This window comes from Gordionus sp. m RMFG-2023, chromosome 5 (genome assembly GCF_954871325.1).
Source record: "Gordionus sp. m RMFG-2023 chromosome 5, tfGorSpeb1-WG-v2, whole genome shotgun sequence".
In the NCBI taxonomy this organism is placed as follows: domain Eukaryota; kingdom Metazoa; phylum Nematomorpha; class Gordioida; order Chordodea; family Parachordodidae; genus Gordionus; species Gordionus sp. m RMFG-2023.
The window spans coordinates 23013102-23069975 of record NC_088779.1 but is presented as its reverse complement, the minus strand read 5'-3'; the positions used below and the strand labels follow the sequence as shown (position 1 = coordinate 23069975).

At 25.3% G+C, this 56874-nt stretch overlaps 2 protein-coding genes and 2 long non-coding RNA genes across 9 annotated transcripts in view; 1 reads left to right on the top strand and 3 right to left on the bottom strand.

Moving 5' to 3' along the window:
* Positions 1 to 25108: 25108 nt before the first annotated feature.
* On the bottom strand, positions 25109 to 39407 carry LOC135929293 (BPTI/Kunitz domain-containing protein 4-like). Of its 4 annotated transcripts, XM_065465806.1 has the most exons (7): positions 39286 to 39407; positions 39185 to 39238; positions 38073 to 38174; positions 35967 to 36077; positions 34710 to 34757; positions 34317 to 34340; positions 34204 to 34259 (listed from the first exon to the last, which is right to left on the bottom strand). In XM_065465806.1, exons 1-7 carry the CDS (start codon positions 39332 to 39334, stop codon positions 34219 to 34221), a joined length of 429 nt encoding a protein of 142 aa, XP_065321878.1. In that variant the 5' UTR covers positions 39335 to 39407; the 3' UTR covers positions 34204 to 34218. The 4 variants fall into 4 exon arrangements, with proteins under 4 accessions (XP_065321875.1, XP_065321876.1, XP_065321877.1 ...); XM_065465805.1 differs by lacking the exons at positions 34204 to 34259; positions 34317 to 34340 and adding an exon at positions 32265 to 32573 and having other exon boundaries at positions 39286 to 39394; XM_065465803.1 differs by lacking the exons at positions 34204 to 34259; positions 34317 to 34340; positions 38073 to 38174; positions 39185 to 39238; positions 39286 to 39407 and adding exons at positions 25109 to 25530; positions 26084 to 26242; positions 27964 to 28126 and having other exon boundaries at positions 35967 to 36060.
* A 304-nt stretch (positions 39408 to 39711) lies between these two features.
* LOC135929942 (uncharacterized) lies at positions 39712 to 40879 on the top strand. Its single transcript, XR_010572673.1, has 5 exons — positions 39712 to 39800; positions 39849 to 39935; positions 40219 to 40463; positions 40516 to 40713; positions 40759 to 40879. It is a non-coding gene; the product is annotated as an uncharacterized LOC135929942 (long non-coding RNA).
* A 2751-nt stretch (positions 40880 to 43630) lies between these two features.
* LOC135929830 (uncharacterized) lies at positions 43631 to 50389 on the bottom strand. 3 transcript variants are annotated; one of them, XR_010572643.1, is made up of 5 exons: positions 49962 to 50389; positions 49846 to 49905; positions 48173 to 48276; positions 45654 to 45707; positions 43631 to 43769 (listed from the first exon to the last, which is right to left on the bottom strand). XR_010572643.1 is itself a non-coding variant. In XM_065466556.1 (5 exons), exons 1-5 carry the CDS (start codon positions 50002 to 50004, stop codon positions 43666 to 43668), a joined length of 360 nt encoding a protein of 119 aa, XP_065322628.1. In that variant the 5' UTR covers positions 50005 to 50389; the 3' UTR covers positions 43631 to 43665. The 3 variants fall into 3 exon arrangements, 2 of the variants coding, with proteins under 2 accessions (XP_065322628.1, XP_065322629.1); XM_065466556.1 differs by having other exon boundaries at positions 48173 to 48271; XM_065466557.1 differs by lacking the exon at positions 48173 to 48276.
* A 3070-nt stretch (positions 50390 to 53459) lies between these two features.
* The window catches only part of LOC135930484 (uncharacterized), a 5694-nt gene continuing 2279 nt past the window's right edge, over positions 53460 to 56874 (bottom strand). The window contains exon 3 of the long non-coding RNA XR_010572785.1: positions 53460 to 54160. This is a non-coding gene — a long non-coding RNA (uncharacterized LOC135930484). The remainder of the gene's footprint in view (positions 54161 to 56874) is intronic.

Sequence of the window (56874 nt, the reverse complement as noted above, 5' to 3'; positions counted from 1 at the left end):
AAAAATACATATTTTAGAAATAATAATTATAATAAGGTTATAAATTCAATAATAATTATTATTATAATGCTAACAAATTCAATCATAATAATTATAAATCAAGTTTACCTAATTTCAGCCAAAAAAGGTAATATGCTTTAGGTGCGGAACTACATAGCGAAGAGTGTAGAACGCATGCTATACTAAAGATTTTACCAAAGGACACCTCGCTTGTCTTTTGCTAATAAGGCTACAATCGATGCGAAGATAAATGGGCTGCAGCTTACTATGGAATTTGATACCGGTGCGGCATGTAGTGTGATAGATGAGGTTACCTGGAGTCGCATAGGCAATCTATCATTATCACCTGCTTATAAATTAGTGGGATATAACCATATCAAGATCGAAGTAATGAGTAAATGTTTAGTAGAAGTTGAAGTAAAGAATATTTCAAAATTTTACCTATTTGGGTAGTTAAAGGTGAGAATTCCCTTATTATTGGAATGACCTTTCTTAGAGAATTTGATATAAAACTTCCTGAAGAAGTTCGAATTAATAATATAAATATGAACTTTTCCAGTTTAAATACTATTATTTCAAAATTTCCGCAAGTTTTTTAAAAAAAATTAGGACAAATAAAATTACAGGAAGCCATCATCAAGATACAACCAAACACAGTACCAATTGCGCTACCGTCTAGAAGAATTCCATTTCCGTTGCGTCAAACCGTTGAAGCTGAGTTGTACAGACATTTAGATGAAGGCATTATCGAGAAGGTGGATCCAACAATAACTCCAATTACTTGGGCTACGCCAAAGGTTAATATTTTAAAGAAATCCGGAGCCGTGCGGATATGCGGAGATTTTCGTTTAACAATCAACAAATATTTCACGATAGATAACGATTTACTACAAACTTTTGTCGACCTGACAAATAGGATAGCGGGTGGTAAATTATTTTCAACGATAGATTTAGAGATGCTTACAATTCGGAGTTAGTCCAGAATGTAGGGACCTTTAATTTCGATTCATGTCGGTTACTACTAACACCAAAGAATCCCTTTTGGGTTGACTAGCGCCCCGATAATATTTCAACACTTTATGCAAAACCTATCAAAGGGAATTCCTATTGTTAGTGTATTTTTAGAGGACCTAATTATTGCAGGCGAGAATAATTTTGATCATATAGTTAATCTAGAAGAAGTATTAAGAAGATTTGATAATGGATTGACAATGACGACCGATAAAATTAGAATTGGAGAAAAGTCAGTTACTTATTTAGGTCATTATTGACGAATTCGGAATTCATCTACAGAAGATAAGATTAATGCCATAAAAAATTATAACACTATCTAATGTGAAAGAATTACGTTCGTTTCTTGGAATGGTGAATTACCATGAGTCGTTTATAAAAAATTTACATTAAATTTGTGCGCCTTTACATCGACTAACGAGTAAAAATATGAGTTGGTTTTGGTCAGATAAAGAAAATGAAATATTTAATAGAGTCAAAAAATATTATCAAAAGAATATACAATAATTTCCTATTCAGCCGATATTCCTGTAGTGTGGTCTAGGCTGTTATTGCAAACCGATTTCTTACTGTCCAGGAGAAATCGATTGCTTACGCATCGAGGAGAAATCGATTGCTTACGCATCGAGGAGAAATCGATTGCTTACTCATCGAGGGCACTTTTGGCGGCTGAAAAGAATTACGCCACCATTGATAGGGAGGCTCCGGCGATCATGTTCGCTATTGATAAGTTTCATCAACATATTTATGTAAGACAATTTATTTTGGTTACAGATTATAAACCTTTAAAATATATCTTAGGTGATAAAAGAGACCTAAATAAGATAACAAATAACAGTTTAATACGGTGGGCGACTAGGCTTTTAAATTAAGACTATGAGATAATTCATAGGCCGGATAATCAAAAAAGATGCGCCGACGCTCTGTCTCGTTTGGAGTAGAGAGAGAAAAATTGGAGTTAAAATAAATTCGAATATGAAATTAGAGAAGTAAAAATCAATTTAATAGAAGATTTATCGTTCGCTCGAAGTAAAGTCGTAAGTGAAACGATCAATGATAGCAATCTGAAAGAGATTGTTAAATTAATTAAAAATCATTGGCATATTGATAATATAAATAATTATTCGGAGATTTAAAAAAAATTAATTTTAATTAAAGATAATATTTCGTTTAAAGAAGGATTATTATTTTACAATGATAGAATTTTTATTTCCCAATAATCTAAAGAAGGAGGTTTTGAATGTTATTCATCGAGGACATCATGAGATAGTGGGGATGAAATCTTTAGTAGATAGTTTTCTGGACAAATCTTGATCATGATGTTAAAGAGTTCGTTAAATGCTGCAAGAGTTGTCAGGAAGGAAGACCGAGAGCCAGAAAAGTGCCATTATACAATTGGAACATTTCTACCCGACCTTGGGATCGAACACACATTGATTTGACAGGCCTCGTATCTGGAAAGTATTGGTTAATTTGTGTAGACGCTTTCACCAAATAGGTTGAAGTTGCCATTTTAAATTATTAATTCGACGAGTGTAATAAATAATCTGCGTAATTATTTCTCTAGATTTGGTTTACCTCGTTACATTGTCTCGGATAACGGTACTCAGTTTACTGGATCTGAATTCAAAACGTTTCTTTTTAAGAACAATATAAAAATCACAAATATAATTAATAAATTCAAGCGTATTTTTTTTAAAATTCATTTCACTGAGTTATAAATCTATTATAATATCAATAGATTTTTCTTTAAATCATATATAAAATTAATAAAATATATATTACTTTAATTATTAAGCAGCATATTCTTATTTATATTTAAAGATTTTTAAGGCGCCTATCTTTGCTAAATATACTGAGATATTGTTATTTGAGATAATGGAATATTTAAAAATTAAATATACCGTTCCATCATATTTATATGGTGCTGATTAATAAAAATATAAGAATATTATACTGATTATAATAGGATTATTGGAATAAAAACGTAAGTGTAAATCATGTACTGCAATTCTAATGTTTATTTATTAATATATAAATTTTATTGACATAATACACCAACGAATTTTGAAAATAATATAATATTACATCTGAAATTAAAACAAAAAGTTATTTGTAGTTAATATAGTAAGTGTATGAATACACAGTTATATGGTATAAATGGTATAGCTATAGATTATTAAGGGATTTAGGATAATGTATATATGTTAGCTTCAATGTGTGTTTTTTCTGCAATGTGTATATTGCCTGATTTTTTTCGATAATGTGTTATAGTTGTATACAGGTTGAATTTGTTATTTCGGCAATGTGTTATTTTTTTTAATATTATATTATTAATAATTTTTCCTTATTATTAATAATTTTTTGACATTAGTATTTTACTTAATTAATTTAAAATATTTTTTTTAGATATAAAATACTGTTTTTTAAATATAATATATGTAAATCTAACTGCTTTGAAAAAATTCAAAAAAGTTCAAAAAGAACAATTTTGACAATTGTCACTTTTCTATAGTACATCTTCACTGAAATTTTAATTTAACATGTTTACATTATATATTTTTACCTAAAAAATTAGCTATCAAAAGATATCAGGAAAAAGTACGTATAAAATAAACATAAAAAAATTTAAAAATATTAACGAACAAAAGATGTATTAGAAAAATAGTACGTAAAAAATTAGTATATAAAAAATCATTTAAAAAATATATATTTAAAAAAATTATCAATCAAAAAATAAAATATATTAAAAAAAATAATAAAACACAAAATAAATCTCAAAAATATATATTTAAAAAATAATATAAGGTCAATAAACTTTAACCGTCCAAATATTTAAAAAATACTATATAAGATAAAAAAAACCTTAACAATCTTAAATATTTAAAAAATATATCTAACAAAAATCAATGTTATAAAAATAAATTTATAAATGATAAATTCCTTTCAAATAAATAATAAAATTATATTAAATAAATAATAAATTAATCTCAAATAAATAATTTGTAAAATAGCATATATTGCCGATTTAACCCAGGCAATGTGCACATTGCCGAAATAACAAATCACCCCCTGTCTAGTACTACTTTAACACACTGCCGAAAATAACAAATTGACGTTAACATATACATATATTATATAAAATAAATCTGAATGTGTAGAATAGATGGATATATTGGATTTATTTGGTTAATTAACCTGTAATGCATTCGTTTCTAATTTCTATTTTCAAAATATGTTTTTGAAAATTTATCGCCATCGTCGTAGTTCATGTTTTAACCTATCGACACTATCACCAATTTCTTTATCTACGTGTCATTTAGCTTGCATATTTTCGTTATTGTATCCCTATTCCCATGATAAATTATTCTAGAAAGTTAATTTTGATATATATAAAAAATGTAACAACTCATCCAATAATTTCACCATAAGTTAATTTTAAATTCTTAAAAAAAACAAATACCCGACTATAACAATCTAATCTTTGTCAGGTTTACTTATTAATCATTTGGTAGAGTGGGAGTATCCGAAACAATATTTATGCTATATAGTTTATTTCGTTATAAAATTTCGAAAATTAGAAAAAAGAAAAGGTGGTGGAATTTTATATATATTTTAATTTTATTTTATTAATCAAAAAAAAATAAAAATAAATACTTCATCAATAAAATTTATACATTAATTTTTAGTGTTAATATCTCGGCTAAAAAAATAAATTGATGCTTCTGTATGTTTGTCGGCTTTCCACGAAAAGATAGAAACTATCAGAACTGTATATTCATACCAGTTATGATATTATATTTTTTTTATCCGATATATGTAAATAAAATTTGGACATTAATAAATAAACATACACTATAGTTAATTTTTGTAAAAACATTTTTGTATATGGCATAAGCGTAGCCAGGGGGGGGGGGGAGTCAAGGAAAATCCCCCCACCTTCAGAAATTGATCACTTTTTGTGAATATCATTTTAAGCTAGTGCTGTAAACATTTCTAAAAAAATCGAACGCGTTCAACGTTCATTGACAAAAATCGAACGCGTTCACGTTCAAGTTCATGTTCAAAAAAAGGAACGCGTTCACGTTCACGAACGTGTTTACGTTCATAAAGCCGTTCAAAATTTTATGATAAATTTTTTTTAAATTTAATTTAATATAAATAAACTTATAATAATATAATATAATATAATATAATATAATATAATATAATATAATATAATATAATATAATATAATATAATATAATATAATATAATATAATATAATATAATATAATATAATATAATATAATATAATATAATATAATATAATATAATATAATATAATATAATATAATATAATATAATATAATATAATATAATATAATATAATATAATATAATATAATATAATATAATATAATATAATATAATATAATATAATATAATATAATATAATATAATATAATATAATATAATATAATATAATATAATATAATATAATATAATATAATATAATATAATATAATATAATATAATATAATATAATATAATATAATATAATATAATATAATATAATATAATATAATATAATATAATATAATATAATATAATATAATATAATATAATATAATATAATATAATATAATATAATATAATATAATATAATATAATATAATATAATATAGCGAACAAAAAGATATTTTTATTTATAAAAATTTTTCTTATTAAATTTTAATAACAATTGTTTTCAAAATATTTATCTGATAGACAGGAACACTTGGCAGTTAATACGGCATTAACTATACTAAAAACGCGCTCTACAGGGGCAGATGAGGGGATTGCGGTATTATACTTAATAAACAGCTCTTTTAACGTGGAGAATTAATTAAAAACATATTGTTTTGTTATTTGCAAAAAATTGAGATAAGTTATCCTCCTCCAATCCATTCTCTACTCTAGACAAAAAAAGGATATCTAGAAATAATCAGTTCTCTAGGGTTTTCATAGAATTTTTTTTCAATGATGCTATAAGTTTATTTTTAATAGCTTCGTTCTGTGGAAGTTTTATCCATGGCCATTGAAGTTTGAATGCTGAATGTATAATTGCAGAATGAACATATTGATCCTTATATATATGTTCAAATCTTTAAAAAAATAAAATATATGTAATTAATTAAGAGTAATAGATTTAATCCCATTTATTACGGCGTCTATCAATGGTTGACCATATTTGAGGCCACTAATTTTTTTAATTTTAAAATAACTATTGTTATTGTTGAGGAATATCCCAAATGCATTACAAATTTAATGATTTAACTTAGTTATATCATATAAAATCAAATAATTAATATTAAAATCAAAGTCGTTTTAAATTGGAACCTGAAGATTTTGACAATATAATACTTTTTGGCCACATTTTACACTTAGCAAGCATTGAATTAGTTACTACAATATAGGATGTTGATGTAAAACATTTATCAAATTTGGCCATGATAATGATAATTCATCTGATTTTGGATTTTCAGAATCAGATGATGAGGATTAAATAATATCCATGCTTATGCTAATAAATTAAATTATAAACAATAATATTCAAATTAATAAACTATGTGTTAAAAAAATTGAAATGTGAAAAGGAAATCACAGCCGATTAAAAAATATAAATAATACTTTTTTTAAAAAAATTCGGAAATATTAAATTTTTTAAATAAATAAAAATAAAAATTCTTTAAAAGAACGAACGTTAAATTCGAACGCGTTCGTCATAAAAAAGGAACGCGTTCACGTTCAAAGTTCGTAAAAATAAAAGGAACGCCGTTCATCATTTTTTTCAAAAAAAACGAACTTCATTCATTCGTTTACTACATTATTTTAAGCTAATAAAAAATATCCCCCTTAGTCCTCCTCCCACTCTTTGACCCCCAAAAATATATGCATATATCTTAAACAATAATTTGTAAGAAAAAATGTAAAAGTTGATATTTTTTTAAACTAAAACTATTCATCATAATTTATAAATTTTTGGAAAAGAGCATTTATATATAAAAAAAGGGAACCAAAAATGTTTTTTAAGAAATGGAATATAAGCCAAAGATAAGTCTTAAGACAAAAGTGAAATGTAATATAATTATTAATAATAGATCCATAAAATTACTAAATTATATATAATTTTTTATAAAGTGAATAATTTTAATTTATTTATCTTAAAAAGTAAAGTATAATTATAAAACTATTGATAAAATTAAATCATAAAATAAAAAAATTAAAGCACAATACAAACGGTGGAATATTATATGTCGTAGATTTACAGTATATCTAATTTTATCAATTATCATATGCCAATCAAATAATTTTTACCAATATAGCGAATTATATATTTAACAGAAAACTATAAAATATTAATAAGGACATCAGAAAATATCTTTTAAAGACATTGTGGGATGAATAATATGATGATTAATATTTAATATCATTTTATATTTAAATAGATGGCGTTAAATAAATGAATGCAAATTGTTGTTATATTTATTATCAAGGGCATTGATTAGTAAAGTTTGTTAAAATATTAATTGTAATATATTCCCTAACTGTCAAATATGTCGTAAAAGTGGAATTTTATAGTATTTTGTAACCAATTCTATATAATAGAGGAATATCAACTATATGTCTACTTATTAAATTCCTTATACTTGTTTGGAATAAATTATTACCATGCTTTTATATTAATGTATATACAAGTAATTTATTATATTATATATAAACTAATAAAAATATATTTCATATTTGTTCCAGGCTTATTTTTTATTAAATATAACCCCCTATCTTGTAAAAATATTTTATGACTATATATAGACTAAGGTAACCCGGCGGAAGGCCGGGCAAACGCGGGCCGATGACCCACTCAAAATGGGGTCTGGGGGCGAAGCCCTCACAATTTTTTAATTTCCCCTCACCTTAATCCTGGCTACGCCTATGGTATATGGAATAGAAATAATAAATTTTAATAAAAAAAACTATTAAAATGCCAATTTTTAATATCACCATTTCAAGATAAGCAAACAAAATGAATATTTCACAAATTACCAAACTTAATCTATAAAAAATAATTATAGAATTTATTATTGGCTTGATAATATTTGAATTTCTATAGTAATTACTAGATATAAAAAAATTGATTCTCACAAGTAGTTGGAATTTGAAATAGGAATTCCAGGGTTTAAGAATTACCATATTAAATTTTAATTTATATATAAAAACTGAGGGTTTTGTTAATAATTTAAAATTGTAAAAACTCAACATTTGATTATAAAACTAAAAAAATTCAATGCAGAAATGTGCCTGGCAAAGGTCCCGACAAAAGTACTTTTAAATGAAAATAAATATCTTAGACAAAAATGACACCTGACAAAAATATCGGAATTTTAGAAAAATTTATCCCGTCTCTTTTTGTCTCTTAAGTATTTTTTTCCCCAAGTGTTTTTTTCCCTGGATATTTTTGCCCGATGATTTTAATAGGATACAAAACGAGCAATGATTAATTAAAAACTGCATCTATTTTAAAATAAAAGGCGTAATTTTTAACTAAAAATTGTGCGTTCATTAAATTAAAACTGTTAAAGTAATTTAAAACTCAGAATTTTGATTTAAAAGACTGCGCATTTAAATATAATCTTTGAAAAAAACAATCATTTTCAAGTGATTTTTGATAGAAAAATATAAGGGTTAAATATTTAATAAGTCTAAATACTTGTTTAGGATTAAGTGTTGTTTGATGTTTGCCCTATCACTAGAGAGGAGACGATTAAAATTGAAAATAATTAATGTTTATTGAATTGAACAAATTATATCTCTAGAATATTTATGCCACTATTATTATTTTATTTATAGTCAGAAAATATATTATATATTTTAATTTATATAATTATCTTATTTTATGTAACCAGCTTTAAAATTAACAAATGTTGACGTGATTAGCCCATGAACATGAATTGAATGCAAGTGGTGAAATCAAGAGTGTCCATGTTGGTAAAAACACCCTCGCATACATAATTACAATTCCGGGGGTTACAGATGACGGAGGTAGCACCGTCTAGGCATTGTACAACATTTGAACAAGGGTCGCAGCCTGCTACCATAGTTTCTGGATTATTACAAGGTATTGTTGGCATTTCGAAGGTCTGAATTGTCACTATTGAATTTATCGCCGAGGTTGGGCTCAAAGTCACTGCTGTTGCTGTACTCAAAGTTGTCGATATGTTCGAAGTCACAAACCCGGCTTTTTAAATATATATTTTTTATTTGAATGAATCACTTTTATTTGATTTAATTAAATATTATATAAATTAAAAAAAAAAGGTTTTATTAACATTTATTTACTAATTGATAAAACGAAATCTACATTTCGATATCCTGTAAAAAAATATGCGAGGGTGGTTAATAACCTGAAAGGGCAATTTACGACAATAATTGACAATTTTTAGAATACTTCTTTGGGAAAAGCTAAATCTTTATAATTACTTCAATAATAAATTTTTCATATGGTTTATAAGATTTGTTTCTATATTTCTATATTATCTGGAATAGCATTTAGCATTACTGGGGGGGGGGGGTCCTCCCACATAAATTTTCCTGCCAAAAAACTCTCCCCAGCCCCTCTTTTATTAAAATGTGGAAAAATTAGCTAAAAGTTTTTCCCTCTCCACCTAACTAAAAATACCATTTTATAGAGTATTTTTATTGATTCCTTGAACAGGTTAAAAACATTTTATCGAATGTCGATGGTAATAAAGTTTCTCTTCTTTATGATATCTTAAAAAAATAACCTTTTTATTCTGTTATATAATAAAACATGACTTACGAGGTGCAGTAGGATAAGGGCAGCAACAACCATATCGATCCTCTAATACGTTTTTAGATGTCGGTCTAAGATCGCAAAAAAAACTGCTTGGACAAATGATACCACCTCCAACACCGCATATCACATTAGGTAGCGCTGCGCTATTTGGGCATAATCTACAATCTATATCAATATTGGGTTAAGTTCGTTTATTCAATTTAAAAATGTTTTCAAAATCTTCAATCATTTTAAAATGCACAAATATTATCGCTGGTATAATTATATTATAACACCTAATATTTAATAATCTATCTTTGTACCCATTTAAGGCCAAGGGACATTTAGCTTATCTCGGGTCTTCCATTTGTATATTTTTGTAAATATAATAACGTATTTTAAAAAAAATTATATTATAATTATTAAGAAAATTTGTCTGAGTTAGTTTTAGATCTGACTCTCTCATTTTTATTTAAAATTTATTAAATTACACTTAAATATTGTTACTAAGAAAAAGTGATATTGTTATATTTCAAACCAACCCACGAGGCAAAAGTGAAAAAATTTATCAAATTCAAAATTTTAAAATGCATATATTTCTGAAAGTTGTTATCTAGAATATTGATTCAAAAAATCCAAGAAGCTTAACCAATAATGCTTAAAAGATAAATAAAAATTAATTAACCAAATATATTAAGGGAACGGACTGGAGAAGCTAGAACCCGAAAATAACTATTCTTTCAGCCACCTAAAAGCGAAATCTCCAGACTTACGTGATATTTTCTGGCTAAAATATTAGGTTGGCCGTTTTTGAAATCAAGCTGTTAACAACACAAGCATCGCACATAAAGAATATTTTAAATACATTAAATTATTAATTTTTTATATAAGTCAAATTTATTTTTTCAAGGCAAGATTATAATATTTGTGATATTCATGTAATTTAACTTTTATAGCAAAGTTTGAATCATCTTTTATAATTTGAGAAAATTTTACGAATATTTATAAAATATCTGGATTTAATCATGAATAACCAAGCTAGTAAAGTGGGGCTTGCGTTCATGAATGAATTGCCATGAAAAACATATCTTAACCATTATATTGTAGGAGGGAGACAGATGTGCAATAGCTAGATTTCGTGAAAATATTATGATAAAATTCGTTTAAAAGGGATATTTTAATGATATAAATAGTCCTTCATATATTCCTCTGGTCAAATGTGCTTCATGTCCAAAGTTTAAATCGGAAAAGATACTCTATGGATTTAAAATTCTTATTGGAGATAGTGAAGAATTCTTTTATTTTATATGTTATTTATTTCCACTGTGTAGTAAAATTCCAAGCGAAATTTTCTCCCAACATAAATTTTTTTATTTATTTTGATGATAATATTATTTTTTTTCGAATGGTATTTTTAATAAAAAAGATGATGAATTTGAGTCACGTGTGACCCTTGACAACGAGTGCTCTGGTCTCCCTCTAATATAAAATTTAAAATCTAATAAATGAAATAACTAAAATTTAATAAAGTAACCTGGCGTAAAAAATAAATCTTGAATAATTTGGTTTTTCATTAGATACGGAGGAAAATTCTTTTGTGATGCCTCTTGTTGATCGTTTCCATATAGAAATGAATCTTCGAAATCAATAGCGCCGAAATCCTCTTGACCTAACGTTTTGACTTGAATGGACGGTAACTGTGTAAAGAACCGGTTAGTTAAAAAGTTTTTAAGAAATTTTATATGTTAGTGTTACATTATTCATCGTTAAATTTAACTAGTTTTTGTTAGTGTTGTTAAGAAAAACCTCAAGATTTTCATTATCTACACTTTCCCCGAAGGCAGCAGAAAATGGCCAAATCGCAAGACTAAAATAATATTGCTGTAGATAAAATTTTGATTAATTTATTTTTTTAAAAAAATTGTCTAAATTGAGATTTTTTAATAAAATTTTTGTATAACTGTTACAGTTAGTAATTTGTTTAAAATTTGGGAAAAAAGGACAATTTCAAATATTAAATTTTTATTTACAAATCTACGAATCATTTACATAATGTAATCATACCGAGTTTAAGACACATATTTGCGTCAGGAATATAATTATTTGGGGTTTTAACATTTTTGGTTTTATATTAATAAATAAAAAATAAATAAAAAGTAAAAAATATAAATATTTCAAATTATAAACGTGATAGAAAAAATTAAACGATTTCTTTTCGAAAGAAATTTTTCATCAAACCAAAAACTGGATTATGTGTGATATTATTATTTTCTTTTCAATTATCTCCTCATAAGTTAAAATAGTCTTAATTTTTCCCTTTTCTAGCACATTTAATAAAAAGTTTTATCAATTGAAAAAGAAGATTCAACATAAAAATTAAGGAATGATAGGTAATATGTATTCAATTTACAATCATTATTATCTCTTTTTGCTTTCATTATAAAGTGGGTTAATTTGAGGCATAGTTTGTAAAGAAATAGAAGTTTTGACAATGAATAATTTGTCTTCCCTAATATAGTTATATAACTAATTAATGCATATCATTTGGTGATTCATTATAATTATTTTTCATAATTATGGTTTGTCCCTATATCTTGTAATTGAATATTTTTTTCTATTAAGTTTTTTTTACTAGATCAAATGTCAGATCTGTAAGGGACCAAAGCCGGGCTTCGATATGGACGAAATGTAAATTTTCAAAAACAAATTAATAAACCCGGGATATTCATTTACTGATCATATTTTCAATTTCTTGTTTAAAATCCTTTTTAACTATCAATGCGAAATTTAAAATAATTTTATTTAGTTTTTGAATGGACATTGTAGTGATCAACTCTGGTTTCTCATTTGTTCTTTCTTGTTGTATCTTTTCAAGAAAAAAATATCTTCAAGTTTTATACTTTTAATTTTATTTAAAAAATTTTTTTTTTATATTAGATTTTTTTTAGCTAGTTCTTACGTTTCTTTAATTTTCGCCATTAACAAAAATTATTTACAAACTGCAGAATAAATTATTCAAATTGATAAAATTTAAAAAATTTCAGGGGCCGAACTAAATTTTATTCAAAAAAAAAATCTGGACCAGTGAATGAAGTAATGTAAAATCAATCCCGTTTTGATAATTTATGACTAATGAATAGATATTTAAAAAATTTAATGGCCGCAATATTTTTGAAGCAACAAAAAATTATGTAATGAATAAATATTTTAGAAATTTAATGGCCGCCAATATTTTTGAAGCTGTTAGAAAATATATAATGAATAAATACACAATTTTAATGGTCGCCAATATATTTAAAGTTATGAAAACATCTCTTAATAACCAATGCGATATTGATTCTACAATAGCAAAATGCTAAGATATTGAATCTACAATTATAATATTACTACGGTATTGAAGCTATAATGGATATTGATTTCCCCATCCTACTAGAGCCAGATAATTAACAAACCACTCCCTCCCCCTCCACCCCCCCCCCGGCTTTATAATAATATAATCATATCTCTATTAAATATGATGTCTTTATCTCCTGGAGACTACTCTGTCCATTTTATAAATTTGAAAAGTAAGTATAAATAAATCTGATTAAGGAATCTATGACATAGATAGGCTAGAGATTAATGATTAATTCTAAGTAGGAATTGAGATTTTAAGGAAGATGAATCATAGAAAAGTGATAATATCTTCATTTTTTGACTTTTTAGGATTTTTGAAGCTAATGTGTAAAAATATAAATAGCAATCATGTTCAATTAGTATTTAAATGAGGATGTACCATAAAAAGTACAATTTTCATAATCGTTATTTTTAAATTTTTTTGAAGCAAATGGTTAAAATATAAATTTGTGCATGTTAAATTAAAATTGAATAAGGATGTATAATAGAAAAGTGACAATTGTCATAATCGTTATTTTTAAACAATTTTGAATTTTTTTGAAGTAAATGGATAAAAATATATATTGCAAACATATTAAATTAAAATTTAAATGAGGATGACAATTATCATATCATTAATTAATTTGAATATTTTTGAATAAATGGGTAATTATAAACTGTAAACATGTTAAATTTAAATTAGAATGTACCATGGAAAAGTGATAAATGTCCTAATCGTTATTTTTTTACTTTTTGAGAGTTTAATTTAAACAAATGGGTAAAATAATAAATTGTAAACATGTTTAATAGAGATTTTAGGGAAGATAAACCATAGAAAAACGACAATTGTTATCTTCATTATTTTTCAATATTTTGAAGATTTTAAAGCAAATGAATAAAAATATAAATTGTAAGCATGTTAAATTAAAATTTCAGTGAATATAAATAATAAAAAAGTGACAATTTTCATATTCACTATTTTTTAATATTCTATACCACCAGATGTTATATAATATTATTTAAAACTACCATTCTAGATTACAATATATCATTAATACTATTTTAGATAATATATAAAAAAAATTCGCAATTTTTAGCTATTTATCACCTATCTCATTTTGTTTTGTATTATAAATTTAAAACACCATTAAAAATTATTAAAGTCGAATATTTGTAATTGCAACAAAAAAAAACAGAATTATACGTTATAACTAATTATCTTTATTTTATGATATTAATACCCTGTATATATATAAAATATATAGGAGAAACCGGCGTTTATAACTCTAAGCTCAACAAATTTCAACTATTTTAAAAAATATCAAATCTATAATCTTGAAATTTGGAAGATATATTTCTTGTAACAAAATCTTAAACTACTATAAAAACTAGGTGAAATTACTTTCAGGTTTTTTATTATCAAGCATGCCTTCCAAACAAATATTTCCATTATACGTATTCGATTGGATCGAATATGTGTATTATTAATATCGCATCATTCGAATAATTTCTTATTCGTATTCATCGAATAATTAAAACATTCGATTAAAAGGATTTTCAAAAATGAAAAAATAGTTTATTAAAATTTATAAAGTGATTTATAGATGTGGAATAAAAGTAAAAAAAATAAAAAGTTTAGCATGGAACATGTTAAATACCTAACCCTGGAGGAAAACTCAAAATTCGTAACAATTACGATTTAGGTAGCGCATTTGACAAATATACAAATTATATTTAAGTGCACCTGCAAATAATAATTATTTTTCATGTTATTTAATTTTATTAAAAGATTTTTTTTATCGTGAATAGAACAAGAACACTTTGCTCGTAGAAATTGAGAATGAAAAGTCAAAATGACCCTATATATGGACATATTAGAGATAACCCATTGGTGGAAAGGGAAAATCTACCCCAATCAATTAGTACTATTTGCAAGTCCCCAGGTGTATGGCACAACAATCAATTAAAGAGAGGTGTGCTGTCATGAATGCTATATTTATAAAAATTTAATTTTACAGGAACATATTTGTATTCAATTTTTTGATAATTTTACAATAAAAAAATCTTGTCTAAAGCTGAACTTAATCTGAAATTATTTATATTTTCTTCTCGCGCTAAATTTTTTCAAAACTTTTTAAAATTGGGGAGCGGGAGTTGGACTAACTCCTTTTAGGGCCGGAGTGGAGGAGCGCCGCTCCATTGCTCCTTTAAATTTAATGTATAAATTAAATATTTATTAATTAAATTAAATAAAAATGAAATTTTATTTAATTTAAATTTATCTATCATTAAATGTTTAGCCGAGTTTTATATTGGTTTTTCATCTAATCATTTTAAATATTAAACATCAAGTTTTCCTTTTTATATTGAAAATTTTTTGGAAAATCTTGTAAGTCATATTGATATTTGTTTTATAGATATATAATAAAAAATAGTTTTAGATATAATGGATATAGATATCATAGATCAAATTACGGGCAAAATGTCTTTTGTGTTTAAATAAAACTATTTAATTTTCAAAAGTGAGCAGCTTCAATCTAAAAAATCATCTAAAAGTAAAAAATCTTTCTTTTAAATACAAATTAATTTAAAAGATTTTTTTGGATTCCATGAAATTGATCATCTGGAAGATAATATATTGGACAAATATTTTTTAAATAATGATACCAAAATTACTATTTTTAATAAATTCCCTGAATTAAAAAATATCTTTATAAAATACAATACCCTGCTTCCCTCTAGTGCTCTTGTGGAGTTTGCAAAACAGGTCTTAGGGGAGAGGCGTGGATGTTGGATAGATTCTAATTTAAAATTTATTACTTTTAAAAGCCAATAGAAAGTTATAAATATTTTGATAGATAATTTAATATAATTTTCATTATAAAATTAAGCTCTTTTTAGAGCCTTCGAATAAAGCTTTTTGATAAAAAAAAAAGGATTTTATTTCGTATACCTTCTAAAAAAATGAAAATCAAAGGAGCGGTTATGGAGTGGCACTCCATTACTTAGAGCGGGAGCTAGCTCCTTTTAAAAATGAAGTAGCGGGAGCGGGAGGTAACTCCTTTTGAGAAGGTAGGAGCGGGAGCTGGAGCTAGCTACTTTTAAAAAGGAGCGTTAACAACTCTGTCGCTTTGTATATCTCAGTCTATTTTATTAATAGTTAGTTTTATATGTAAAAAAAATTTTTAATCATATTTTATTAAAGAGTATAATTTGTAATGTTGTTAAAAGTTACTTTGAAATATAACTAGTTACATAGTTACATTGGTAAAAATATAACTAGTTACAGTTACTAGACTTTTATATTTCAAAAGTAACTAGTTACATAGTAAATTACTTTATACATCATTCATAAACGCATTATTTATTTACTGATCGCATTTATTTAATATAAAAAAATTAGGATACAATAATTATATTCAATTATTTGAAATAATATACAATTTATTTATATAAAAAAAAATTAAACCGAAAAAAAATAACGGAAAATAGATTGTATTTATTAGAGACCTGCAGGCCCGGCCCTAAGCCCGGCCCCGGTACACATGCCGGGACGTATTTTAATTTTTTTTAAATATACTCAGGCCAGGCCTGAATTTTTTTTAAAAAAATTTCCGGGTCAGGCCGTATATTTTAAAACCAAATATTTGAAATGAAATCGCCATTATTGCTATAAAAATCAAATAAATATAATATATTTTTAAAAAATCCGGGCGGGGCCTGAATTTTTTTTTTAGTAATAAGTAATGATTATTAATTTAGTAGTTTATTCAAAAATTATTTAATTCTAAAATAATCTAAGTTTTTGTCGTTCCTTATAATAAGTTCTATGATCTAATTTAGTATTTAAAAAAAAAATACATTTATATGAAATTCCATAAATAATACCAGCATCTTGAGGGCAAAAAATATGGAATATATTGTGCTCAATAGGTAAAGAAATATAATATTAAACTCTGGGTTTATTAAATGAATTTGGTTACAAAATTAGCAATGTAAAAATTTAAGAAAAGAAAATCTATTTGGAGGGGAAATTATATTATTGTTGCATATTCTTTGTGAACACAATCAGACATTTAAACAAAATTTTAAATTAAATTAATTTATCACATCCTTGAATCGGACTGCCCACCTGAAAATTTTATAGTAGTGGAAACTAGCTTTATCCACTTAGGTTCACTCATTGGAGATGAAAGTGCTATATTTCATTTCAGAGATGTATTTCTTGTCAAATTCTATAGAATGAAATTTTTTTAAACATTTACCTGCTCATCAGGCTTTTTATTCAATTAAATATTTTTTTTATTCATAAAAGTTTACATGCCTATCATTCATCAACAATTTTCATGTCCCTTGAAATATTATTAGACCTTGAGGTTCATTATAAAAATACTCAAGAGTTTATTTTAAATACCAAATTCTCTTCACTCTTCAGTATGCAAGCTGCCCTTCCACCAAAGCTAGGTGGTATAGGTATCCATTCCTCCATATCCTTAAGTATTTCAGCCTTTTTATCCTAAGTTGCTAAATTTCCATACACACTTGGAGATTTGGATACTATCGAATCCACATCATATGGCAGCATTAAACCTCTGGAGCAAAGATTCTCAAAGCCTCTCATATCCAAATTTAAGACAAAGAGAATGGAATTTACCATTGATACAGCATTGCGTTGAATACTTACACTTCAAAGCTGTTCATCTGCATCGCTCTTTCTCCCCTTAAACCCAACCCGAACAGAATGACAACAATACGACTCTTTTGCTGGTTCAAATAATTCCAGCATCAGTCATATGCCACCTTAGCTAAGAATGGTTAGAAACTATACCTAGTTCTCATTTAGGCTTGTTTATTAACCAACGAAGAACTTAGAATTATAGGTCTTCGTTTTCTGAAATCGTACATCATGTGTCCCTTGTGAAACTCATATCGATAGCCTTAAACATCCCCCTCCCCCAATACTATCGTTTTTCAAAAGGCAAATTATCCAGGCACTATGCCATCAATTCGATCATTAATAGAATCTTGAAATCCGCAAATATTCCTTCTACACTGGAACCCTCTGGCTTCAGCCCTAATGATGTCGGTTGTCTCTTGGAACCAAGGTATACCCCCGCTTGAAATTATACATGTGGAGATAGTTTTGCCAGATTTTTTTATTTCAACTCTATCACGAAAGTTGAAAATACAAAAACAAATAAATATAGCCACCTTAATAATCTTTTGTTTGTTCCGGTAGTCTCAGATACCTGTGGATCATTTGGACCCCAAGCCCTAAAATTATTCAAAACAATAGGGCAAAGGTTACGTTTAATCACATTTATCTAATTTTACCATAACAATCATATAACAAAATTTTCAATAAATGAGCGGAACATTTTTTATGAGTATAATTTATTGTGCGAATCCGATTATTTAAAAATATGAAAGAATAGAAATCAAAACATAAATTTAATCTCGGTAGTTTTTCAGGAATGTTATAATATGAGTGAATTATTAATTTTAACTAAAAAAATTTTCCTAATGAGCCCTTCTATAAAAGATTGTTTAAAATGGTTCCAGAGAATTACACCATGACATATAAAACTATGTAAAATTTCGTAATGCCGTTATAAATTACCAAATAGATATTATCGGTATATAACCCCGAGGCTCATGATATATTTCGGCTAATAATTTGATTTTTGTATTTTTGGAATCGGCAAGAAGCTAAAAATAGAGCTATTGCTATTATGACACTGTAAAATAAATATCTGCTAAATAAAATTTGTAATAGAAATTATAAATTTTTGAGCATTTGGTAGAGCCAATTTTTTTAAAAAGTTTTCATCAGTATTGGGTATTGTTGTTCTAAACCTCGATAGTTTATTTTTAAAATTGTTAAACCAGTATTATAACTAAATAAATATTACCTTAAGTAGCCCTCAAAATTAACATGACAGAAAGGTTTGGTTCCTTTTGACGGAATCTCTAGTTGACTGAAATCTTGATTAGGCTTTATTTAATTGCTAAATCAATATCGATAGTTTTTAAGTTTGATCCCTCTTAATTAAGTAAATGCTTTTTCATTTGTACAAGCGTTAATAGAAATAGTGCTCAAAATGCATAATATTTTAATATATTAGTTACAATATTCTTAGATTTATAAGAATTTTTCAATGAATCGAGAACCCTTCAATTATTTGACTTAGATAATTATCTAAAAGGGTAGTATTGTTAAAATCTCAATTCGATTCAGCCAATTTTTTTTAAAAAACTGATAAATTGAAATAATATTTTAGCTAGCTAACAATATTACCTATAAGCCATCAGATTTTGGCAAGAGTTAGCAGAAGGGTTTCTCTCTTTTAGTGAAATCTCGAGGATTATGTAATATTTTGGGCTAAAATTTTGATTTTAACAATTTTTTGAAATCGTTTAAATCAAGATTTTTATTTTTTACAAAACAAAATAAATGAGAATGGTGTAAAGGGAATTATATTAAAAAATTCTTCACTACTAATACAATATTTTAGGTGCAATTCAAGATATACGAATGTCTAATTCATAAAGATCTGCTTTTACTTTTAACCACCAGTTTTTATCAACAATATTATTTTTTTTTCATTATTTCCTGATTTTGACGATGTATTTTCTTTATTTAATTTTTTTTCATGATGTTAGTCGTTCAATACCTATTCTAGATTATGGGGCAACACGATCATCCCCTTATAAGAAGGAATCACTCAGTTATCTTTAGACAAAATGATTCTTTTCATGCTAGAAACGAACATAGAGATCGGATTGAAATTCAAGCACCCAGAATAGACCATAGACGCTTTTCAAAGTGTCCATTTTTTTTGGTATAAATATTATAAATAAACATTGATTCCATCTATAGTTTAAAATTTTGGTTGGTTCAATATTGAATATGTTATATTTAACACTTATTGATAGGGTTTATTGCTTACGATTTGAGCAGAGGCGTTTTATATATTATAAAAAACGTTTGGTTTTTTAAAAAATATAATATATATGAAAAATGAATGTAAACAAAGAATAAATCTATTTTGCATTTTTTTCATTAACATGACAATTCGCACGTTATCATTTAAAAATACTTTATTTGAAATAAATGGCAAAATGAAAACACTTCAATTTGTAAATACTGACTGACAAATATATTTTAAACCAATTTATAAAATAGCATGAAATTTAAGAGCAAATAAATATTATATAAAAAAAATAACCTGGCGTAAAAAATGAATCTTCTTGAAAAAGATTGCAAATCCTATATTTCTGAATAGATTCAGCAGATAGCTCACTTTTAAATAAGAATATTTTTATTCAATAAAATTAAATGAGTTATTAAAACTAGACAAAATAATTTTTCAAGTCGGTAAAATAAGGAAAAAAATTAAAAAAATGAAGATAAATTTATTAAATTTAAGAAAAAACTGGATTATAATAAAATAAAAATCATGAGGTTCCTCAAATTATTTAGGGGGCTCAAGCTCGCCCCCTCTCCTAGTGACTCTACTAATATTTATATGCTTAATTAATATATTTGGTTATTTTTCATAATCAAATTGGTATACACTATGAGTTTTTTGCCAGATTATTAAAATTTTGTTTTATCACCTACATTTATATGGAAAATATTATCCAATCATCTCATTTTTTTAGTAGATAAATATATCAGATTGCTGGCATGGACCAAACCACATCTTAATTGTAGATTTTCCAACTTCAGAGCGTTAGCGTTTTGCTAATTTTCAAAAATAGTCAAAAATTAAGGTAATTGTATCTTATAATGAGGCAAAAACTAATTGGTTTAACAAAAAGGAAATAATTCAAACCAAAATTTGCAAAAATATTTCAACAGTCTCTCTATAGCTATTAAGGGGCTTGAACACCTCAGTTATGCTGTAAATTTATCTGTATAAAAAGACAATCTAAAATAGATAAATTTATACGTAACTATTATGTAAATCTAGTAAAATATATCTATAATATATATAAGCCGTGTCACAGTCACAGTGTCACAACGTAATAGCCAATAGTATTATTTCAAAAAATATTCGTCCAATAAAAATCACCATTATATCAAACACTCATTTAGCAATGTTAACATTAACATCAAATCTTCCATTAACATCTTATACATCATAAACATATATACTAGAACTCATTCATCAACGATACCATTAATATATTATATATCATAAACATATATACTAGAATTAGCTGATATTATAGATTCTTACACAATCTTATATCAATATTATACTACACAATCTTAAATAATTAAAACATATATATAAAATAAGTTTTTTTAAGGATATCTCTCATAGGCAATGGATAAATTTTTTAACTTAGTTACAATTTTATTATTTTTTTTAGATTCCTGCACAAGATACCATTCAACAAATACTGGAAATAAACAATCAAATTGTAGTAGCACTGAAAAGAGCAAAGTATTATTGTTTCATCCTAACAGTAAATTTTATATTTTTTTTATTTTTTAATATACTAGTTACAAGTCAGGTTCTGATAAAAAAAACAAGACCTATATAAATTTCTTATTTAGATTATATTTAAATACTTAATAATTTTTTTCTGAAAAACTATCCCATGGAAAATTTAAAAATTGCTGCCATGAAGATCCTGTTTTATTGCCTTCTCTACAATATCTAGATTTTTTAAAAGATTTACTTTCAAATTTAGACAATCATTTATAACATACAACAGTTCCTTGGTTTTTGCTTCTATGAGGGCTAAAGATGATTACAAAAATAAGTTGCATAACTTTTTAGTGTATATAATGCATCCATTTTATAAAATTCTATATATGTATATTTAGGGATCTTTTGAGAACCCTTTAATCAGAATTTTCTCCTTTATTAGATTAATAAAGATAACCGGTCAATGACGGGGATTATTACTTTTCTCCTTGATTCGAATCTATGATGGTAGATCTTTTTTTAAAAGAGTATTTAGGAAGGTTTTAAAGCATTTAAATGATTCTTTGAGATGAATGTAGATTTTATAAGAAGTGAGAGGGCAAACATTACGTCTGGGTGTGGAAAAAGAATTGATAAATATCACAATTCACAAATCATTTTTTTTTATTCCATATTTTCTATAATATGATTTTTTCTCTAAAAATTTAAAGAAATCTTGGAAGAATGAATACGGATAATCTATTACTCTCATTTGACTATTCTGATTCATCCATCGTCAAATAAAGGTAAAATATTTAACCATAAATAGAAAATTCTGATTCCCCCGTCATTCTTGACGGGCTATCAGCTAGTAATATTTTAATAACTATGTCCTAATAATGAAATTTAGTACATTGACATTATAAAATATATTTTCTAACTAATAGTTCTTTATTTTTGATCATACTATATAATTTATAGTTAATATTTGTTTAAACATTTTTGTATATTCACCTATCAACGTTACTATCTTTCAACAACTTCTTGAAAAACATCCACTAGCTTCCCCTTTTAACATTCACCCACATGCCTCTTCCCCTATGCCTTTTACCTGTGATGAAGTACTTAAGTACTTAAAGTCCTTTAAAAAAAGGGACGACAGGTGGGTTGGACGGCTTCAGACCTGGTTTTTTTATGGATTTAATTCAATGCTCTGATAGTGGTTTTATTACCCTTTGCTGAAATCATTAACTGAACTTTGCAATAATATCCTCGTATGCGAAGTTCCTCTTTGTATTCGTCCTATTCTTTTTGGCGCACGTCTTGTTTCTTTAACCAAACCGGATGGTGGCATTAGACCCATATCCATAGGGTCATTCTTTCGTCGTGTCGCCAAGGCTATTGTAAATAGGATTCGGCCTAAGGCCAGTTCCTTCTTATTTCCTTCACAGTTAGGATTTGGAGTGAGAGGTGGGTGTGAAGTGGCCTCACATGTTGCGCGCATTTTTATAAATACTGAGGCCGATAAGGTTTTCTGCAAATTAGACTTCAGAAATGCCTTCAACACCATCCATAGGAGGGCATTCTTACCATCTTTTTTACACCATTTCCCAAAATACTAGAATTTCCTTAATTCCAATTATGGATTCCCTTCGTTACTCAAATTCGGGGAATTTTCCATATCCTTCGGAGAGGGGATTGAGCAAGGTGATCCACTAGGTCCCTTGCTCTTTACTATAGGGATTCAGGATGTGATCAAAAATTTAAAGCCTGATTTCAAATTAGACATTAATTTATGGTATCTCGACGATAGCTCTTTTGGCGGTTCTTTATCCAATGTTATGTCGGCCATAGAGTACGTTGAAATGGAAGCTTCTAAAATTGGTCTTTAAAAAGTGTGAAATTTCCTCCCTAAACAATAAGGATTTTATCTCTCCCTTAGATTTTACAATCATTCCGCACGAGGAACTCTGTCTTTTAGGTTCCCCTATCGGTTTTTCAACTTCCTTTTGTCAAAAAACTTTTGACAATTTGATCCAGTCCCTTTCCAATTCACTCAAGAATCTTTCTCATCTCCCCAAGCATCAGTTCTTCTTTCTCATTAAAATATGTCTTTTTCTACCGAAATTCTTACATTTATTTAAATCTTCCCCCGTTTTCCAGTACAATACTCTCCTTAATGTCTTCGAATTAAAATTTAAACATTTTATCGAATCCCTTTTAGGCTTAAATTTTTCCGATTTCAATTGGTCCCTCGTCTCTATGCCCGCTTACTCGGCGGCAAAAGACTTGTCTGGGACGTCTCTTGTGTTACCTCCTTTCCGGCTAACGGAAATACCGACCCCTTGGAACTACAAGAAACCTATAGGTTTAATAAATATAGATTCCTCCCTAATTCTTTTATATTTATTCCCCCATTTTTTAGCGTCCTTGGAAACTCCGGTCCCCAATTTCTAAAGTTCCTAAATTAATTGGGTAGAAGAATTTCGTTAAGGACAGGGGTCAAAAACGAGTCCCTATCTCTTAAACAAAAAATCTAATTTGAAATCCTAAAGGGGAACTACAAATGTTTTTTCGAAACACTCCCATTTTCCCTCCTAGTTCATCAAATATAGTTATTTATTATATATTAAAAACTGTTTTGTTAATTTTATTTATATTTTGCATTGCAACTATATTTAGAATTTAACCACAAAAAAATATTTTTCGTTATAATTAAACAATTATGTTTTAAAATATATATATTAGATAATGTATATACCTTGTAATAGATATAAAAAAATTTTAATAAAAAAAACAATTAAAATGCCAAGATTTTTAAATATTACCTTTTCAAGATAAAGTAAACAAAATGAATTTAATTTAATTTATAAAAAATAATTTGAAAATAGAATTTATTATTGACTTGATAATATTTGAATTTCTATAGTAATTAATAGATATAAAACAATTATTTCACACAAATATTTGGAATTCGAAATAGGAAACATATGGGTTAAGAATTACCATAATATAATTAGATTTTAATTTATATATAAAACTGAGGGTTTTGTTAATAATTTAAAACTGTAAAAACTCAACATTTGAATATGAAATTAACTAATTCAAGTCAGAAATGTCCTGGACAATAAGGCAGCAAAAGTACGTTGAAAAAAACACACTGAAGATAAATACCTCGGACAAAAATGACACTGGACATAAATATAGAAATTTTAGAAAAATTATAAGGCTTAAATAGGTAACCAGTATTTTTTAATTAAATGCGTTCCATTAAATTAAAACTGTTAAACTAATAATTTATAACTGAGAATTTTGATTTAAAAGACAGCGCATTTAAGTACTTCTTTAAAAAAACTCAATGATTTTCAGGAGATTATTGATAGAAAAATATAAGGGTTAAATATTTAATAAGTATAAATACTTGTGGATTAATTGATGTTTAAAAATAACTAATGTTTATTGAATTGAACAAATTATATCGCTAGAGTATTTATGCCACTATTATTATTTTATTTATAGTCAGAAAATATATTATATATTTTAATTTATATAATTATCTTATTTTATGTAACCAGCTTTAAAATTAACAAATGTTGACGTGATTAGCCCATGAACATGAATTGAATGCAAGTGGTGAATATATTATTGATGGCGTCAATAAAAACAGCCTCGCATACATAATTACAATTCCGGGGAACGCAGACGACGGAGGTAGCACCGTTTAGACATTGTACAATATTTGAACAAGGATCGCAGCCAGCTACCATGGTCCCTGGATCCCCACAAGCGAATGGGTTCTGTGTTACAACCTGAATTGTCACTATTGGAGTTATTTGAGTCGAGGTTGTTGGGCTCAAAGTCACTGCTGTACTCAAAGCTGTCGATATGTTCGAAGTCACAAATCCGGCTTATTTTAAGTATATATTTTTTATTTGATTTAATTATACACTATGTATATTAAAAAAAATTTTTTTAATAAACATTTATTTACTAATTTATAAAACTAAACCTACATTTCGATATCCTGTAAAAAAATGGGTGGGTGGTTAATAACCTGAAGGGGCAATTTACGAGAATAATTGACAATTCTTAGAAATACTTCTTTGGGATCATATTTGGTTTATAAGATTTGTCTCTATATTTCTATATTATCTAGAATAGCATTTGGCGTTAAATGAGGGAGTGGGGTGCTCCCTCATAAATTTTCTTACTGGGTCTTTGTAAATATTGAGCGAATTAAAAAATTCTCCCATTCTCCCCAGCCCCTCTTTCAAATGTGGAAAAATTAGCAAAACGTATTTCCCTCACCACCTAATTAAAAATACCCCTCTCTAGAGTATTTTTATTGATTCCTTGAATGTTAAAAACAATTTATCAAATGTCGATGGTAATTAAGTTTCCTTTATAATATCTTAAAAAAACAACATTTTTATTCTATTATATAATAAAATACGACTTACGAGGTGCAGTAGGGAAAGGGCAGCAACAACCATATTGATCTTGTACTTTTTTAGATGTCGGTCTAAGATCGCAAAAAAAATTGCTTGGACAAATAATACCACCTCTAACACCGCAAATCACATTAGGTAACGCTGCGCTATTTGGGCATAATCTACAATCTACATCAATATTGGGACAAGTTCGTTTATTCAATTTTAAAAAAAATGTTTTCAAAATTTGTAATCATTTTAAAATGCACAAATATTATCGCTGTTATAATTATATTATAATACCTACTATTTAATCATATATTATTCTTCATTTGTATATTTGTGTAAATATAATTTCATATTTTTAAAAAAAATTATATTAATTTAATTATTATGAAAAGTTATTTTTATATCAGTTTTAATAAAATTATCTATCAAATAATTTTAAATTATATAGCATATATATTCATTCATTCCTTAAAAATAAAGTTTCCGATCTGACACTCTCATTTTTATTTAAAATTGATTAAATTACACTTAAATATTTCAAACCCAGGCAAAAATATGGAATGAGCAGGGGGGGGGGAGTGACAAATTTATCAAATTCAAATTACAATCCAAAAATATTAAGGGGAAGAACTGGAAGAGAGAACTCGGTAATGGCTAATAAAATAAATAGGTATTTTATTTTTCTTTAAATTTTAAAAAATTTTATCTTAAAAGTATGGGAGATCGGAATCCAGTTAAACTTTCAGGCGTAATTAATCCCATTTTTTAAATTTAAGAGACTGATATTTAAATTTTGTCTCAATTTAGATTTTAGTAACGGGCATTAGTTTAATATTTTATCCAAAATAATATTACGCAAGCCTCAGAATTTTGTTAATAGATGTCTCAACCTTTCTGCCACCTATAATCAATCTCCAATCTTTCGTGACATTTTTTGACTAAAATAAGGTTGGCGGTTTTTGAAAAAAAAATCGAGCCATTTAACAACACCAATGTGCATCACTCACAAAAAAAATATTTTTAATTAATTAACTTATTAAATTTTTCATGTGTCAAATATGTAAATTTTTTCAAGACATGATTATAATTGATGATATTAAATAATATTAATATGTAATTTAACTTTTATTGCAAAGTTTGAATCACCTTTTATAATTAGAGAAAATTTTACGAACATTTATAGTATAACTGGAATAATATTGAAATTTTTTTTGATTTTATTTTTGATAACAAATTTTAAGAAATATCATTTTTTTAAAAATGGAATCATCAGTATTTATAGGCCCTAAATGTTGATAATTTTTTCAAAAAAAAACACTGGGTTTCGAAATTAATAAAAAAAAATTCTAATGTAGGTAAGTAGCATATAAATTATTTTTAAAAATAATCTATTGGGGTCAAATTAGTCGTGGATTTTCACCATATATAAAAATCAGAACAACGGATGAATATTTTGCAAACAAAGCATATCTTAACCATTATATAATAGGAGAGAAACCCGTGAAATCCTAATTTTTAAAAAATTACGATAAAATTCTTATAAAAAGTGAATGTAAATAATCCTTCAAATATGCTGGGTCGGATGTGCCCCAAGTCTCAAGCCTAAATCGAAAAAGATGATCTACTGTTTTAAAATTTCCACGGGTAATAGAGAAGAGTTTTTTTTAAATTTTATATGTTATTTATTTTAAACTCTTCAGTAAAATTCCAAGCAAAATTTTCTCCCAAAATTTAATATTTATTTTGACGATAATATTTTTTCGAAAGGTATATTTAATAAAAAAAAATTAAATAAGATGAATTTGAGTCAGGTGTGCCCCTTGACACCAAGTGCTCTGATCTCCCTCCAATATAAAATTTAAAATCAAATAAATAAAATACTTAAAAATTAACAAAGTAACCTGGTGTAAAAAATGAATCTTGATTGATTTGGTTTTTAATTTGAGACGGTGGACTTTTCTTTTGTTGTGCCCCTTGTTGATCGTTTCCATATTGAAATGAATCTTCGAAATCAATAGCGCCGATATCCTCTTGACCTAACATTTTGACTTGTTTTGGCGGTAACTGTGTAAAGGTTCGGGGTTATATAGTTTTTAATAAATTTTATGTTAGTGTATGATTATTGAAATTACTCCTTCAATTTAACTACTTTATGTTAGTGTTATTTAGAAAAGCCTCAAGATTTTAACATTATCTGCACTTTCCCCGAAAATAGCAGAATGCTTTAACTCATTTTGGCCGAATCGCAAGGCTATAATAATATTGTTTTAGATAAAATTTTGATTTAACTACTTTAAAAAAAAATTGACTAAATTGAGATATTTTTTTATAAATGTATAACTTTTACGATTAGTTTTTTTGTTTTAAATTTGGGAAGGACCATTTCAGATAATAAATTTTTTCTTACAAATCTATGAATCATTTACAAAATATAATCATACCGAGTTTAAGACACATATTTGCGTTAGGAATATAATTATTTGGGGTTTTAACATTTTTGGTTTTAAATTAATAAAAATGTAAAATGAAAAAAAGAGTAAAAATTTTAAAGTAAAATAAATGAATATTTCAAATTAAACGTTATACATAAAAAAAATTAAATAATCATAATTCGAATTAGATTTTTCATCAAACCAAAAACTGGATTATGTGCGATATATTTTCTTCTTTAATATCATGATTCTTCAATTATCTCCTCATAAATTAAAACAGACTTAATTTTTCCCTTTTCTAGCACATTATTAAAATGTTATATCAATTGAAAAAGAAGATTCAACATAAAAATTAAGGAATGATAGGTGGTATGTATTCAATTTACATTCATTTAATTCGCTAAAAGGTATTTTTTCTTTTTCTTTTAATTATAAAGTGGGTTAATTTGAGGCATACTTTGTGAGGAAGTAGACGCTTTGGTAATGTATAATTTGTTTTCCCTAATAAATTAAATTTATATAACTAATTATTGCATATCATTTGGTAAAGATTCATTATAATGATTTATCATTATCATTTAAATAATTCAAATTTTTTTTCTAACTATTAAGTTTTTTTTTACTATGTCAAATATCAGATCATCAAAGCCGGGCTTGGGTAGAAATAAGCTGTAAATTTTCAAAAAAAATAAACCCGGGATATTCATTCACTGATCATATTTTCAATTCCTGGCTTGGGTAGGAATAAGCTGTAAATTTTCAAAAAAATAAATAAACCCGGGATATTCATTCACTGATCATATTTTCAATTTCTCTTTTGAAATTGTGATGTATCCCAAATATTATTTTTTTTAATTATCAGTGCGAAATTTAAAATAATTTTATTTAGTTCTTGAATGAACTTTGTAGTAATCAACTCTGGTTTCTCTTTTTTTTCCTGTTGTATCTTTTCATGTAGAAAAGTTTTATGCCTTTAATGTTATGAAAGAATCTTCCAGATTTTGGCATTCATTTTTTTTTCCAACTAATTTATTAATTTTTTTTTATTTATATTCAATTCTTTTTTTTAGCTAGTTCTTACGTTTCTTCCATAGTCGCCATTTATAAAAATTATTTCAAAATGCATAGAAAATTATTTAAATTAATAAAATTTTAAAAAATTCCAGGGGCCGGCTAAATTTTATTCAGAAAAAAATCCGGGCCAGTATAGTTTTGTAAAATCAATACCATATAAAAAAATACTACCCCCCCCCCCTCCAACCATGACCTTGTAATAAAATAATCAGATCTCAATTAAATATTCCATAACTCCTGGGGAATATGTACAATTTATAGAAGATAGTTGAAATGTATAAAAAAGCTGACTAAAGGATTTATGACAAAAGATAGGCTAGTGAGTAATAATCGATTTTACATAGATGGTTGTCTAAAAACTAGGGATGATCATAATTATTATAAAATGCAATTTAATTCTTAATGACAATTTATTTAATTAATCAATTCCTTTCCTAAAATTGGTAATTAATTACTAATTAGAATTACATATAATCGCTCTTTTATAGAGTTAATTATAATTATGATTCCTTTTCATCTTAATTGTAAAAATAAAAATTAGAGTAGGATTTTATAAAATATCATTAAAAATTAAGGAGAAACTTTATTAATGGACGTATAATATCATATAATACTTCTATTTATATTATAAATAATATTATGATTTGTATTTTTATGTTTGAAAAAAATCGATGTCCTGCAGAAGTTACAATTTCACGGGTTGGCCTGGATTTGTAAAACAAATCTACCTGGCTAATTATAAAAAAATTTTTTTTAGTCCAGACTCGTTATTTTTTTTAAAAAATTACGGCCTGGGTATAAGAATATTTTTTTTGCGACCCTTGTTTATACAATATTTTTTAACGACAAATTTATATAAAAGAAAATTTTGGTTTGAATTTTAAAAAAATATATAAATTCACGGTTCGTTTATAAATCCAAGAAAAGTAGTAAATAATTGAGTGTATAAAATTTATAATTTCACTAAAATTAATTATGATTAGTTGAATAATTTGTTATATATTTTACCTTTATTTTATAAATTTGTTAAGTATTTTCTAAGGATCGATAAAATGGTTTCGAAATGGCAATATGAGAAGTGAAAGAATGTGATATATTTTTCTAAGTAGTGTTGTTGAACGGTCAGGTCCGATTTCGGTTGTTTAAAAAAAAACAGTTATGATTAAAATTTTAGCAAAAATAATATTATGGGAAATTTTGCTTAAAGGTGGCAATAAGGTTTGGACCTCTTTTACCAAGTCAAGGCTTAGATAATATTTTGGCTACTTAATCGGGCTGTGTTTAAAAAATCAAATACAATAATTTTTAAAAATATTTTATTTGATTAATTTATTATTTTATATATTATATAATATATAATAGTCCCGATTTAAAATATTCGACCCGGCCCGGGTATTTTTGAGAATTTTTTTTATGTCCCGCCCAGTATTTAAAATATTCTTAGACTAGGCCCGGATTTATTTTAAACTGCAGGTATTTGAAGAAATATACAGGCCTTACTCGTTAAGTTAAATATATAATAGGTTTAACTCATGTGTTTTTTTAGAAATTATAAAAAACAATATATGAATCGATACCTATAACTATTCTCTACAAAGGTGCCTTATAAATATTTTTAGCAATATAATCGTATTTTTGAAGTTTTATTTTTTGTAAATGTTGAAACTTTGCCCAAAAAGCCCCAATAGCGGTGTTAAACCTCTACACGGGGCTTCCTAAACCATTAGTTCATCAGGCTATAATGAAGTGAAATGTATTTATATTTATTAATAATGATAGGTATAAAATAATTTTATTATTTTATTGTTCAAAATATCATAATAATTCTTTTAAATTGAAGCTAATTATATATAAAAATCGAAACTTAATTTGGGTTAATCTATTAAAATCTGGATATATAAAAATAAAGATCTTAAGAAGAGATTATGATTTCTTAGAATAAATCCTTAAATTTAAAAAAATAATTTATCATAAAATTTTGAAGCTTTCATGAACGTGAACGCGTTCCTTTTTTTTGAAAGTGAACGTGAACGCGTTTGATTTTTGTCGATGAACGCGAACGCGTTCGATTTTTTTAGAAATGTTTACAGCACTAAAAAAACAAATAAATAAAAAAAAATTTAAAAAAAACGAGAATTTTTTTTCGTAAAAATTACTTTAATTTTTTTAAATATACCCGAGCCGGGCCCGAAATTTTTTTAAAAAAACACCCAAGCCGGGCCTATATTTTTTGAATAAATTTTTATTCAAATTTATTAATTTCTTCATTTTTTTAAAAAAAAATCTTCAAATCTTCAAAATTTATTTATTTATATTTTTCTCTTCTAAGAAGAGAAGAGAAGAGAAGAGAAGAGAAGAGAGAGAGAAGAGAAGAGAAGAGAAGAGAAGAGAAGAGAAGAGAAGAGAAGAGAAGAGAAGAGAAGAGAAGAGAAGAGAAGAGAAGAGAAGAGAAGAGAAGAGAAGAGAAGAGAAGATCCTGATTCCGATGGGTTATGGGATATCTTACTATTAACTTCAAAGAAACATTGCAACCGTTTTAAAAATATCGTTAATAACAAACTAAAACTGGGCGTGATATGCTAAATGCCTGAAACACCTTGCCAATAAGTTGTGGGTTTTATTTAATTTATAAATATATATTTATTCTAAAAAAAATTAAATTCATACAATTAATCTTGAAACATCATAGATTATGATAATTCTATTAATATTTATTAAAAATTAATTTAATCTTCCCTTTAACAATTAATAATAAAAATATTTTCAAAATAGATAAGCAAAAAGGAACAATATATATTATAACTCTAATTATAAATTTGACTTTATACTATTTTTATAAATTTAAATATTTATATAAAATCAAAAATCACACAATATTTTAATATTATCTTGAATTTCAACGCCATATCACTTTTCTGTACCACTAGGTTTACACTCACAAGATCTACAATTAAGAAACCCATTTGGACATTTTATGGGGCACATAATTGGAAAGCATCCTAATTCTATTTTAAATATAAAAATTGAAGAAAAAATATAAAAATTAACACTAACTTAAAATATTAACCACATTATATATATAATTTTTTAAGATATCCAGCCGTGTATAAAATTTAAAAAACAAGGAAACATCTTAAATCATTTTTTACAATGATATGGTGGGTTTAAAAATTAAATCATTTATAATCTAGATTAGGGTTAGCAAAATTAGCAATATTATTAGACTAATGAATTAGAAAAAAATTATTTAAAATTTTTTGAATTTCAATACTACATACATAACATAATTTATATAAATTAGGGGCCACAACTCTCAACTATAAAACCGTAAATCAGTGGCGTAGCCAGGATTTTATCATGAGGGGGGTTTTAAAAACGCCCCCCCCCCAAACCTTCTATTTTTTTGAACACTTAATTGCTTATATTTTTGGATTTGTTAAAATTGTTTTATATTTTCATATAACAAAATTTTAGGCTATTTTATTATATATTTTACATTCCTTTATTTAATCATATATATATTTTTATAATTAAAATATTTTCAAAATGTTGATGATTTATATAATACAGATTTTATATTAAAAATTATAATGTATAAAGACTCTATTTTTAAAAAAGTAATTTTTTACAATTATATAAAATATGTGTAATTCTTATGCAAATAATGGTATTTAAAAAAATATGATGATATTATCTTATAAATAATACTTTTTTTACAAAAAAAAGTTGATTATATATTAAAACTAATAAAATCTTATTGCTATTTTTTGATTTGAATTTAAAAAGAGAGATCTACTTTTCTCAGAGATTTTGCTAATTCATCTAGAATCAAATTTTTATCTAAAATAATCCCCTCGTTAATATTCAATAGGGCTAATCCATTTAAACGTTTTTCACCGGTTGTGTTTCTTAAATAGGTTTTTAACCTTTTTAAAGTTGAAAAAGATTTTTCATTAATGCAGGTACTAATTGGCAAGGTGCAGGGAATCTAAAATGCAAATACACATGGAAAGGGCCTACAGAGCATTTTTTCGTCTCAAAGAATACCCTATTCTGTCAAGATTTTTATACCAAAATTCGACATCACAAAGTAACTTATCATATGAACCTACTAAATCATCAGCATAAAACTCTGAGATTTTCTTAATATTCTCTCGTGTTTCAAGTGTAATCAACAGTTTAGACTCAACCGGCAAAAGAAAATAAAAGCTTTGAAAATCAATAAGGGGAATAAAAATGTTTATTTTATAAAAATCCTCAATCGTAGATGCATCAATATTTGAACGATTTGATTGTCTAGAGACTACTCTAGGTTTAAAAATTTCAATTCCAAACATATTAGCAATCTCCTTTACTTTTTCATATATTTCATGAAATTTTTCATCCACATTCTCTCTGATATTTGTTGATATTTCAACAATATCTTTGCTCTATTCATAATCTCCCTTAAATCCAAATCAATTTTTTGTAGCATTTTGCTAAAATCATATGTATAATTAAATAAAAAATAAACATATTGAATTGAAATTAAAAACTGTGGCTTAATAATAGCCTGCAAAAGATTATCGGCATATGCTGAATCTTTTTCCTTGCTTGATATATAAAATTCTAGCGCTGCAAAGAAAACATCATATATTTCAATAAAGAGTTTCACCAACTCTTGTCTTTCGATGAATCTGGTCGGACAAAATCTTTAGTTTTTTTTTTGATTTTTTAAGTCAATATCATGATACGTTTGAATAAATAACTTCCTTTTTTTGGGTGGTGTGAAGCTGCAAATCAATAAATATAAAAATAATCAAATGTGTATATCTATTATTATTTATAATAAATTTAAAACATAAAAATCAAGCGTTTATTAAGAATTTATTAAATTAAAATTAAAAAATTTTTAATTTTTTATATTTTTTCATGGAGTGGGGGGGGGGGGTTGCCACTGCCGTAAATAAATGAGTCTAAAAGGAGGGTCAAATACCAAGCTTTATAAGAAATACCGTGAAAGGTAGAACGCCAATTTAAATAGAAATAAAATGAAAAGAGTGAAGGGATATTATATTAAACATGATATTATAATGTTGGAAGATCTCTCTTTTATAAATATAAATATAAATATAAAATTAAATAAATAATATTTTTTGTACCTCTAGATCCTCCATCCGTATTTGTTGAAATCAAGCTTTTTGGTGTATCTGAAAAATTTAGTCATTTATAATAATCGCATATATGAGTACTGTGTCAGCTTTGGATGGTATCAATTATCCAAAAAAATAATCTCATCAATTATATTATCAAATCATAAGGTATAGCCAATACTTTTTAAAGAAAGTTAGGAAATCTAATTTTATTTATTCATAAGTGGCCCAACTTCAAAATAGATTGAAATATGAAACCCAGTTTTTGAAGCATTCAATTTTTATACATATTAAAAGTTAAGGCTAAGGCCAAACCAGAACTGTTTTAAAATCTGAGCATCTAATAACTCTTTTCGGCGTATGCTGCCAACGAATTAATAAATAATTATAGAAACTCCTTTTCTTCAATTACTATATCTTCCTTATCGTCAAAATAATTTTTATTTTCGTTTTCGCTTTTGGTAATATTCATTTTAAATGTAAAATAGGATTTAAAGAGGAAATATATCTTACTTTATAAATTGTAATTTGTTTTTAAATAAAACTATATTATTTAAAAAATAAATATTTTAATAAAAAATGAAAATAGTATTTATTTGTATTCGTCTGAAAATTGTGAAATCGCAATACAAAATACCTTTAATCTTTAGTAATTTTGTTCAACGTGACTGAAATTTGTTTTTTTAAAAAAAATGATAAACGAAGTTCCTTTTATTTTAGGCGAACTTTGTACGTGAACGCGTTTCTTTTATTTTAACTTGTTCAATTTTAGAAAATCCTCTTATTTTTATTCTTTTAGAAATATAAAATATTAATTTAATATTAAACGAAAATTTTTTAAGAAAAAGGGTTATTTTTAATCAGCTGTTTCCTTTATCATATGTGAATTTTTAGCCAGACATTATTTCTGTCCTTTACTATGATTTATTAATCTGAATATTATTATTTATAGAGCGTAAGCATGGTTAGTATTATTTCATCATCATTAACTGATTCTGAATTTTCAGAATCAGATGAATTAATACTACCATGATTTAATTATAATTAATACTTTACAATTTACAGTAACATCATATATTCAATAAATTAATTCTATCCCTACCATATGTAAAATGTGTCCAAAAAGAATAATGTCAGTTTCAAAATCTTCAAGTTCCAATTTAAAGAGATACTTGATTGTAATATTTATTATTTTATATAGAGGGTGGTCATGCATAGTCAGTTTAAAATATAAAATTAATAACGTTTAATTAAAATATTTTATACCTCCGTCTAATGACAAAATAGGGTCAGATTTGCAGTCACAGGTTGGGCAGCCCTTCTCATCCAGTACATTTCCAAAGAGACAATAAACATCACAAACAGGTGGGCACCTATCTTTAAAGGATATTTTACTTATAAGAATGTGAATATCGAGCAATAGAATTGATCAGTGGAAAACAAATTATCAGGGGTTATGGTAGCATTTAAAAATGCTTCTAAATATCAATAGTTTTCAAATTCGCAAATTATCCCTTAGATTCACATAAAATTTAAAAATGGGTAAAGTTCACACAATCTATTTTTAAAATTGTTATAATTATTTAAAAAGATATTCAAAAATGGGAAATGATCTTGTGTTTTAGCATGTTTGCTAGTTTCGGTATTAAAAACTATATAGATCTTCTGCCATATTGCCAAATTAAATTATTTAAGAAGTTGATATGCTTTTAAGATATAAATAATTACGTATAATTTGACAAAATACGGTACATTAGATATATACCAAAGTGAATGAGAGGAATATATGGAAATCATGTGACCTTTTTAAACTAAATTTTTCTTCCAAAAATATGTAAACCAATAATACTAAACTAAATTAACTCAACGACCAATTTAGACAGAAGAGTTAGGCCCATAGTAAGCTCGATTTTCTCAAGTTAATCACTTAGCAACGTATGTTTCAATTTCATTATAGTAATTCATTGTATCTCCCAGTTGTTAAAAATTATACCTATTCTTTATTTTCTTTTGTAAATTAGACAGTTGAATTAAGCGAATAACGCTTAATGTAAACCACACCTTACTTTCTAGATAAAAATGTCGATTGAATAAAATGAAGGAAAAAAAATGAAAAAATACCAAAAAAGAAACATTTTCTTTACTCAGCTGATGACACGCATTTTATTTTTCCGTGTAAAAATTATTTAGATTTTAAATTATATGAAAACCTAAAAATTTCAGAGCATTTATTTATAAAAAATTCTTCTTGTATGGAAAACAATATGGCGTATCACCAGCTGATTTGTATTTAAGCTGTAAAATTAAAATTCGTGGGGAAGCTATGTTGAAATAAAAAAATGAAATACAAAATTAATAAAATGCAAAATAAATCGTATTAATATCTATACCAAATAAAAATAAATGAATTTATGCCATTTAAATTTCTAAGTAACTTTCTTGACAATCAACATATAAAAACCATAAAAACAGGTTAATCGATAGAGGATCTAAAAAAAATCGAATTAAATTAAAAGTATACTTGATTATTACATAAAAAATCTCATTTGGTTTCCTCCTTACCTTTTTACATTATATAAAACAATAACAAATTTTCCTTTAAAAAAAATCGGGAAAATATGAGCCATATCCGGAGAAGAATCTATGTTGTGGGATTGTTGTAAGAATATTATATTTTTCGTTATTTTGTTTTGCATATGAAAATGATATATTATTAATAAAAGGTTTATATATAATGTGATAATTCCTTATCAAGGGGTCAGCCTCAGGTTAGGGACTTCACCTACACAAATGCCCTCGCAGAAACCCAGATAATCTTCAATTATAGATCCTTCTTATTCATTAATACCGATCTTCTGCTCTATTTTTTACATTTTCGGCATCAAGCTCAATGCTTTTTGGAACACTAAGGAAGGGGATTAGGAAAAAGACTGATCAGCCCAAGGAATCTCTTTTTTCCATGCCTCCTTATACTTTCTTTCCTTCCCCTTCTTAGTTTCTCTTTATTATTTTCTTTTTTAGAGATTTCTTTGTTTAATTTTTACCTTTTTTTTATCCAAAATTATAATTCTATATTTATCGTCTTTATTATTTTAGTCTTCAAAAATTTTTTACATGCCTTTCCTTTTTTATCATATGAAACATTAGTTATATTTACTTAAATGAAGAAATAATTGAAGGGTTTCAATTTTTCATATATTAGAAAGTACCTTTCCTTCCTTGAAATACATATAGTAAGATTTATGCGGAAATCATAAAGAGGATATTTTGGAAGATGTTATGATTGTTTGATTGAATAAAACAAAATTAAAATATAAATTATTTTAGTTTAAGGTATATAAAATAAAAAATGTTTTATTAAATATTATATACCTCCATGATTAGGGTCAGATTTGCAGGCACAGATTGGGCAGCCCTTATCATCCAGAACATTTCCAAAGAGGCAGAAGATTTCACAAACGGGTCTGCAAATATCTTTAACGAATTTATTATATTTACAAGTGTTGTGAGTCAATGATATTCATTTTTGTTAAATTTTTTAGATTTTCTTATAATTTTGATTATTTTCTTATTCTTTTATTTTTTATAATGTTGTCTTGGCTAATATGACAATGAAGATCAGTATTTTTTATATATGAGTTTAATTATTATTATTTTAGCAACCTTCATGCTTAACATGCTTCGGGGTTTTTCAAACACTTACTTTTTAAATTTTCTTATTGCCTGCCAACAATTATTATAAAGGATTGCTCAATGGCCAACAAATTACTAGGGGACAGATGCTATTAATATCCAAATTTTTCAAATTCCCAAAATATCATTTTATTAACACAAATGTTTAAACTGTATAATTATTTTTAAAAGTTAAAATATTTAAAAAGATATTCAAAAATGGAATGATCACGTGTTTTAGGATTTCTTGTTGTGAAATTAAAAATATATTATCTGTCATATTGTCAAATTACATGTTTTAGAAGTTGCTGTACTTTTGAACAAATAAATTAGAGTAACACTATCAGAGTGCATTATGCACAATTTGACAAAAATATGTACATTTGCTATAAAGTGAATGAAAGGAGTATATGGTAAATATGTTATCCTTCTGGACTATTTTTCCCCAAAAGTATGTGCAAACAAATTAAGCCAAGGATCGATTTAGATAGAGGAGTGATAAAAATTGAGAAATTTTTTTTTTAAATTTTGATGGAATGGGGAAAAAAATCAAAGAAACATGAAACATTTTCTATATTATTGTCTAAGTTTGATAAATTAGTAATTAAAATGCGATATATAATTTGTTAAATATTCTATAAAACTTTATTTTATAACACTTAAACTATACTCTATATTATTTATTTATTGCTAGCTCAATATATCGATTTCGATAACTAAGTTACCTTTTTAGTTCTCGTTAGTTTATTGTGAATATATGTTCGGGTTAAAGGTGACATAATTATCGAAAAAGATTAAAATCATAATTTTACTTTTGTTTGTCGCATTGTAATCTACAGGGGTTCCTGAGAAATAATCAACTAAGCCTAAACATTTCGATATTTAAATGCGTTATCAATTTTTTATAAATTACCTAAAATAACCAGACAAGCAATAATATATGATAAAAATTTCATATTCATATTGGATTAAACAAGTTATAGGTGAGAAAAATGAGTAAAGTTTATAATAATGTTGTATATTTATATTTATTAGGCCTTTTTTTCATATTGAAATAACATTATTACGATTTTTTGGCAAAGATGGTTGGCAAATAATGTTTTTTTTAAATTGTTAATTAAATTCTCATATACTTATGAAACAAACAAAATGACCTTAAACTAGATTTATATTTTATTGTATTTAGACGAAAAAATGAAAAGCAAATTAGCAATTTCTGGGAAATTAATTTTATAAAATTCGTATTTTAATTTATAAAGTGTATAAGGCAGATAATGATCAAGTTCAATTTTGTGAATGCAAAAATAATTTTAAAATATTTTTTGGTATATCTTTATAGTTTATTTAGTAAATTTTCTTAGGGAAATTTTTGGGAAAAATAAGAGAATATATAATCAGGAAATGTCAGGAAAAATTAGAAGAAATAAGGTAAATGGAAAAATAAAACAGTTACCATAAACAATTCATTTTTATTAGCAAATAATATTATTAAAATAAGAAAATCGATTGACAAATAAATACGGGATTGAGCCTATAAAAGAAGAGTCTGTAAAAAGCGAAGAAGTAACTTACCAAAATAATTTAAACGTTGTTTGGATATTTTTATATTTATCTACGGTAGAAATTAATAATTAAGGAAAAATATTTGATTTTTTAAATAATCATAATTTTTTAAGTTATAAAAATATACACAGGAGACATTTTTAGCCTTTTGTGGGACATGTTTCAGCCTATAATTTTCTATACATTTTATTCATTGTTTTTTCCATATAAAAAACACAACAAATATGATATTAATATACAATTATGATATAAATTTAATCACATTTATTACAAATTAAAAAAGGATTAAATTCGCAACAAGAATTCATGTTTGCATAAATAACAATCTCGGCATTGGAACCAATATTCATTTTGATAGTGTCCTTTTTTGCCACATACCAAGCATCATTCTTTTTTTCTAGCGATATTTATATATATTTAATATTTTTTTTGCTTTTCTATTATTTGTTTGTATAGTGTGGTATTTTTTATATAGAGATGATGTCAAAATTGATAATGCCATTTGATTTCTAATAATATCATAACTCGGTAATATTAAATTATTTGTTTAGAGATAAAATGTTTATTTTATATATTTAAGACACTGATATCTTCAAAATTCTACCATGGCCGTACTATAGTTTTAAGAATATAAAAATTTGATTTTATTATATTATTTTGTGTTTGGGTAAAATATTAATGATAGCAAGCTTGGCTTGTACAAAATTGAAAATCAAAGGATATTTGGTTCCAATGAATCAAATTCAATTGTTAAAAAATTGTCTGATTTAGTTGTAAAGTAAAATTTGAGTTATTGTCTTGTATAAATTTTTAATCTTATTAGATAATGGAACTGACATTTTGAATGTTTTTTCTAAAGCTCAAGATTTCATGAAAGGAAGATTTGTCTTCTAATTTTAAAGGTTATAAGTTTCATATATTTCAATCCAAAAAGGAAGGGTATAATATTTTCATTCTTAAATATAATATTATATTTAAGCTTTACAACCAGCATGTTTTATGCTGCACTTGATTTGATAATAAAGAAGTATATTAAAAGATTTAATGGTGAATCCATGAAATTTTTAAATCAATTCTCATTTTTTACATCAAATGGAATAGTTAAAAAGACATTTATTAAAGATAATTTCGCGGATATCTGTAAATTTCACTATTTGAATTCAAGTCAAGTTTTCGACGAATTCTAACATTCGTAATATTTAATGATGACCAAAAAGGTGGATACATATGTTACAAATAACCTGGAAGTTAAAATATCAAAAGAGTTATCAGAATCTGAGAATTAAATATTTATTTTATCAAAATGTTTATTTAAATACATTATTTAGCTTCTCCTGATGATAATGATTCTGTGACTTGTTATGACTTGACTGGAAAAACTATTCTTCTATTTCATCTTACTCTACTTTAAATTTTTCTGCTCTAATTTATCAATTCATATAAATGTTTATTAACTACTTTCAACCTCAGATACTACTGGACGGGTCATGAGCAAAATAGAACTTATTAAAACAAGACTTCGGAATACTTGGAAAGATTCATTTGTAATAAGTTAACCTAACTTTTTTCATCTTATCTTACTCTAACTTATGTAAATTATTATTTTTAAAAAATATCTTAAATTTCCTTACTTAATTTTAAATATTGTTTAAAGTTTATAATATTATTTACATTATTATAGTTATTATAATATACATTTTTTTAAAATGATTATTTCATCTATTTTTATAATTTCGAAAATTGTAATTGAAGGTGGGAGTCAAAATTTTAACTACTTCTTTTGATAGTATTTTTATGAGGGTATTATTCAGGAAAAGTGAAGTGAAGTAAAGTAGTAAATAATAATTTCATTTTCATTAATAACATTTTCATTTTTTCTGATTAGTGGGTACCTAGGTAGCTCGGAATATATAAACACACCAATTTCCCTGATTTTATATTTATTTCAGTTACATTTATTTAATTATAAATTATTAAAAGGTTTTACATCCAATTATTTAAACAGGACACCAAAAATATAATCATCTGTTATATATTATTGTCCATGTCGTCACTAGCCCTTACAATCTCAAAGGGCTCCAAAAAATTTAAATTATTTCAAAATTACCTCTTTTTTTAGCTAACTCAAAATTATCTTATTTTTAGCTATTCAAATATAAAAAAAAATCAAAATTTTGAAGAGGTTCTTCAAAAACGTTACTGCTATAGTCTCTACCAAAATTATAGTTTACCCCCCCCCCGCCAACACACCAGTTATTAAAACTCTAGAGTGACATAACCAAGATTAATTTATGGGGTTATAAACCCTCATTTGCCTTATGAAAAATTTTGATTATTATTGATTTTCCAGTGATTATTTTATTTTGCTTTTTAAAATTTGAAACATCTGTATGTCATCTCTGTTACAGTAGACTGAACAATTGGAAACACAATAAATGTAAGCCATTGTTTTGGGCTTTATGAAGCCTTATGAGTGTTTTAACCTGTAGAATGATCAGAACATAGTAAAAACAATTAGTAACAAAATTTTTTGGCTCAACTTTAAGCTTAAAAAGCTACTAAAAGGATTTTTTCTGAAAATTATATTTATGTTTAATGCAAAATTGTATTAGACTGTATAAAAAAGGTTACTAGCAAAATAAGATAAAATTGTTATAATTGGCATCATGCTAAAATAAAAAATATACAATAAATAAATATCTGGACTGAGCTAATATTTAGTACCTGACATGATTAACACATTAATTCCTTATTAATTATGCTAACTACAAATTAAAAAATTTATATAAAAAAATAAAAACGAAGACCGTAAACTTTTGGGAACACTAATTCTGTAACTTATTATACCAAACTTGGTAGTACATTAGTACATTTATATCCTTATTCTGGTACCTGATTTAAAGGGGGAAAAAATTTATGGTAAAATAAGAAATAAATTGTCAAAAAACTACTCAAATAGTTTACATTTTAGTATAATCTTTATAGCGTTTGATTAACAATATATAAAATAAAAAGATTATAAGCGAAATACGAAAATAACTAAAATTCTCAAGATTTAATAGAACTAAGAATATAGGAATATTAAGACAATTATAATAAAAAAATTTTTTTAAAAGAAAATTAAGATCATCATTATAAAAAAAACTTTTTATTGAATTTCAAAAGTTAACTAGATATTTCAGGTATGACTTTGATACTCTTATAATTTACCAGTGGTAGTATAAAAAGGTAGTCAAATGAACTTGTGACATTTTTGGAAACATTGATACAGAAATAAGTTAGATTGATTACAGTGATTAAAAATAATTATAATCTGATTTTCTACCTTCAAACGTTATGCCTTTTACAATTGATAATTAGAAATATTTTTAATCATGGCATTCCTACATTTAAAAAATATACGATATGATAAATGCTATGTTAAAACCCATTGTTAAAGAGTAAGTTTATTTAATACAAACATACATTTATTATATCAGGAAAAATTTATAAAATTAATCCTGAAAATTAGAATTTGTAACAATTATATATTCTTTAAAAAAATCATTTTATTTGTCCAATAACGAATAATAAAAGAAAAAACATAAATTTATTAGCATAATATATTAAATATAACTTCAGTTTCTAAAATTTGACTTTCAAATCATTTTTGATTATTTATAACATTGAATTTATATATTTAAATATAATCGTATCGTATATTCGTATAAAATTTAATATTATCTTGACTTTATTTCGTATCTGATACGATAGGTATACAATTGCATTGTCCACAATTAACGGTCCCCGTTGGACATAAGAAGCGGCATAACAATATTGTAAAACATTTAATGTCTATAAAAAATTAGTCAAAAGATATTATTAAAAAAAAATTAGCACTAACTTTTAAAACAATTATATACATTATATTAATTTAAGGGTGAGACAAACAGGTCGGCATCTGAAACCTCTTTTTACAATTATATTGAGGATTAAAAATTAAAAGTTAAACTGAATAATCTATATTAGCCTTTGTAAAATTAATAATAATATTAGAGTGATGAATTAGAAAAAATTTAATTTTAACACAATATACATATACTAGCTAATAACCCGTCAAGAATGGCGTGGTCGAGGGGTAATTAGTTAGTTTGTGTATATGGTATACTAAATATGCTTTATAGTAAAATTTAGGAGAAAAAGAGGTAAAATTGTTGCAATGTAACCCGTAAGCATTAAGGGTAATAGAAATATCAAAATTTAAATTTGTGATAGGTATCATATTGGGTAAATTTAAAAATAGAGATTCTTTTAAATTTTTGAACTTTAAATATGGACTATTGGCCTCAAAATTTTGTTATGCAGACACAGCTAGGCCTGATCAAAAACCACGTCCCATGCAACTTTCCCAATTTGGCCATTTATTTCTATTGTAATTTAATAATAATGTCTTAAATTTAATTTTATATTTAGAATAAAATTTAAATTTGTAATAGAAATCATATTGGGTAAAATTTAAAATAGATATGCTTGAAATTTTTTTTTAATATGGACCAGACATTGGCCTGATTTTTTTTCTTAAACCTTGCTAACCCATAATAATTTTGTAATTTTTTCCCAAGCCTGGAGATAGGTAAATCTCTGAAAATCATATTGTTGGGAAAATATTCTCAAGCCCGCCAAAGACCATAATAATTTTGTTAGTTGAGAACTGAAATAAAATATATATAAGTCATAATTCATTTAAAAATAAAATCACAATATGAAAGAATCAGGCCTGACAATTTCTGCAAAAAATTTCCAGGCCAATGTCTAGCCCATATTTAAAATTAAAAAATTTTCAAGCATTTCTATTTTATATTTTACACAATATGATTTCTATCACAAATCTAAATTTTATTCTAAATATAAAATTAAATTTAAGACATTTTTATTAAATTATAATAAAAGTGGCAAAATTTTATGAAAGTTGCATGGGACTTGGTTTTTTGATCAGGCCTGACTATGTCTGCAAAAAAAAATGTTCAGACCAATGTATAACTCATATTTAAAATTCAAAAATCTTAAAGCATCTCTATTATAAATTTTATCCAATATGATTTCCATTACAAATTTAAATTTTGATATTTCTAATACATGCTCACGGTATACATTGCAACAATTTTACCTCTTTTTCTCCTAAATTTTTATATTTATATAAAATTTATTAATAAAGTATATTTAGTACCATACACACAAACTAAATAATTACCCTTCAACCCCTTCTAGTATGGTAATAAACGGCAGAATTTTAAAAATATCAGCAATTAATTAATATATATATATAATTGAATTTTAAATTTAAATTTAATTTTATTCAAGTTGGTGCATGCTTAAAACATACGACTTTGAAACGGGAGGTTTGTGGTTCGACTCTCGTAGAGTGTAAAAAAATAACATTACACTATATAGTCTCCTTAAATTTTAAATACATTAGGAAGATACGAAAACGATCATGTTTTGATTATCGAGATTATATATATTAGATAATTTATATAAATTACGACTAGTAATTAACAACCTATTACATTGTGAATAAATGAGTGTCAGATACCGAGTTTCACACGAAATTACGTGAAAGACGCAACGCGCCTTATGAATGCAAATGCTATTGAAGATGTAGAAAGAGAGTATAAATATAAATATGTTGGAAGAATTTCTCTCTAAACATTACAATTAAATTTGGTATTTTTTTTGTACCTGTAGGTTTTTCATCCACCTTTGTGATATTCGAAATCAAGCTATTTCGGGTATCTACAAAATTGAGTTATTTTTATAATAATCGCAATAATAACTATACTATTTTAAATGGCTTAAATGGCAGCAGTAAAACGATCTCTCTAATTAAATTATCAAATGATAAAGTCTTGCCAATATCTCAGGTGCCTAAACAATAAGCCTCCTCCCATTCGCAAATTTTTCATTTCTCTTAAATATCATTTTAAGTTACTAAAAATTTCCCCCATTTCAAGACAGAACGTTTTTTCAAAGCGGCTTTTAGGTAATATAACCTGCAATCAATTTTTGCCATTTTTTTAATCGTAAATAGAAAATACTGGTTTGATTTTAATAACGATTAAATGGCGTTTTGAAATGTGGCTCTTAATTGTGTTTTTAAAAATATTATATAATTAATTCTAGAATTTAACATTTTTTTTGGAAATAAAATCGCTGGTAACATTACCTAAACCGCTTTGAAAAAAACTTTCTATGTGGAAATGGCCTAAGGAAGAATTTGAAACAGTAAAAGTTAACCACTTTTTAAAATAACGATAATAATTCTGATGTTTTTAAAAAAGGTTTTTAATTTTTTAAAAAAAAAGAAGTGGTAACCCAAAATTATTTTACAAAAATCTAATATAGCCAAAGTAAAATTTATTGGGAAAAAATTCATCTAATAGTGCCCCTCCCCCCTTTACCAAAATCCTGTACACGCTATCGGCTTTAATTTCACTTATTAAATGTGAATTAAAAATAAAAGTCGCGCATCTTCCAGGCGCGAGATTATTTTTTTTTATTCTAAGAATATTAAATTTTATGCGTGAAGTTGGAATTTATAGTACCTATGTTCAAGCGGTGCTTAATTTACAAAATCAAACCAATAGATTGGTATAATTTATGAATATAGTGTTATGACAATAATTGCATAAAATTTATCCGGTGTTACAAAATATGCGATACATAAAAATAATAGCAAACTAGATAAAAAACAAAGTATATGATATTTCTGAAGTATTATATAAAAAAGTTATTAACCATTTTAAAAAATATTAAAGCTATGAAAAATCAGCTGTGATTTCGATAGCGTTAAATAACGCAACGCTTGAACATAACACGTTTACTATAAATTCAGCTTTGGGCTATTATCATAAGGACGTTCTTTCGTTTGAACGTTCGATAAATTGAGCGTTAAAAATCTTTAAAACTATAAATATTAGGTTATTCCACATATATTTTTTTTAAATTGTAAATGGCTTTTTTTAACTAACTCAATTTTTTATAATTATACTATTCTATTTATACTTAAAAAATCGGAAATATTTATAAAATTGTCATTGAAATTAATAGAAAGTCTTATGAAGAAGGATAATCACGAATTTGTCTAGTGATAAATCGAAATTATAGATATTTCAGATAATGACAAGTTTATAGATGAACAGTGTATAATGTTAATTAAATATATATATATAATCTTATAGGTTATGAAACCATTGCTACTCCTTCTTCAATTATGGAGGGTGAATGCAAAATATTTGGGATGTCTCATTCCTCCAATAATCTTAGTAATAATGAATATTAAAAAAAATGGACTTATATTATCTACAATTTATAATTTAATTATATTTATTTTAAATAGATGAGAATACTCATATAAATATGAATATATACTTATTAGCAATCATTCACCTGTTATTTAAATTCTAGTTTTGGATAAAATTAGAGGCCAACGAAGGAAAAAAGCTTTCATTCATTTTGAGAAAAGATTTTGACAAACATAAAGAAAAATCAGGTTTGGTTTCTTTAAATAACAATACACATGCCAGATTAAATCGATAAAGATAAAATATATTTTTTAATGCGGATCTGATCAATCTTTGTTAAAATAGACATAAAGTTATTCAAAACTATTTTATATAATATATGTGTAATTTTATTTTTATTATAGTAACAATAACCCGTTACTTTTTCATTAAATATTTTGAAGCATCGTTTACAGCACCATATATTATTAATTAAATATTTATTTATGTATAAAGTAAGTATAATAATTAAAACAAATTTAGAAGCATAATTTCTAACCATATTAAAAATTATAAGATTGTACACTCCCCCCCCCCCACCCTGACTTGTAGTTTATAAGATATTTTCCTTCGAGTAAATACAATTTATATAGAATAGGGTATCTACCTTTTATTTAAAGATTATTTTTATTGGATAATTAAATCTTTCATTATTTTATATATTATTTAAAAAACTGTAGCATTTGAAAAACTTAATATTTTCTATTTTTAATATTGAAAAAAATAAAAAGCCACTGAATATAATATATTCTGGAAAAAAGTTTCAGGTGCTCACATGAATCAACTGCAAAAAAATAATAAATATGCAATTATTATTTATTTTTTTGGAAAGGGGTGGCGAGGTTGTAAAATTATGCATGGTTGGTCAGCTTAAGATATAAAATAATTAAGTTTTTTTCCAATTATATACTTCTGTACCTAATTTCGAAATATGGTTTAAATTGCAAGCACAGGCTGGGCAGCCCTTGGTATCTAGATCATTTTCATCGAAACAATAGACCGGACAGCTGCAATAATCTTAACTAATATTATATTTAAGAGTGAAAATATAGAGAATTATTGTGAATGATTGATCAATAAATAATAGGGAACTGGGCAGAATTTACAGATTGTGTAAACTATAAAGGCCCATTGATTTTAAGCTATATATCCATTTGATTGAAAGAAGATTCTTTTTGAAAAATATCCTAACTGTATATAATATTTTAAAAATTGTTGAAACTATTCGGAAATGGAAAATAATCAGGTCTTTTGGCGCGATATATTGTTGCGATATTATTATTTTCTGTCGCATAGCCAAAATGCATTATTTAAGAAACTATGCTTTCAAAGAAATAAATTAGAATATTGACACTATAAAAGTGTCATTATAATTTGTCAAAAATTGACAGTACATTTGCTATACCAAAGTTAATGAAATGAATAAATTTATGAACATGTGATCTTTCTTAACTAATTTTTTTCTTTTTCAAAAATATATGAATCAATGCACACTAAACTAAATTAAAGACCAATTTATTAATTATGTCTTGGAAAATAAATTGTTTTATGCCTTTTCTCTCTTTATAATATATCAAATATTAGTTCTATTTACTCACATAAAAAAAACAATTTAACAGAATTATTTTTAGTTAGAATTGTTTATATTAAAACTCGCTCACACTAATCGCATCGCAACATATGATTTTCAATGTCATAAGAGAGATTCATCGCATCGCTCAGTCATTGTAAATTATACCTATTCTTCACTTGTTTTTGTAAATTTCACAGAGATGAACTTATCGAATAACGCTTACGGTAAACTAAACCTACATAGATAAAAATCTCGACATTAATTTCCTTAACATTTGAATAAAATGAAAAAGAAAATTACAAAAATACAAAAAAATAGGAACATTTTTCTATACTATTTTATCTTTGAAATTAAATCAAAGTTTGATAAATTAAGCAATTAAAATGAGATAATTTGTTAAAAACATATTTGAATCTATTATTTTATATAACTATAATTTTAATGCTACAATTTTATTATTTTATAATATATAAAGTATAGGCTATGATATTTTATTAACCACTTGTAAATATATCAATTTCGATAACAATAGACCGATACCTATTTAGTTCTAATTAGTATATTGTGAATAGTGAAGGTGGACAAGTTTTTTTTATTATCTAAGTTTGTTTTACTACTCAATTCATATAATTTTGTTAATAGATTGTGTAGAATTTATTTTATATTATTTTTCCAGAGGTATATTACTTTATTTTTTGTTGAATTTCATCTTCTTTCTTTCTTTCTTTTTTATTTCATTTTTATTTTGCAATATACTATGAAAACGAAAATTTTGTAAAAAAAAAGAAAGAAGTATTTTATTTTTATTTTGATTTGATAAAAACTAAAATACCAGTCCCAGACTGATTTTTTATATTTGGGGCAACGGTTTAAACCGGTCTTTTATTTGATGACGGTGGTCTGGTTTATGTGTATCGGTCCGGTTTGGACTAAAAATATGGTGATGACCTTCACTAATGGTTAATATATAATATCGAATTAAATGCGACATAATTATTGTAAATATCATAATTTTTACCTTTTGGAGCATACGTCCTATTGATTGCTGTCGGGGTTCCTGAGGAATAATCAACTAAGCCTAAAATTAATAATTTCGATATTTTTATATTTTTTTTCTCAATTGCAAATACCTACCTAGTATAACGAGAAAAGCAATGGTATATGTTTCAAATTTCATATTAGATTTTTAAAAAGTACGGAAGAGATGAATTTTGTTGTAATATAATTTTAGATTCGTTAAATTTGTACTTTATATTTAATTTGCATAAAGAGTTCTTTTGGATTTATTATTATAACGCGTGATAAAAATATTATATTTGAATTGAAAATAATTTAAATGAATATTATTTATAAAGAAGATTGAAAAGAGTAAAAATTCCAATACCATTGGGGAGATCTTTTACAAGGTTACAGATTAAATCATGGGGAAATTTTCATATATTATTTTTTTTTTATTTTTTTTTTTAATATTTTTTTTTTATTTATTTTAAAATTTTTTATTTATTTTTTTTAGATTGTCTGGATTTTGGTAGAAATTTTTGAATGTTACCTTTTTCTTTCAATTGGCGTATTTTTAGATTTTTTTTTTGATAAATAAATATCGTGTGGATTTTTAAGGAAATTTTTTGATACAATATCAAAGTTTTTTAAATTTAACATTGTATATATGTTATGTTTATTCAAATAAATTGATTAATTATTTAGTATACCTATTTTTATTAAATTCTTAAATATACTCTGTTTTTCTAAATTCTTAAATATACTTTTTTTTCTAAATTCTTAAATATACTCTTTTTTTCTAAATTCTTAAATATAGTCTTTTTTTCTAAAAAATATACTCTTTTTTTCTAAATTCTTAAATATACTCTTTTTTTCTAAATTCTTAAATATACTCTTTTTTTCTAAATTCTTAAATATACTCTATTTTTCTAAATACTCTTTTTTTCTAAATTCTTAAATATACTTAAGATTTTTTTTTAAATTTAAAAAAAATAATAAAAAAAAATATATTTTAAAAAAAATAAATAAAAAAAAATAAATAAAAAAAAATAATATATGAAAATTTCTCTATGATTTAATCTGTTACCTTTTATAATTATTAACATTTTTGTATTTTATTTTTTATTTTTATTAATCTTTTTATTATTTTTACTTTTATAATTTTGTTAATTTGATAATGTTATAATTTTGAATAAAGAATTAAATTTGATTTCATGATTTCGTGATTCCTAATTATTATTAATTTCTTTTTTATATATATATTTGTTTTCTATTTTTATTATTAGGTCTCAAAAGCCCCACATTCAACAAATTTATAATTTATTTATTTATCTTTTACAGGTTAGGATTATTTTTGGCAAAAAAAGTTTGCATAAAATAATTTTTGAATTGTAAGTTTTTATATACATATGAAATAAACAAAAAATAACTTTGTACCGTATCCTAATAAACTTATTTATATTCTATTGTATATTTTAATATTTTTTTAAAAAAAATCCGATGAAATAATTAGCGATTCCTGGTAAATTAATTACAAAATTTCTTATTTTAATAATTAAGTGTAAAGGCAAATAGGGAAAATAATTTTGTAAACTAATATGGAGTCATTATATGGTTTCAGCTGAATAATTGAGAATATCTTACGGACTTCATGCCAACTGTTCATTCCTATATCCTGTTTTTCAAGTCAAAAACAAAATAGAAGCCACCCTTTACGCTACAAGTTCTAAAGAGGATGCCACCTAAAATCGAATATGCATTAAAGTTTCCTGTACTCCGCTGAAAACAAATAGAAGAAGGAATATATTAACGGTTGTCACCTCGGCTTTCGGCAACTTCGGCCACGAGCCCTTCTCCTTCTTTAATTAGTTATGAAAATATTTGGCCTCTCCGGTAATCCCAAAATTTTTTTATTCTTAATTAAAATTGACTTGTATGTGCTCCTTTCAAAAGTCTTATCGATTACCTCATGTAGCTTTAGAAATTTTTTTTATTATATATTCGTTTTGTGTTATTCTTAATTAAAATATTTTAAATTTCTTATACTTTTATATACATTATTTATACCATTTATTAAATTGTATAGTGATTCATTTAATTCTCAAAATTAAAATTCCCTGTAAGCTTTCGTGGATGAGTACAAAATTTGCAGGAGTCTTGCCAAAAATTCCGTTTCAAATATAAAAATTTAGAATCCAGTATTGGGGGAAAGCTATTTATTAATGCTCTATTAATAAAAATATAATTATTTTCAAGCATAAATCAGGTGATATAAGATTAAGCACATCGAATGCTTGGAAAATTGAAGTGTTTAGATGAAGCAAATTTCCCAAAATGTTTAATAGTATTTTTATTCTTTGTATATACCATACGGTAGAAATTAATATTTAAGAAAAAATCTTTTAGTTTTTTATTATTACATAATTTAAAAAAATGTAAATTTAAGAATTATGGAACCCTGGGTACCTATTATCTTTTCGCGTTGCGTATCATGACATTACTTTATTTTTCGATTTTTTGAATTTGTTTTATATAAAAAATGTTAATTCTGAAATTAAATATAAATAAATTGTCAAATATGTTAAATTTATTAGGTTCATCTATTATATATATCACCAGGAAGAACTTGCTGTCACTTAAAACTCTCATATAATTTTTAAAAAAATAAGTCAATCATCTTCATATTGTCATTCGAGAATCAATAAAAACTAGTGGTTTCTAATGTTTTTATTAATTTAGTCGGATTTATTTTATTCAAAATATTCCCTGCTTAAAAATGTCTAATACATACCCCACTAAAACCTCAGATCTTCAGAATTAATTAAATTTTAAGTTTAAAGATATTAATTTATCATAAATATTGTTAGTATTTTTATATATGATTATTTTATCATTTAAAAATGATATTTAGTCTGAGAACATTTATAAAAGAATTTATTAGTTAAAAAATGTAAAGAATTTAAAAGTTACTTTTAACGTGTTAAAATAACAATTTGCATTTAAAATTTCTCACGAGCAATTATGTGTGTAACATTTTTAGACCTACTTAAGAGCCTAATTAAAATACATTTTGAGTTAAATTCCAAAGTTTATTATTTAAATTATTTGAGAAGAAATTACCTGTCCCGGGATAACTATACTAGATCAAGATCTTAGTTATGGCAAGACAACGCCTCTCCTAATACACCCATTTACACATAGGGACACGTAAAATTATTTTTTCATCCTTAATATCAAAAACTCCTACAAATTTATATTCCTCTTCATCTCTTGATGACAAAACGCGAAAATCTTTTAACGAACGAACAATTAAGAGTGAACTTAGGGGATATAAATTCGGATGCGACTTAATTCAAATTTCATGAACTGCAATCTCCTAGTAAATGCCAAGGGTAGACATGACCTTAATTGCATTAAAATTAATAAAAAGCCTCCTTTAAAAGGGGGCTCATATACCTAATATTCTAGAATCTTAGAATCTACCCGCAGATAACGGTCTAGGATCTGACCGCCTGATAACTATCTATTGTTTGAAAAAATTCCTTATTTGAGATTATACTTGTATCTCACCCATCCCCCTAAAATAATAACAACCTGTTTACTTTAGCAGTGATTGTAATTAACAAATATAAAAACCTCAGAAATACAAAAAAATCTTTTATTCAAATTGTGATAATATTCAAACAAAAATAATGTTTTATTATAATTATTACTTTATTATTTAAGTTTTAGACTATGCAAATGAGATGAAAACGCGTGATAATTGTAGATTTTTCATACCTTACTTTTATTTTCGCATATAATTTTCTTAATTTTTAATCTTTTTCATTTTCATTTTATATTAATTCGTAATTGGTTAATTTATAATTAATAGTATTTAATAAAGGAATTAGATATTATGGTTTAATTTTCTTTCTATTTTATTTCTAGGCATTAATAACCATAACACATAGTATAGGCTTAGAGAGGTGTGAATTACGATAAAAATAATGACTGCAAAAGTTTCTACTTTTTATAACTTGTTTGATAATGTAAATTTATAAATTTTGAATATCATATTAATAAAAGTGTAGGAAAAATATAGAATTTTGAGTTTATAATATATAGAGATAATCATTTTGTAATATGTAATATGGAAATATAATTTTTAGTTAGAAGTTAACGCTTTAGTTATCTAACGCAAGCCCTTTGACAATTTCCCCTGCATGAAAAATTATTTGAATTTCCGTAACAACCCCCATAGTTAAATGGTAAACATTTTCTTTCTCCAGCGTTGTAATACCACCTTTCAATATAATTTTTGCATGGTCCAACATCCATTGGTAAATGACATTCTGAGTTATAAAATAATTTAAATATTATTTTATATATTATATAAATAATATACTGTTGTAACTGCTATTTGTTAGCTATATGTCATATTTCGTTTTATAAACTTCAAATTCCTGAACTTCATATTAATTATATCAAAAGATGATTTTTATGATATAAAAATGATATTCAAAATTATTTTTGATAAATCAATTAATGGAATTATGATTATCAATTTTAAAGAAATTATTAATTGCCTTAAATATTTCAAGTTTGCGTGTTGAATATAAAGATAATTTTTATAATTTCAAAACATTAAAAAATAAAATGTTAACAATCATTGATTTTTTAAGATTTAAGATGTCCGAGTTTGTTTTTTTTATGTTACGTTTAAATCGAATTCTGTATTGTTTGTACAAACATTCTAAAATTAGAATAATATATTTATAAAACCTTACTCTTTCTATATTTTAAATGAAACCTCTGTTAATCGCCTATAAAATTAAAAAAATTATTAAAGACCGGGCGGGTCAAGCCATTAAATTTCATTTTAAAATTAAATACACTGGAATATTTTTAAATGTAGTCCTTAATATAGTTTTTATTATCATGCATTATTGACAAAAGAAGATCTTTTGAAATTATATGCAAATAATAAATTTATATTATAAGATAATATTTTGGTGAAATACATAAGATTTTTGCACAAACGAATTCAAATTTTATTATGATATATAATAACACGTTAAGTTTTATTGCAAAGTTTTAACTCTCAATAAATTTTAATAATTTATATTAAAACTTTATATATAAATATATTCTTCATTTAATGAATACTTATGAAATAATGTTTTTTTTTAAATTATGTCTAAATGATAGGCCCTAACTTTTTTTTATTTTTAATTGTTAACATGTTGTGACTGAAAATTACTTGACAAAATAATTCTAAACCAATTTATAACTTTATTTTTCTGAAATGCATAATTACATATAATATAATAATTCATAATTATGTTTACAATATATCATATATTAAATTATCTAAAGAATTGGTATAAATTTTGACTTTAATTTTATTTTCATCAAGGGGAATATAAGCATGGTATTTTTGTGTTCCCGGAATTCTTTTTGCTCTCAAAAATCTGCTTTCTAGATGATTTTCCATATTATTGTATTCATTATTGCTTACAAAAATGTAATTTACTCCATGTATATTATTTTTTGCAAAGTCGAATAAATCCATTGGTGTCAAAATATGGTTTTGATATGGCAGTTGCAAACTAGCTCGAGCTGCTAGCCGTTTTGTAATACCTCCTAAACTGTCGCACGGACTTATTCCATGAGCTGTAGCAAAAAAATGCCACTCGGCCTTTATACCAAAATCACATTCATGATTATAGAGATTTATGAAATTTTTTTTATTTTTATATTGGATTACGGCCCCAATCAGAAAAATAATAAATTTTGGTCAATATATCAAATCTTTCTTTTAAAAATAAGATCATTTTAGTTTGAAATAAATAAAAGGCACAGGCATTGTGCTTTAAGCAATCTGATATCACCACTAAACTTATATGTTTTATAGTGTTGTCCTGACGATAAAAAATGATAAAAGGGTGAATAGTGGACTGATTATTTGTCCAATGAAATCCCTGTGCATGGTCTTGCACTAAAAATGCATAATTTTCCGAAAAGTCAGCAATAACTAAGTATTCGCCAACATTTAAATTAGATTTTAAATTGTTTTGAAATAATGATTGTTGTGATGCTATAAATGAATGTGGAATCAAATTGTCTAATTTCTCAATTAAATAATCTAGGAATTTATAAGCTGATTTTGTCAGCGTTTCGAGCGTAGTTCTATCAACTACCAACCATTGTTTAAATGATATATAATCTATTGAATTCGTATCAAATAATATAATAAGTCTTTCTTTTATTTGGGATGATCCAGGACAAAATTTACATTTATTGAAGTAACATCCAGGCTGGGCAGGATTGCAAAGACTTTGTGCAATACAATGTTTATAATCGTTTATTGGAGGATAATTATAATGATCATTATTGTTTGTAAGCTGTTTTAATTTTCCCCCTATTAAAATAAGCTTAAAATTTTGGTGTAGTGTGCAGATACACATGGTATGTGTACCTGGTCCACCTGCTAAAACACAGTTTTTGGGTCGTAAGAATGCAAATCTATTCACTCACAATATGTTAACAATTAAAAATAAAAAAAAGTTAGGGCCTATCATTTAGACATAATTTTTAAAAAAACATTATTTCATAAGTATTCATTAAATGAAGATATTTTTGATCAATTTAAGCCATAACTAAAAATTAATTAGGTTATATAGATATATGATTTTTTTTTTGTATTAAAGATTTATTTGGTTTATCTCAATATAAGATCAAATTAAGATACATAAAACATTATAAAAATAAAAAACTATGTAATTACATAATACAATTTTATAATTGAGTTCCCAAAAAGGAGCCATAATTATGTTTAAAAATTTCTATTTCAATTTCTTAGTTACTATATAAAAATTCTCTGGCTTCGTTTATAAAAAAACCAATATTTTATTGCCTAGATTTTTTAATAGGAAAAGTGACTATTTGTGGAAATCACTATTGGAGTAAATATGAAGTTGTTAAAATTATAATAATTAATCTTTTTAGTTTCTGCCTGTAAGTGGATTGAAATTTAAGTTTGAGGGGAATAGAGAGAAGCATGTGC

Bases quoted from the DNA above. Each gene is read 5' to 3' on its own strand.
- LOC135929830 (XM_065466556.1), bottom strand. From the start codon at position 50,004: ATGAAATTTGAAACATATACCATTGCTTTTCTCGTTATACTAG. The intron at 49,906-49,961 runs GTAGGTATTTGC...TATTAATTTTAG, and splicing joins TGCTTTTCTCGTTATACTAG to GCTTAGTTGATTATTCCTCA. The intron at 43,770-45,653 runs GTACAAAAAAAA...AATTTTTTATAG, and splicing joins GGTGGATGAAAAACCTACAG to ACATTAAATGTTTTACAATA.
- LOC135929293 (XM_065465803.1), bottom strand. The intron at 26,243-27,963 runs GTTACTTTGTTA...ATATTGATGTAG, and splicing joins AGATTCATTTTTTACACCAG to ATTGTAGATTATGCCCAAAT. The intron at 25,531-26,083 runs GTAAGTCGTATT...ACTTAAAATAAG, and splicing joins CCCTTTCCCTACTGCACCTC to CCGGATTTGTGACTTCGAAC.